The 72,089-nt window shown below is 46.3% G+C and overlaps 1 long non-coding RNA gene across 2 annotated transcripts; it reads right to left on the bottom strand.

The window, feature by feature from the left end:
* Positions 1-24,521: 24,521 nt before the first annotated feature.
* Positions 24,522-63,187, bottom strand: LOC108349563 (uncharacterized). 2 transcript variants are annotated; one of them, XR_015646336.1, is made up of 5 exons: positions 62,891-63,187; positions 40,927-41,095; positions 38,420-38,511; positions 28,331-28,517; positions 24,522-24,851 (listed from the first exon to the last, which is right to left on the bottom strand). It is a non-coding gene; the product is annotated as an uncharacterized LOC108349563 (long non-coding RNA). The 2 variants fall into 2 exon arrangements; XR_015646337.1 differs by lacking the exon at positions 40,927-41,095 and having other exon boundaries at positions 62,891-63,146.
* Positions 63,188-72,089: the final 8,902 nt, after the last annotated feature.

Here is a 72,089-nt window from a genome sequence, read left to right as displayed (position 1 = left end):
TTCTTTGGCTGTGATGTGAGCTTCTTGGTCAGAAGCAATGCAATTCTTGCCTTGGTTCCTGACTTGGTCTCTCAAAATTGTGACCTAGAAGCATCGCAATAAACAAATGAACCCTTTCCTCCCCTGGTTGCTCTTGGTCAGAGTGTTTGGTTACAGCAACAGAAAGCGAGCTAGCGAGCATAGGCTGTACTCAACCTCTGCTCCACTGGCTGTGTGAGTTTGGGAAAGCGACTTCACTCTCTCAGCCTCCATTTTGTCATCTGTTAAGTGGATCCCTAAAACCTTACCTATCTCAAGGAATCACTGAAAGAATTGAAAAAAGGAGAAGATGTATACAGTGATTGATACAGACGAAGCCACACCAAAAAATTCTTAATTTTTTTGCCAGTTCAGAGTTGGAATATCACCACGAACAATCTATTTTCTCTACAAAAGGTCCTCAGCCTTTTTGTCAGGACATGGATTCCAACCTAGTGGAGGACTTTCTGAGTCAGCCTGGATCCTGGAGAGAACTCCTGCCATCCTTTCACGGGAAATGAGAGTACATTTAGTGCCACCTGGAGATGAAGGGACACGTGCCCACAGAGAAGCATGAATGGGCTCCCTTCCTGAACTTTGACGAGACTAGCATGCCTACCCAGCACCAGCATCGTGGAGACTAGAGAGTGCGGTCACATTTCTTTTTAGTACCACATACAGTGAGCTGAGCCCCGTCACTGTTGGTTTTGGAGCTCATCATGCTTGAGCTTTATAAGCACAGGACCTACTGTGCATATCACAATGCATCCACCATATTCTTTTCCTCTTCCTCTCCCCTGAACCAGCAGTTTCTATCTAAACTGTGGGGTGGCACCCTGCACCAGGAGCTACCTCCATACTTCCAGGGGCAGTGCCAAAGCAGGAGCTCACACCCAAGCTCAGCTGCCCAGAGGTGGTAAATCACTATGAAGTCAGGCACCTCAATATCCACTGAGTACATGGCTTGGGGGTTGGGATGGGGGACACTGGCCAAGGTGCACAGACTAACAAAGAGTAATTAAAGAAAAAAAAGCTTCTGAATGAAATATCCCTGCAACCACAGGACAAGAGCCCATAGTCGTGATCTCAGACTTTGCTCCTGCTAACCTGGCCTAAGGTTTTGATCTAGGCCTGTGTGGCTCTAAAAGCCACATGCGTAGTTCATGTCCCAGCAAAACTGCTACACAGGGAGACAAATAATTTAACCAGGGGCAATGTTTCACCGGTAGAAATATGTCAAAGATTTTTTTTTAAAATTATAACCCAGGGAAAGCTAGGGAGAAAAGGAAGGAAAAACAAACTTCTGCTCTCCATCAACACTGTTCTGAATCAAAGCTGCCCACAGCTCTGGGAAAGAGATCTCTCTGTGCCTCTGAGTGAGCAGGGGCAGCACCTGCCATAGGTGTGGCAGCAAGGAGAAGCAAGCACCCTTCCTGAAGGATTAGAAGTGGGACTTCAGGCAGAGAAGAGCGACTGTCATGAGTTCATAGAGAGACCAGAGTAGATCCACAATAGATAATGGGCAATGCCAGTCCTCTAGAGAACGTCAGATGGTGCTTGCCTGGTAGGACACTACTGCTCAGTGGCAGTGTGCTTACCCAGCATGAGTAAGACACTAGGTTGGGTGCCCAGCTTTATGAAAACAAAGAAAAAGTGTGTGTGTGTGTGTGTGTGTGTGTGTGTGTGTGTGTGTGTGTGTGTGTGCATTTCTATGTCTGTGTATCTATGTGTATGTGTCTATGTGTTATGTCTGTGTGTCTTTGCCTGTGTGTCTCTGTGTCTATGTACATGTCTGTGTATGTTTAAATATGTCTGCGAGTATGCGTATATGTGTCTGTGCCTGTGTCTGTGTGTGTTTGTGTATGTATGTATCAGCATATGTCTGTGCCTGTGTGTATCTCTGTGTGTGCATGTCTGTGTGTATGTGTATGTTTGCCTGTGTCTGTGCCTGTATCTATCTGTGTATCTGTGTGTGTGTCTGTAGTTTGTGCATGTATGTATCAGCGTATGTCTGTGCCTGTGTGTATCTCTGTGTGTGCATGTCTGTGTGTATGTGTATGTTTGCCTGTGTCTGTGCCTGTATCTATCTGTGTATCTGTGTGTGTCTGTATATGTGTGCATATGTGTATGTATGTAAGTGTGTGTGTGTGTTTCTGTCTGTGTGTGTCTCTGTCTGTGTGTGTGTGTGTGTGTGTGTGTGTGTATGTGTGCCTATGTGTGGGATGGTGCAATAGAATCTTAGTTCCTCAAACTGACTGTCTACCTTGTTGCAGTTTTAACACAACAAGGTCCCTGACTAAGACTTAGGTCACACCAAGTAGGCTAGGCTAGCTCTCACGCCAGGGATCCTCCTGACTCTGCCTGCCCAGCAGGGCACTAAGATTGTAAACAGGGCACCCCAGCTGGCTTCTTTTGTTTTACAGATGGGTTCTAGAGATGAAACTTGGCAAGCATTTTCTGGAAGGAACTTCTTCTCCAGCCCCAATAACATTTTTTAAAAGAGTGATTTCAGGAGATGCCTGTAGATGAGGTCTAATAGCGGCTCTTTCATAGGCAAGCATCACCAAGCCCCATTCCACCCATCCAGCAGGATCAATGCCTGGGTTATAGCTTATATAACCAATATAAGCTAGGCTCTAACCTCTTGTTTAGTGTCAGCATTCGAGCCATTGTTCTCTACCCTTGAAGCAAGCCCAGTGACTCACGGCCCATTTGTACCTGCCTTTGCAGACACAGCCATGGTCCTCCACGAACTTATCCCGTTCAAGCTTGTCCATGATGGAAACTGGAAACACTGTCCTTCTGGGGACAGCATTCTAGATACACAAAGCCAGGGAGACATCTCTGAAGTTATTATTAAAGAGAGAACCCATAGTCTCCACTATGATCCCTGTTCCCAGTGCCCAGCAGCTTCCAGGAGACTAACATGGCCGCCCCAGGACCCTGCAGGCAGCTAGAAGTTGCCTGCGTGTTTCGGCGGACAGATACAGAATGGTGCTGCTCTCCAGTGTTCTGCAGAGCATGCCATGCTATAGACAGAAGTGTTTCAAGTCAACACAATATGAAAAAATTCAAAATAAAATGAAAAGTGTCTGAAAACAAACCAACATAAATATACAGCAGTCCTGTTCATTATGATTATTTATGATCCTAAGAACTGGCACCATTACCGTGCTTTCCCTTCCAAAATCTCCCAAACTTGCTACGAACGACACAGCAGCCTCCCAGGCCTATAGGCTTCGAAAGGTGCCCTGCTCCAGGCCGAAGTTATTTTCCGTTGGGATGTCGCCCACCCCAGGTGCACACAGGCACACGCATGAGCAGTAAAGACACAAGAGAGAGCTGGCCCAGACTTTCCAATGGCCCTGTTTAAATGAGTGATATGAATTGCAGATGTCTGATGGGTGCTGCCAATCAAATTGCTCCGGGCACCTGTGAGGGGGCCTGAAGAATGGTCCGGAAATCCATCCCCCATCCCCAGGGGGTTGGACACAGGCCATGGAACATGCCGGGCAACATGTCATCCGGGGATGACAGGACCTTTCTCTCTTGCAAGCCCCCCTTCCTCACCCCCTCCTGCCGCTTCCTCCCCCCCCCCCTTCCAACTTTTCCTTCCACTCTCTTGACAAGTAGTCATGGCCACATCACCACTGCGCCGCTGTCCTCGCGAGCTGACCTGCGCCTTGCGCAAGGGGGCCGGTGGTCATGCTGTCCTCATCTCTCGCCAACCACATCTGACAGGAGACGCGGCGCTCACGGCACCTTGAGACGCGCTGGGACTACACAGGTAAACCAGGGGAGTCCGTGTTGTCTCCTGGCTAACAACAGACCGAAAGACATGACATCTGCAGCCCGGGAGCCCACGTCCGAATATTCAGAGTTCCATCATGCGGGTGATGAGGGCCAGCAGTGCATGAGGCTAAGGAAGGCAGGAGGGGGACTGGGAAGGGGAATCCGACTCTGTCCTCAATCAGGGGAGAAAAAGAGCACTGGTGTAACTGAGCAGTGAGGACGACCCAAAGACAAAGGGCACAGAGGAGTGTTACCCCCACCCCCAACCCCCAGCACCTGGAGCCCATCAGAGGCTGTAGACGCCTCCTCATCCCTTGATGGACTTCTCAGTCTTGAGAAACCCTTCTCTGCTCCCGCGGCCCCAATCAGCTCCCTGGAGTCCGTCTCGGTCTCTGTAGCCATTCCCTTCAGCTCTCTGCTCCTAGGCGGGCTCTGCTCTCCGTTCCTCTGAGCCTCGCACAGCTCCTCAGAGGTTCTCTTACCTCCTTGGGGGCTCTATCCAGCTCCTTGGAGACCTCAGCACACCCTTGTAGCCCTCCTTTGGGCCCTACCCACCTTCTGGATGTACCCTATCATCTTCTAGAGCCCCACACAGCTCCCTGGAGCCCCACTTATCTCCTTGGTGCCCCATCCAGGCCTGGATGACCCCACCCACCTTCTTGGAGCCCCACCCACCTCCCTGACAGTACCCTCTCATCTCCTAGAGCCCAATCTCCAGACAGGACCCAGAAACCCCCCCAGACATAGGTAGCCCCCCAGGGCTGTGGAGAAGCCAACTCTTTCCCCAGGGCTTCTGACATAGTCGAAGGAGAGAGGGATTCTCCATGGAGCAAGGAAAGCATTCTGTTAGCGATGGCGTGGGAGTTTTAAGTTGCTATATCGTCTTGCCACTCCTTTTTGGTGAAATGTCGGAATGGAGAAAAACATGAAGTATTTTGACTGAAATAAATGCTTTCATGGAAAACAGAGAGCCCTAGAGAGTATGCTCAGACTTGAAGAACGTCATACCATTTTAAGCAGGTGACAGTTATGTCACTGTCTGAGAGGTTAGGATTTTTTTTTCCCTAGACTTACAAGAGGGGGAAAAAAAACACATAAGTTTGCTTCGAATAGAGAAAGTTAAGAAACGTGCTTCTCGGTCACATGGATAATTCATACACTGCAGTGACATATCTCCTTGCGAGAAGACTTCAACACAACTAAAGTGTTATCAGAGGCTGTGTGTTGGCTCCTAGTTGAATCAGAACGAAGCACAAACATACCCTTCATTCTCAATTTTTCCCAACTTCCTTTGTACCATCCACATCAACATGACTGCTCTACACTGGTTCAAAAACCCACCCCGGCTTAGAAAGCCCCGGGCAAACCTGCACAGCACGCGTTAGCCAGCCTTGAGCTGCAAGCTTATTGCAGACTTCATTTGGAGAGGAGAAACATACCCCTCCTCTTTATTTTCCTTTAGTTCTAGGCAGTACTGACCAGGCGATGAAGAGACAGGTAGTCTATGAGGCGCCCATGGGTATGAATGCAATTTGCTAGACATCTTACTCCTCGAGGTCGAGTCTGCTCTCTGGCTTCCTCTTTTCCCTCCATAGCTGATTTTTTTTTCAATGTTGTCTTGTAGCCACTGGAGAAGGCGTCCTGTGCCAACTGCTGCTTCTTGGATTCTCCAGGGCTGGGACAGTTGGAGGCTACCTGGAAGGGTCCCATATTAGAGTTTCCATCCCCGTTTTCCTGCCCAGTGCCACCAGCCCCACGAAGTGGAGTCCATCACCCACTGCCAGAGCTCTGCCACTGCACCAGAGGTCACCAAAAGGAGACGAGAACATGGAAGGTGAGGCTAGAGATGGCTCAGCAGTGAAGAGCACGTGCTGTTCTTACCGAAGCCCTGAGATCAGTTCTAGGCCTCCACGTGAGGGCTCACAACTGTCCAGCTCCTGTTCCGGGGGATCCGGTACCCTCTGCTGGCATCTTTAGGCATCAGGCACATCTGCAGTATGGACATACATGTAGGCAGACACTCATACAAATAAAACGAATAGAAAATCTTTTATTTAAAGACAAGCAATGTCACCGTGCTCCCCGTGACTCAGCTCAGAAGAACACGAGGCATATGTTGGGGACAGAGTTGCCACTTCTGCCAGCCACACTGCTGCTGGATGGCAACATTATATTCATTTAATATCCCTGCCTAGTTGATGCTACTCTCAACCTCATTGTGTTACACAGCCCAGGGTGGCACCAACTCACGGTTCCCTCCACGCCTCTGCCTCCTTATAGCTACACCTTAGTTGACTTAGAAGAGGAGAATCTTGAGCCAGCCCACCCTTTGACGAAGTTGATCTTCCTCAAACACGACATATTGGTTAACCACTCTCCACTAAGCCAGTCTAGTCTCTCCTGCCTGTAGCTCTTAAGGAGACCCTCAAGATGCCATTGCTAAACTAGAAGAACACGTATGCACATGCACAGTCAAACACACACACACACACACACACACACACACACACACACACACCTCTACCACCCTGAAGCCACTCAATACATAAGCAGGCCCCAACCACATGAATGCGATTTTCCTTTAAGGGAGCCCCACCTCCCAACAAACCATGATGGAACCAGACAGGTCCTGTGGCAGCCCACCTGCAGTCTTTAGATCAGGATCCTGGGATAGCATGGCTTCCATAGCACTGGGATCTTAGGTCCAAATCATTCTGCCGCAACAAACTCAGGTCTTCCATTAACTCAGGTGACAATGAACGGTACAGCGGTCTCCCCAGATCACCACCCTGGAAAGAGGTCACTCCTTGGAACTGAGATCTAAAGAAGCATTGGTGAGCGGGAAGACCTGGGCTTCCAGAGAGATAGAATGGAGAGAGAGCTACAGCATGATCTCTTGTGAGCATTGGTTTTCGTTGTCAGTTTGACGCAATCTAAAATCACCTGGGAAGGCAATCTCTGTCTAGATTAGATGAGCCTTTGGGCATGTCTATGGGGAATTACCTGAGATATGTTGGTTAATTAAGGTGGGAAAGCCTGTCTTAATTGTAGGCTGGACCAGAGCTGTATAGGTGAGAAAGGAAGCTGAGATCTAGTGTGCACATGTGGATCCATCGCTCTCTACTCTTGGCCGTGGCTGTGACGTGAGCAGTTGTTTCAGATCCTGCAGCCTGGACTTCTCCGAGACCAAGGACTGTAAACTGAAATAAACTTCATGATTGGGAGGTGGTGGAAGGCGCAAGTTGGGACTTGAATGGCGGAAGTGGGTTCTCTGGGAATATTCCCTGGATGGGAATATCTTCTCCCTGGGTCCCTCTCTGCTTCCTGTCCGCTGTAAAATGGGTTGGTTTGCTTCGTTCCATGCTCCCTGCCTCGATGTTCTACCTCAGCACACTCAGAGCCACATGAAGCCAGCCTTCCCTTACACGGTTGGTTCTGACAGCTATTTAATCATAACGGCAGGAGACTAAGGGCTGGGCAGAGGTGCCTTTGATTGACATGAGGCAGATGAAGGGAGGGAAGCATTAGAGACTTCAAGAGTTGGAAATTTACCTTGGTTTAGGGGTTAAGTTTGTGCTACAGTGCAGTTCATAGCTGTTTCCCAGGGACTTCTAGGTAACCCCTTCCTAATGGTAAACAAAATTCACTAAGCTGGAGGCCAAAGTTCCCCAAACCACAAAAAAAAAAAAAAAAAAAAAAAAAAGTCTCCGGATGATGATATCCGTGATCTTAAATTCAGGTAACAATGATGTCAGAGGGTAGTCCCTGGCCAACCCCAAGGGGCCACCAATCACCTGCCAGTGGCCAGTACTCGCCACTGACATACAGGCCCCCTTCTTTCCCCCGTGCGTACTGCGCCTGTCCCATCTTAGCACAAGCTGGAGCCTCTCCCTCTACTTGCTGTTCGAGCCTCTTTGGTTTTATGCTGATCGTTAACTAAGACTATTTCCCTCCGGAGATTTATTACATTAATGAGCTCTGAAATTACTCATAGCAATTAAGTATATTGTTTTTAAACTCTTCAGAAATCATCAAAACACGTCGGCTGTTTTCAAAGAAGCATAAATAAAAGGATCTAACTTGTTTCCAAAACATTCTCAGCAGTTCCTTTCAGTCAGCTTTGGGGTCCTCGGGTCCCCAGGCTCCAAAGTAGACATGTAAATACCCAGCTAAGGGATGCTCGACTTCCCAGTGCAGTGATGCCTCTGCTCTCTAGAGGTCTGGAGGCTGAGGATGAGCAACCAGGCAGGGATGGCGGTGTTGGGGGATGCTGCAAAGCCTTTGGGATGAGAGGCCTGGTTGGTAGCGACTGGGTCCTTGGAGGTAAGGGATTTGAGGTTATAGCAGACCACACTTCCAGCCTTAACTCTCCACTTCCTGGCCATCCATCAGAATCGTAACAGTTGCCTCATGCTCCCGTCACCGTGGCAGGAAGCCATTCTGTCATCATGCCTTCCCCGATGGTTACGTCGTCCCCTGAACTGTGCACCAAAATACACCCCCTCAAGTTGCTCCCGTCAGGGACTTTTGTCACAGTAAGAGGAAAGGTAACCAGTACATTGCCCCATGTAAAGACTAGGGCCCAGTGCCTGGACCAGTATACGCCCTTCCTCACCAAAAGAGGATCTGCCCACTCTTGATTCATTCCCTACAACCATGGAACAAAGAAATGTAATTGGTGCACACTCATCCAGCAGGGAGACTGGCCAGGCTGAGCTGCATTCTGAGCCTATCTCTGTGGGAGGCGCCTCGAGTGGATCACACCATGGGCTCTGCATTGGCCTCAGCTAATGGGAGTCAAGAAAGAGCTGGGAGGGAGGGAGGAAGAGAGGGAGGGAAGGAGGGAGGGAGGGAGGAGAACCATGGTGGGTCCCTTTCCCTGCTCTCTTTCCTTGCTCTCCCTCTCCTGGTAGTTCCAGGTTGCTCTCCCCAACCGTCAGGCTCCAACATGAACCATTCTTCAATAAATAGGTTTTTTTTCCTATCTTTTGGGGGTTTTGAGTCTTGTTTGTTTTATTATTTTTTTTGACAGAGTCACTCTGTGTACCTGAGGTTAACCTTGGACTCATGAATCTCCTCAATTAGCCTCCTGGATGCTAAGAATGTAGGTTTGTGCCACCAAGCCTAGTAACCCCTGAGTTTGAATCCCATGCCTGCTGCTGTATCTGCATCTCAAAAGGCCATGTTCTACTCATCAATCCACATTGCCTAGGAAACATATTTTCTCAGAGAGAGAGAGAGAGAGAGAGAGAGAGAGAGAGAGAGAGAGAGAAAGAGATTTGACCCAGGAAAATAAAGACCTTTTAAAGAATTATTTATTCACTTTACATCCTGCTCGCTGCCCCCACCTCCCACTCACCCCCTCTCCTCCTCTGAGAGGGTGGGGACCCCTGGGTATCCACCCATTTTGCCACATCAAATCTCTGGGGGACTAGGCACATCTTCTCCACTGGGCCAGTCAAAACCAGAATGAAGACCTAAGAGTTCCTGTGGATGCTGGGCACAGCTCAGTAGAATGTTCACCAAGCATGCATAAGACCCCAGGACCCTCCTCTGCCTGGCTTTGTGCAGTGTGGTTGTCAGAGGGGAATAGAGGGGCCAACCTAAGGAGAATGGCTTGGACCTAGTGGCCGAGGTATCTGCAGAGCCCTGCTGCTCGCACAGAGGACACCCTCAGCTCTGCTCTGAGTTCTAGGGTTCTAGAATCACACTTCTACTACACCAAGAGAGCACCCAGAGTTACCAAGCCCAGTACTGAGCACAGAGCACAAAGCACCTGCAGGCCTTTCTAGAACCGTAGGGTCCCGAATCAGGAGCCCCGATAGTTCCAGGCCCAGGACTCCCAGGTGGAGCATCCTCTCCTTACTCCATGCCTCAGATCCCTACTCACAGTGCAGGGTGTGGGCCGCCCTCCAAGCCCATGGAGTGATAATGTTCCCAAGGAAGTCTGGGACAGGAAAGGCAGGGTGGAAGCGACTCTTCCAACTCCCTGATGTCTTTGTTTCCCATCTGGAAGCTGCACGCTGTCAGAGAGCCCTTTACCCTGTCCTCTCCCACCACTTGCACCATTGTCACATGGGCAGTGCACGCACTCTAAGTCTACCAGGTCCTTCCTCCTTCAGAAAGCCAGGCTATAGGATCATCCCCCCAGATCCCCACGGCCTTGCTAAGTCACCTCTTGCTGCAGAGATCACCCAACAGTAGTCCCAGAGGGCAGGTTACATCTTCTGCACCCCACTTTCCTTCCCACATCCACAGGCTCATGGCTCCCACACTCTAGAGACACTTGCCCAGGGGCCTAAAAGCAGTAAAACAGAGAAAAGGTAGGTTAAAAGGCAGAGAGAGAGAACACTGAGACCACCTGTGTCATTTTAGAGAGGGACAAACGAACAGGCCCAGCAAAAACAGCTTGAAACAGAAAAACCTGTGTTCAAAACTAAGGGATCCAGCCACCTGTGGCGGTAGCAACCCTCACTTCTCTCAAGCACACTGTGGGAAAGCCAGGCCAAGACAGTCAGGGTCACTGGGAAAGACATCATTGCTTTTCGATGTATATGGCCCTGGAGTGGTTTTTGGTTTAGTTTGATTTGGTTTTCCTTCCCTTAAAAACAGGCCCCTTCTGGAACTCACTATATAACTCAGGTTAGCCACACACCTGCAATTTTCCTGCCTCAGCCTTGGAAAAGCTGGGATTGCTTCAAGCCCCACCCCGAAACACACACACACACACACACACACACACACAAACACAGGGACACACACCTATCCCTGGGAGCTTTTATTAAGTTCAGCAAGGCTGGAATGGAATGTGGCCTTATTGTTGTGGTGATGAATTTGGTGGCTTCCGGCCTTCACAATGTAACCGCCATAAACAAGTATATGAAGACATCAGCTTTTTCTTTCTTTTAAATATTTTTAGAAATTCCTTGAGAATTTCACAGAATGTATCTTGGTTATGTTCACCCTCAACTCCTCCCAGACCTACACCCACTTTCCTCCCCTCCACCTGTTTTCCTCTTATTTTGTTTTTGCTCCTGTTTGTGCCGTACGTTCGCGGTCATGGATGTGAGGTTGTCTATTGGAACGGGGTTGACCAACCAGAGGCCGCACACTTAAAGAGAGCTGAATCTCCCTCCCCTAGAGTCTGCCTGTCAATGGCTCCTCAGTTGGGAGTGGGTTCGGGTGAACATCCCCCAACCAGACCACTGCCTCCAAGCCGACCCTCAAGGCAGAACTCTGCTTTCTGTAAGTCGTTCCCCAATCTCAGACTTTGAAAGAGTTGCCGGGTGGTTTATTAGAGAGGGGCAAGTTTTGAACTTTCTAAATGGAAACATCCCTTCCAGGATGGAGGGGGTGGGGAGAGACTGTTCAAACACCCCAGGCTTCGCGTCTAGCACGGGTCCTTGTATCTAAAACTTAAGTCGCCGTGTGAAGGCATTTAGAGCGCATCTGCGGTGAACACCCAAGACAGCAAGCAAACCAGGAGGAGAAGCTGTCATGGGGGGAGTCACACACCCACAGGCCCAACGAGCCCAAGCCGAGAATCTGAACTTCATCCCGCCCTGAGGCTGCCCCCATCACATCCCACCTCAAGAGCAGGTGTGCGAGCGCTCACTGAGGCATCATGGACAAAGCAGAACCAGGGGTCAACTTGGGGACAGCGCAGATCTATCAGGCTAGATTTGTCCAGAATGACGTGTTTAATAGCGCCCTTCAGGAAGAGGAGAGACCCTTAGCCACTGGCAGGCACACGGGCACTGTGAGATGACAGAATAAAACTGAACAATGTCGCCTGTCATCCGTAAGAAGGATTTTCACATCCGTCCTTCATCCAAGAAGCACTGCGCTTAATGAATGGGTCCTGAATCATGACACAAAAAATGACTAAGATACGGGAATCACACAGAGGTCAACAAATGTATTCTAGACCAGAAAGTCAAGGGACCTATTCATGCCTGTGGATGGTGTCACTTACAGAGACTGTCACTGTGCGGTGGGGGTCGGGGGGGCACAGTTAATGAGCAAGACCGAGATCCCTGCAAAAACCGCCAGGAGAGAGCAATCTCAAAGGAAGAAAGAGAGAGATGACAGAAGGGAGGAAAAGAGAAAAGAAGGAAGGCTTTGCTGTCTCTGTTCCAAAGGAGAACCTTAGCCCGATGTGGTGGTGTCTACTTGTGATGCCAGCACCCAGGAGGCTGAGGCAGGAGGATGACTCATTTGGGACCCATCCTAGCAACAGAGATGCTCTCTATGGATGGGCCTGTGGCTAGTGGAAGACCGCGTGCCAGCAGTTCCTGAACTTCCACAATGGCACACACCGGGAAATGGTTCCTCTCAGCCACGTTCGTCTTTCCTTAACGTCTGAGCGTTAAGAAGCCTCAAGGTCTGAATTCTGCCGTAGGTTGGATGATAACAGCCAAGAAATGCAGAGCTGGGGAGATGGCTCAGTGGGTAAAGTGCCTGCCGCAGAAGCATGGGGGCCTGAGTTCAAATCCCTAGGGACCGGGTTAGAAACCAGACATGGCGGCCCACATCTATAACCCCAGCACTGGTGGGGTGGAGTCAGGGGCATCACTGGAGCTCTCTGAGCAGACAACCCTGCCAAATGTGTGAGCGCTCTGCTCACATCCTGTCTCAAAAAAGTAAGGCAGACCACAATTGTGGAAGAAACCCAGCGCCGACCTCTGACCTCTGACTTCCACACCCTCCTGCATGGACTCTGGCTTCCACGATGGCATGCACACCCAAACCCTCACTCCCCACACACAGTAGAGGTGCAGGACCTTCCAGGAAATCTAAGAGTTCCTAGTGGGAAGCCATCTTCTCAGTTGGAAAGTGTTGTGTATTGTATTCCATCCCAAAGCTCCCCCCCCCTTTTTTTTTTGATCACGAGGATTCTGAATTTCCTTTGATGAATCTCTGCCCTGCGGATCTTCACCTAGGCGTGGGCCTCATGAAGTGAATTCCATCTCAGACTCCGAACCATCAGTGTTGTAAGGAGACTTACAAAACCAGGCAGGGAAAGTGCATACTCCCACCCAGGCTACCGTCCCAACCAAGCAAATGTTTCAGAGGTTGGAGGGGATAAACTACGGCTTTTACATGGCCAGCATTCAGACTACAGCAGTTGAAGGGGCTTGCAAACCCTGCATGGGTAGAAGGGAGACACTTCCCCCACAAGTGGCCTTAAGGTCTGTGTTGGGTGCTGTTATTGAAGGACACCTCACTTCTCACCTCCGTCAAAGGCAGAACCAGGCTGAAAGTTTCAAGCGCTCCCTTGGTCTAAGCATGTGTCTACAACCTTAAAGCCCCTCTCCCTTAGAATTCTCTAGACTCTTTTTGTCCTACCCCTTCCTGCCCCCAGAATTCTTCCATGGAAACCCGGCCATCGCAACCCCTGTACGCTGCCTGGTTTTATGTCAATTTGACACAAGCTGGAGTCATCTTCATTTAAAAAGAGGAAACCTAAACTGAGAAAGTACTTCCATAAGATCAGGCTGCAGCCAAGCCTGTAGGACATTTTCTTAATGAGTGCTTTAAGGGCAGGAGTGTCGATACATACTTAAAATCCCAGTATTCTGCAGGCTGACTCAGAAGGCCTATGAGTTCAAGATCAACCTGGGCTGTATAAGAAGATTGTGTCAGAAAAAAAAAAACAAAAAAACAAAAAAAAAAACAAAAACAAAAATGATGAGGAGGTTAAAGAAACCACTCAGCAGCTAAAAGCACTTAATGCTCTCCCAGGGAACCCCACTCAGTCCCCAGCACCCATATAACGTAATTCCAGTTCCTGGGAATCCAGCGCCCTCTTGTAGCTTCACCAGGAACTGCGAGCATGTGGTAAACAACCACAGACAGGCAAAACATCCAAACACATAAACTAAGTAAGCATAAGTCCTTTTTAAAGTGTATTTGAAATAAAAACAGGGAGATAAAGAAATACGCTTTGAGATGCTGTGAATGGTAGCCAAGCCCAGCCCTTGCCTCGCCCTCCTCACAGTGACCTGCCTCACCCCAGCATTGTGGACCAGGAAGAAGAAACCCATTAGCTCCCGGTAAATTAAGAGCATGGTAGCCTCCACATACAGAGTACGGGGGACAGTTTGTGGCTTCAGAGAGGAGTGTGTAAGCAAACGTGAAGCCTACCGTATTGAGGTTGATCAATATAGGCCACCCATCGCTAACTGTCACGCAGCTATTTTGCTTCCAGGAGTCCGCGTGGCGGGTGACAGTCACAGACTTTGATGGATTCTGACACAGACGAGAAATCTGGCTTCTCGAGACAAGAGAAGCAAAGGAGGGAGAGACAGCGAAGCTAGCCAACAGGGACGGGCTCGGGACATCTCTGACAGGCCGAGCTAAGGAGGAAAATTAGAAAGGAAAGTCACTGGGCCACCATGTGTGCTGGAGTTGGCCGGGACAGCTAGAAGAAATATCACCCAGCCGGATCCCTGGCCTGGACTGTGATACATGCGTGCAGAGGGTTATCAATAACCCTGAATGATTAATGCTAATGATTTATGCTAATTTTGCCATAAGCTTTATTTGTGCCCGGTGTTGAGTTTAAAGATGTCAAATCATTTCTTAGGAGGGTGTTAGAGATTTTTAAAAGCCAAATCTGAACTATAAGGGCTGACATTCCATACATCATGGCTCTACACTCTCTGAGTCCAGGGTCACCATCCCCTTGTAATTGCCTCTCGCCCAGCAGTGAGTTCTTGGAACCCGGCTCCATGTGGGAGTTTGGGTGGCTGCGCGGGAGCATGACCGTGCTGGGTCCCTTCTTTGGTTGGAGAAAGAGTCGCAGGCTTCAAGAAAGCTGCAGATGGCTGCAACCTCTCTGCACACAAATGAGGTGGGCCACAACGTGCTTACCTGGTGTTTTCCTGGGGGAGGGGAGCCGCATGACAGTCACACCTCTTCTGCAGCCTCAGTTTCCCTTCTGTGAAACTAGGGTTAAGGGGGAGCCTCTGCTTACTTCACAGGAAAGCCAGGAGGCTAAAATTTTGGAAAAGCTTTGTTCTCCATAATGTCCCCCAAATACGCACTAGATCGCGTTCCTGGGGTGCTTTGCGCACACACTACTTCCACGGAACGCAGTCATGGGGCTAGGAGCAGAGAGCAGGTCTGACCTTCAGGTCTGTCAGCTTGCCTGCTACTTCGGGTTACCCTGTTCCTACCCTGCCCCTAGTCGTTGATCCCAGAAGTTCCTTAGATGCCGCCTTTACTCACCTTTCCTGCACAGACACAGGGGTGGCTAACCCTATGCTATGTGTCAGAGTCTGAGACGAGTGAGAAGGGTGGGAGAGCATGCATCAACTTAAACCTAGCTAACACTGATGCTCAAAGCTGAAGCCAATTACGGGACATAGCATCTACCTACATGTGGGCCCACCTTACAGGGCATCTCAGACAGGCAGACACCGAAACAATAAAAGGAGAGTTGGCTTGGGGCCACCACCAACATATACTACCTGGGAATTGGGGAGACCCTGGGAACATCAACCTTGTACGTATGTCTGTCCTGGATGTCTCTTACTCCTGGCACAGAGTCCCATTAGTACTGTCTCTATCCTCTACTGACCTGTGTCCCCCAGGCTCCCTGCTTTGGCTCCAGCCATCAGAGTTCCAGCAGCATTGCCACCTGTAAATCGGTCACCCAGTTTTCTAGTTTCAAAATTAACCTCTTCCCACTCTCCCTGCCAAAGTCCAGATCCAAGCCTGAAACCCAACCCACAAGGCCTAGTCCATCCCATCCTCTCTCTTCGTAGCTGTATCTCTTGCTAGAAATCTATTATCTATGGCTTAACAATCAACCATTTCTCTATGGGTTTGGGCCAGAAGGAAATATTCTATCTGCTTTCTTGGTTTCCCGGGATGGAGCTCCACGGAAACCATCGTGGTCCAGGCTGTACGGCGTGCACCTGTCAAAACGTATGGCCCATGCCATTTATCAACTAATCTGTTCCAAGAACAGATAGGCAGTATCAGCAATCTGGTATTGATCCGTACAGGGCCCTGCTATTGTTCATCCCTGCATCCGGAATGGCAGCAGGAATTAATGAAAGGGACTAAACAATGCAGAGCAGTCACTCAGCCCCACAACTTTGTTTGCTCTTCTCATTAAGCTGGGCAAAGTTTCCCCAGTGAACCCGGAAGCTCTCTTTAGAGAGGTGAGCCCAGGAAGCCAACCCTCTCTTCCCTGCTGAAGTCTCTGGGCTGGACTCTGCTCAGCGACGCTCTAGCTTCCTTCGAAGGCCATGGTAGTGGCATGTTAATGGCAATATGAGAACCCACGAGGTCTCTCCCAGAGTCTGGATGGGAAGACATTTTCCTCTACTAGCCCCTTTGTAGTTTTGCTTAAGCCACTACTCTCTTGGATGAGTGGGTGGGTGCGTGAATGTGTGCGCGGATGGATGTGTGGAGGGAAGGATGTACGAGGGTACACATACATGGGTTGATAGATGAAGAGACAGATGAATAGATGTACCATGATGGATGGGTCGGTGCATGCATGGATGGATGCCTGGATAGAGAGATGGATAGATGGGTGACTGGATAAATGGGTGCACACATGGGTGATGGATAGAGGAAGAGATGAATACATACGTGCACGGAGTGGTGGATGGATGGTGAATGGTTGCATGAGGGGAGGCATGCACGCATGCACATATGGAGAGATACATGCATGCATGCATGGGTCGGTATGAAGATGGATGGACTGAAGGGTGGAGGGTGGATGGATGTGTGGACAGATAGATAAGAGTAGATGGTTCTGAACCAGCCGAGATGAGAGCCATGAACTCACAATGATGCATCCAGATGTTGGACAGCCCAAAGACAGCATCTCATTCTCTATTCATGACAGCCAGGAATCTTCTCACCATGATAGAACAAGAGTTGCTAATGTGTCGTGGGTCTGAAGATTTATCTTCCATCCCACAAAGCCAGCTTCAAACACCAGACCTCACAGAGGGGAAATAAAATGTCCTCACTGCCTGGAACAAACAAGGCTCCAGTCCCCCGAGTCCCCAAGTACACGTCCTAACCCTGCCTTATGGAAGTCTCAAGCCTACAGTGGGGCCAAACCTCAGGTCTCGGCTAGATAAGTCACTGACCGAAGCTGACACCAAGTGAGAGAAAACCCTGTTCCTCTCAGAAGGGCCCCTTGCAAAGCTGCCTGAATTGTCTGTGAGGAATAACAGCAGCCAGTGTGTCCTCTCGTGCTGTGCTTCTCCTACTTGGGAGGCTTCCTCCTTGGTGTGGAAGAAATTTCAGCAGGGAGCAGGCCAAGGCCAGAGTGGTCTGCTTAGCTTGAGATGGACATGGAAGGCCATTCGCCCCCATCTATGAGATGAAGCAGAGACACAGAGTGTTAGTAGCATGGGCTTGCTCAGCTGACCAGGGCCTCCAGAGGGGCAGGAGACATTTCCAGTCTGCAAAAAGCACAGACCAAGGGGTCAGGCCAGGCCAGCGGGGCACGTGACATGCCATTCTCCAAGGACGGACGGCAAATTGCCTATGCCGTTTCCACAGAAGCCAATCTGACTATAAGGACTGTCCTGCTCCACTTCTGCCTCAGTCCCTCAAGCGTCAGCTGCACACTGGTCCCTCTCAAGGGCCAGGTCTCACGCCTGCACTGTCAGGGAGGTGAAAGCGACAGAGCTTTCCATGGGCAATAACAAGTGTGGATTAGAGCGAGTGGGCAAAGCACAGAAGTGTCGTATGTGAAGCCTGTATTTCTCATGTTTCTGTTCCTGTGGTAAAACCTCGTGGCCAAAAGCAGCCAGAGAAAAGAGAAGAGTATACTTATATTTCTAGAGAGATGGAGTCCATTAATGGTGGGGAGGGCGTGGCCACGAGCAACCAGAGCAGGAAGCTGGTGATTGCATTTCCATCTACACAGAGGAAACAGAGCAAACAGGAAGAGGGGTGAAGTTATAATTACTCAAAACTTTTCCAGTAATACACTTCCTCCAGAAGACTACACCTCCTAACGGTGCCATAGCCCCCACCCCAATAGCGCCATCACCGAGGGACCAACTGTTTAAATACATGTGCCTGTTGGAGACATTTATCCTTCAAACCTCCACATTCCCCCATCGCTGTGGTGTATGAAGGACCTTAGCTTTTAGCACACTCCCCAAAGGTTCAGGTACTGGACCTTCAGGTTCAGTTCTGTCTCCAGCCTGCTAATAACGAGAGGGTAGGACCTTTAAGAGACACGGCCTAGTGACAGTTGGCTAAATCACTAGGGAGCTGCCTTTGGGTGGGAATAGGTAGGTTTTAAGGGAACCGAGTTACCTCTCAGAACAGAGCGACAGACATGGACTTCATAACTCTCCTCACTCTCTGACTTTTCTTGACACCTCATGGCTACCTACATACATCCTCCTGTCACTATGGGATGTAGAAAAGGAGGTCCTTACCAGAGGCTATGACAATGAGGAAACCTGATCTTGGATGTTTGACTTCTAACACTGTGAGATATATATATATGCTCTAAAGTACCCGCCACATGTATTTTGTTATAGCTATGGAAAGCAGACTATCACACACACACACACACACACACACACACACACACACACACACACACACGCTTACTTCTGAGTTCCCAGTTTTGAGTTTTGCTTGATGCCCACAAGTGAGTAGGATATTATCTACTTGACGTCACACTGGCAGACTTCACATTGACAAAAGAAGGTGTCTCCACACAACCTTGTGCTAACCACAAGAACTCTGTGAGAACTGTCCCTCCCCTACTGTCCACAACTATGATTCAGGGAGAAATAAAGCATCCCAGAAGAAACCAGGCTCTGCTGGGAACCTGAAACCCACAGAGCTCCAAGAGAAACTGGCTTAGAGGGCATAGAGGGCCCTCCATCAGAGGACGGCATAGGCAGGAAACAGATGCTGCACGGAGAAAGTTGAGAGCCATTTAAAAACTTCTCCATTGACTTCTAAGAGATCGCCTTCGACCCGAGCAGCAGCAGGCTCCGTCCGTACAACTGTCGCTTGGTGCCCTAGTTAGCACTTGGAACACTGCTCTGCACATGAAGACCTACTGGGCAAGGCCAGCCTTGATTGCGCTGGGAGCTTAGAATGGGAAGATGAGCCACAGAGGCACCACTCAATGTTCAGGACAAAGCCATTAAGTCCAGTCCCCACGCAGTCGTCAGCCACTGTGGGTTGACACGGCACAGAATTCTGGGAAGCCAATCAGCACAGCCCACTAGGCAGCTGCTGATGTCACCCTTTAAACAGGGACCCTGGAAATGGGACAAACCTACAGGCTCTGACACCAGGGGGACTCTGCTGGAACATGAGCAGCTGGGGACGGAGCTGACTCTGAGCTCAGCATTAGGTTAGGCTCTGCCCGCCCTCTGCGTGCCAGCTTTGCCTTGCCGGCCTCAACACGTGCCTCTGTAGCCACCACATCCCCATAGCATCCCGCACCCAGGTGCTCTCATTCTTGGGGGCACCATACACAGGCTTTCTTGTCCAAGTCGGCTCCAAGAAAGGTCACAGAGAAGCAGCCATGAACCCCAAGACCCTTGAGCGGTACTGCTAACCTGACTCCAAGATGTCTCCAATGAGGCCGCACCCATGGTGCCAGCCTACCGAGGTCTCTCCACTGGACACTGCTTTGAAAAGTTTCTTCGCTATCTAAGTCCCTTGAGCAAATTAGATGTCTGCTCGCTGAATTCTGCTCAGGACAGTGAACGCCAAGGTCTCCATCCTGTCTTCTGTCCACGGACATGAGCTACTTCATTTTGACATTAGTGGCTAGCTTGCTGGGAACATCTGCGCTAGGATGACAAGATAGGTCTCTCTCTCTCTCTCTTTCTCCCTCCCTCCCTATGAAATGGTGGGGGGGGGGGACACATGCAAGACCGGTTCCTCTCGTTATGAACCTCAGGATACATCGGTGAGAGTTGAGTTCAACTGTCACAACCAACAAGCCGTACAAAGCCCAGGCCCCTGCAACACCAAGTCAGAATGTTTGCCGCATAGCATTCCCCAACACCCTCTTCTTGAAAGTTATGGATTAAATATAAAAATGTCTCCCCCATCGCTTCTCAGCCTTTTGGCTAAGATCAAGTGTAAAAATGTCTCCCCAAAGTCCATGTGTTCCAGACTCAGGACTTGGTTGGATCTTAAGGTCTCTGATGCCAATGATGGGTGGATAGGTTGGGGAATTCACATATTGATGGCACTGCTGGAGGTGCACATGAATGAGGGAGGGAGAGAGGGAGGGAGGGAGGAGGCGAGATCACACTGGAGGAAGAGGTCCACTAGAAAAGCACACAGAGAGCTATATATTGCCCTAGCCTCTTTCCCACCTCTCTTCCTGTTTCCTGCCTGTCAGGAAGTGGCTAGGTTCCACCACACCTGCTCTGCTACACCCAGCCTCCAGCCCTACAACTAGAGATCCAGCTGAGACCGTGATCAGAACTAAAACAGCCCCTCTTCAAGTCCCTTATATAATTTTCCCCAAGCATCTTGTCACCGTTTCAGGGACCTGACAGACACACTGAACTGAACTTCCACGTCTCCTGCCCAGAGCTCAGCCATGGTTCTGCACCCCTGGCTCTCATCCTGGACGTGAATGTGGGAAGCCGTGCTTTGGCAGAATGTCTGGCACCCAGTGACTGAGAGTGCCGGGAGGTGGGCTTGCTGACCCTCTGAGCGCTCCTGCGTTTTAGCCTTGAGGACTACTCGTTGCCAACTGGACATGTCACGCTGCCCAGCCTCAGACTGGTCCAAAACCCATGACGATCCACCAGGAGAAGTTGACATGACGCCCAGACTATTTTATATCTTATCCCATCTTTGGGGCCATAGCTAAGGACTCTGCAAGTCCAAGATGCAGGAGAGGTCAGAGAGTGAACTCAGCAGTCTCTGTATCCCAGCTTGGTCTACCTCATACCAATTCTTTTTCACTTTGATAAGTCAACGTTTAGAAACCAGAAGATGTTTTCGGGCTGCGGTTTTGTTTAGTTTGAGACCTCTCACCCTGTAGCCCAGGCTACCCTCAAACTTGGGATCTTCCCGCCTCATCCTCCAAAGTGCTACGTTCCAGATGTGCACCACGACCACACCCAGCTATTTCACTCTCTGGTCTGAACTTTGCACTACTGCTTCTGAACAATAGAGGAGGAAACGATCCTGGATGATTCTCACCCAGAAAATGTAGGCCCAGCGCAGCAGAGGTCTGCTCCAGAACTTTCCACAGAGGTCACCAGCTTTCAGACTGATGCCTACAGGTGCGTCTTCTTTGCAACTCTAGTACAAGTCTTGACTACAGACTGAGGCACAATAAAGGGCCTCCAGGGCACCTAGCAAGCCCCGATTTCCAGGAACCTTGGAGAGTCGCCTCTGTGAAGATGATTCTCCAGCAAATCATCAGCTTACCTGGAACCCAGCTGAATCTGGCTGGCTTGAAGAACAAAATTATCAGAGAGGCAAGCACACACCTCCAGGAGCCCCCTTAGGGATGAGCCCAGGGCCTGCCTTCCCCACACAGCAGTTGAAGTACATTCTCCCCTGGAGGCTGGCGGGCAGAGGAGATTCCAATGCAAAGAGAGATTATGGTGGGGTGTAGAGATCCGGTAAACAAAGAGGATTAAAAGAAAGAAGCCAGGCTCCCAATCAGCCCTTTTGCACGTCAACAGCCACCGTCTGCTGGGTTTCTGTGTGAGCAACACCGATATGCTCATTTCTATTACACAGAACATTAGCGAGACACAGCGCTGACCCTCGATTGCCAGGAACCACATAAATGACTGGGAGGGGAAGGGGCCGAGAAATGGCAAGCACTTCACGTGGCAGGACTGTAAAGATGATGAGTGTAGGTGCACCGAGGAAAAAAACATAATTTTTCATTGGTGTACAGCAGCAGGGCTGCAAGAAACACAAATACCACAGTAGCTCCATTAGGCCTGTGACAAGAAACAGTGTTTCCATCCGCTCCCTAAACTGCTTCTGATCCGTTCTCACCTGCCTGCAAACTAGCCTCATCCTTACATTGTGCTGCTGGAAGTGGCTGGAGGTTAAAATACATGTAGTTCTTAATGATAGGTTTTTGTATTATAATAGAGTCGTGGCCGTCGTTACAAACACTGCAGGCTCTTAGAAAACACCTAACTCCAGTTATTAAATTGCATAATTTTTAAGGAAGAAATTCGGAGCATCTGCAAGTGGAAAAGTGCGCATAGGACAGGATGGCTAAGCCCTGCCAGATGGGCCTGGAAGTGAGGCTGGCGAAGCAGATGACTTTAAGGCACCTGCCTGGGTCCTCAATTACCCTGTGAACACTGAGCCTTGAGAGAGGGTGGGGCAGCCTCGCCACAGTCTACTTTCACTTTCTCTATTTCCCTGTTCTCCTCCTCCTCCTCCTCCTCCTTTTTCATCTTCTTCCTCTTCCTCCTCCTCCTCCTCCTTTTTTGTCTTCCTCGTCCTCCCCCTCCTTCTTCCTCATCCTCCTTTCTCCTCCTTCCTCCTCCATATTCTTCTTCTTCCTCCTCCTCCTCCTCCTTCTTCCTCATCTTCCTTCTTTCTCCTCCTTCTTCTTCCCCTCCGTTTTCTTCCTCCTCCTCCTCCTCCTCCTTTTTCGCTGACACTTTGAACCAGCACCTGCACACCCCATCTATCCAATGGAGGGCAGAATTGGTTCTCTATGTGTCTAGCAATACCTAGTAGTAAGTGGATGGTTGCAAGTAGCACGTTTCTTTTTTACCTTCTTCACTTTGGGCATCAGGCTACAGCTACAGCCCCAGAGGCTCTCTGATAGTTGAGGTCTACAGGAACCACTCCTGGGTGGCATTATGTGCTTATTCTATTTGTTTGAGACAGAGTCTCAGGCTGGCCTTCTATTCTCAATGTGGCTGAGGATGGATTTGAACTCCTGATCCTTCCTCCTCCACCTCCAGATTCTGAAGTGATAAGCATGCACGGTCGTGCCGAAGTCTGCTATAAACATTTGATCCTGAGGCTCTCAAAATGGTCAGTTGTCATGATTATTGTTGGATTGGTCATCCAATTTCAGATGTGGAGTTAGGTACCTGAGGAGGACCTGACCTTACTTAGAAGGGCCTGGCCTCATGTGGGATTACCTCACAGGACACCAGTCTGAAAACGTACAGTGGAAAGAAGAAAGTAAGTATGGGGATGCCTGGGAAGCAAGCAAGGAGGGCTTCTCAGAGGAGGCCCTGTGACCGTGGAAATGTAATGGCGGCATGGTGCCAGAATGAGCAGGTGGGAATCAGGAATGTGACTTGGAAGCAAAGCAATTGCTTGGCACACACGACGCCCTCGGTCCCATCCCAAGCTCAGCAAAATAAAAATGAGTGAGCAGAGTAGGATGTTCTTGGGATTGTCAGGGGCAGCCAGAGTCCAGGAGTTCAAGGAAAGGAAACAGTACCAAAGCTGGAGGAGGCAGGCAAGCCAGGGAGCGAGTGAAGAAAGCCTGATTTTAAAGCTTTGAGCTCGGAAAATGCAGATGGGATGGGAAGGAAGGAAGAAACCGAATGGCCTCTCTCTCTATTTGGGGAGGCAACAGTGTGGCGAAGAGAGATCAGTTTGCAAGCAGAGGTGCAATCCCGGTCACACGATTTCTGGGGCAAGTAAGTGAAAAATGCAGCAGATCTCCATGAGAACTTTGTGCTGGGCAGCTGTGACGACCCACTCCGCACAGTTCCATTGGCTGAGCCCCAGCCCAGGGAGGTGAGGAGAAGGCAAAGGCTCTGAAAGGGAGGTCTGTCATCCCCGTAGCACAGCTGGCGGCTAGTGCAGCGGAGATCCAAGCCTGAGCCACAAGACTCCACAGCGCATGCGTGTTCTGATGAGCGGAAAAACAGGGTTACACCGAATAGAGGTTCTACCAGCAAACACTGACTCCTAATTGTGCGGCAGTCTGGCCCAGAAGAAGATCCTGGAACTCTGTGATCTGGGCGCATTCACAGACAGAAGAATCAGCAGAATGAAAGAGCGAGGGACAACAAGCAGATAGGCAGTCAAGCGTAACAGTGCAAGCCTCTCATCCCAGCACCTTGGAAAGCAGAGGCAGGGTTATCTCAAGTCCAAAGTCAGCACGGGCAAAGTACTGACATTTTGATCTCAAAGTGTGAAGGGGAGCTGAGAGTACAGCTCAGTGGTAGAGCCCCTGCCTAGAATCCCCCAGTGAGGGGCTGGGAGGGTTGGCTCAGAGATACACTGGAGGTTCTAAATTCAACCTTCAGTTACGAAAGCATATTGGCCTCTTCTAAATAAAGTCACTTACCTTAGACAAGTTCAAACAGACTGAATTTCTCTATCTTGATGGCTAAAATTGGCCTATTATGCCCGGGCTATTAGCTTTTAATTTCCATACTTTTAATTTAGCAGTATAGAACTTTAGCAAAAGCAACCCCATTTTGGTGTACTCTGTTGTCACCCAAGATAGAAGCTCATCTCAAACTGTTGGCCACTTCTAGAACTGATTGAACAAATCTCAGCTTCACAGGCTAGTGGAACCAAGGACAACATCACCCGGGACCAGCCATTTGGGGATAACTGGCTTGTTTCTTTTGCTCACACTTGGCATCGTCATTACAAGAAGTAAGAACAAAAAACCCACAGGCAAACTCGAGATGAAAAGATGGCAGAGAAATTAATAATAATAATAATAATAATAATAATAATAATAATAATAATAATACCTCAAGTGATTCAGTAGAAATGTTTTATAATTTCGGTATGTGGATGGATTTACAAAATCTTCTTCTACAGCTACATCTGCTGCTCCTCTCAGGCTGAAGACAGCTCAGTTCTCAAGGCTTCTTTGTTAAACGCAGACACATCTTGGGGCTGGAACGATGGTCTAGTGGTGGACAACATTTGCCACCGTTATAGTTAGAGCCGACCTGGGCAGAAGTCTCAGCACCCGCATCAGTTCACAACTGTGAATTCCAGCCCCAGGGACCTGATGCCCCCTTCTGCCTTCTGTAGGCACTGCATGTATACGGTTTCCATTCAGACAAGCAGGCACACATAGGCACCTAAATGAAAATACATAAAAATTCTAAGAGTCAGACATTTTTTAAGAGTGGAGTTACACACACACACACACACACACACACACACACACGTGCGTGTGCACGCTTATATAGCATGTCCGTGTAATATATATATATATATATATATATATATATATATATATATATATATATATATAAAATACTTGACTGTTTTGTGCTGAATCCCCATGAATAATTTAATGCGAGATGTATGCTTTGAAAGCAATCGGCTGCATTGCATGGCCAGGAGCTGGATCAGAGCTGGAAAGTCAGCCATCCAGCATTGTTATATATGACCAGAAGCCACCGTAAATTCACTGCAAAAGGCAAGATCCCTGGTTTCTGAGAGCAGGGGGTCACTAGAAACAAATCAAGAGAGCGCGGCTTTATTTAATTGAGAACTAAATATCTCTGCGATTGTTTTCTCTCTCCCAAGGAAGGTCATTTTGCTGTGCAAGCGTGTCAGCACCTCCTGGGTGGCTACGTCCCTGAGCAGATCCAGATTCCCCATCTGCGTTGTGGGTTCCCTCTTCTGCACCACAAGAACACGAGCTGCCAAGCCAACATTTGGATCTCCAAAATCCTTCCCCACACCCCCCGAGCCCATCTCGCTTCCTCTCCCTGCAAGTCAGGTACTCAGAGGCCCCACTCATTAGCCACGGAGTCACAGAGATTCACACAGTATTAAGATGGCAATATCATCTTATTGGCTATTAACACAAATGTGCCAATAAACATAGTGCATAAAAATTATACATATTCCCTCAGAGTCCATAATCCCGAACTGATACTGCGTCACGCAGAACACACTTCCCCAAAAGTAGTGCTTAAAGTCACAATGTACAAATTGAATTTTAAATAAATTTCCTAAACGATTACCAGCGATTCTAGCTGTGTTAGCTGTACAGACTTGCTGAAATTTAAGCGCACAATGACCACATTCACCTCAACCCAGAAAAGGCTGGAACGGGGGGGGGGGGAGGGGGACACTTGATCTGCCTTGATCTCGAGTTGTTTCCAGAGGGGCTCTCTATGCATGCATTTGGGTACACTTGTGAAAATAGCCCCGTCTTCCCCTCAAGGGTTTCTCCTAATTACCAGTGATCATCAGTTTCCCAAAGTCAGCTTGTCTTCACCCCATCCTCTGTCAAAGAGGAGATGCTAATTGTGTTACCACCCTGCCAACACCCTCTGAGAGGATGCCAGTGATCATTAATGGGTACCTCGGAGCCAATCACAGCACACCCAAACTCAGAGCCAGCCCGTGGCACGCTTCTGAGTCCCACGTGTGCAGGAACACTTCCGGCACCATAGAAGAGGGTGTGGGGGGAGGGGATGCTCCGGAATCTAAGCTACTGAACACACACACACACACACACACACACACACACACACACATGCACGCGCACACATCTACCTCACGGCACTGAAAAGTTGTATATTCCCCCAAAGCTAAACCATGCTAGCTTACTCAACCCTTTGACTTCCTAACCAAGCTGATCATTTCAACTTTTTTTTTTTATAAACAAGGAAAATGAAGCCAAGATTGTGTTCTGTCATTTTACTTAATGGAGACCCAAAAGCTAAATGGAATGAGACACAATACCATCCCAGCAGTAACTCTAATGCTCAGGAGGCTGAGGCAGGAGAATTACTGTGAGATCAAGGTCAGACAGAGTTACAGACTAAGACCTGGTGTTAAAAACAGAGGAAGTGGGGTTGGGGATTTAGCTCAGTGGTAGAGCCCTTGCCTAGGAAGCGCAAGGCCCTGGGTTTGATCCCCAGCTCTGAAAAAAAGAACCCAAAAAAAAAAAAAAAAAAAACACAGCTTGGAAGGCTGTCGGCCCAGCTGCTTTGGTAGATAAACGTGTGTGGTACCTTGCATGTTATTATTTTCTACAAAAACAAAACCCCAAAATAATTTGCCCTTGGTTGCCTAACTTCTTTTCAGAGCTGTACGGAGCAATGGTTTTCCTGACCTGAGTGCTTTTCCATGGCATTTTGAACTAAAATAACAACTGGCTATCAAAATACCACCTCTGACCCCTACCCCACCCTGACCGCCACCCTGACCCCAGCTCATCAAGGCCTGGACCTCAACCCTTTGTGTCATTTTTCTCAGCCCCGTCAGAGGAGGGAGAATTAACCATGGGTAGTTCCTAGCTCAAGCTCCAAGTACTGGGTCTTCCCTCACAAAGAGGGTAAGGGGTGGACACCAAATTCTTAGGAGGAGAAACAGACGTGGGCAGAGTTGTGAAAACATATTGGGCTTCAGTCATAAAACAAAAGGCAACTTTAGCTATATGTGTTCATAAAAGAGGGAGCTTTGCAGATTCCACCCCTTGAATGGGAACTGAAGCTGTGGTGTCCCACAGTGCCAACAGGGCCAAGCTTTCCCAAGTGTAACAATTAATCTCAGTTGTCAAACTGACTGGATGGGAAACACCTAGGAACTAGTGAAGTGCATGCTGGAGCTTGCTAGGGTAGACTCTAGAGATTTCTGCCATATTGGAGAGCAATTGAGGACCTGCCTAGGGTACCATCCAAGAAACCGGAACTCCAAGTAGCACAGCAGTGGTGAAGGGGGAAAGCCGGAAGGTAACACTGCTCCTTCTCCCTCCCCCTCCCCTTCCTCTCCTTCCCAGCTCCCCGGAAGTGGGCAGCTTCGCCCAGGCCCTGTCTACCAGGCTACTCAGACAGGCCAAGAATCAGCAAAGACCGCTAATGAAGCCTAGAACACCTTGAGTCGAAAAACAAACAAACAAACAAACAACCTTCTTCTTTATAAACTATGTCTCCCAGGTATTCCGCCACAGCAATGGAGAAGTCTGACACACTGGAGGTGGATCTTCACCAAACGTGGCCACATGCCACACGGAACTTCCTGTCCTCAGAATTCGCCTCATAGAAATAACCGGAGGGGCATCCAAGTCCTGGCTACAGAATAATGTTTGCCCCGACCCCACACATCATGTCAAAAATAAGGACAACTCAATATTTACCAAGAAAACTGTGGTTAAGCTATATGGCTCATTTCTAAAAGGCAATTCTAATAAATTCTTAAAATTAAAAAAAAAATTGGAGAAAACTATCAAGGACAAGGGCCTGCCCCCAATACGTTAAGACTAAGAATAGAGAGAAGTCAGAATATAAAAACTACATGTAGTAGAATCCCAAGTCTGAGCAAAATAATAATAATAATAATAATAATAATAATAATAATAATAATAATAATACATCGAAATGCCCATGGGCCTGCAAAGAAATGCATAAAAAATTTAGTAATGTTTATCTCCGGATGGTCGGATTACAGGCAGCTTTTATTTCCTTCCAGAAATTTCCCTGTATTCTCAAATGTTCACAGATAAATTTGTGTTACTCCTGTACTCCAAAAGCAAGGCTGTGCCTTTGTTCTTCCCTCACGCTGAACCCCCACAGCACCAGCTGTCAGGGTGACTTACCACAAACATCCCGTTCTGCCCATCTCAGAGCAGACTCCTTTGGGCTTCTTCTCCTCCTGGCTGGGTCTCCCCAGCTCTTCACCTGAGGGCTCGAGATCCTGTTCTGTATCCGGATTGCTTTCTCCTAGTCTCTCCATCCGACCATTTCTCTCTTGTGTCAATGAATCCCAAGACAGACTCCATGCTTCTGCAGAAGGGAAGGGGAAAGGAGGAAAGAGATGGAGAGATTCCCCAAGTCTGTGCTTAATGTACAGGGACATCTTAATGGACACACTTGTTAAGAAAACCGTGGGACGCTGCTGTTGTCCGGTACCCCATCTCTAATCATCGGCCTTAGTGGCCAGGAAAAGGATAGTCCTATCTTGCTGGTCTTGCAACTGAGTTCTGCTATGGTTTAGAGCCTAGATGGCCCCTGAAAGCCTGTGTGTTTTTATGTTTGATCCTTGGAGTATTGCTCTGAAGAAAGGGCAGAACCTCTAAGAAGTGGTCAGCCTCCCTTGCCTCACTTTTGTTCCATGACGATGAGTTTCGTGGGTTTTGCTCCTCCACTCAGTCTGCCTCATTGTGCGACCCAACAATGGCACCAACGCATTGGATGAAGTCTCAGAAACTGTGAGCTACAATTAAATAAACCAAATCCTGGATAGCTCTTATAGTAATGGAGAGTTGACTGGTACAGGAAGTACAGGAGGGCCTGGTGACCGGAACATATCACCAAAACCAAATGTGGCCGCACGCATGCGCATTGATGCAGTCATCGCTCCTGAAAGCCAAATGGACAGACGGCATTGCTTTCCCATCTGCTTTGCGGGGGACTGCTGGCCTTTTCTCTAATTGCACTTTGCATGCTGGCTTTGGGACCTATCCTGAGTCCCATGGAAGATGCCATATTGTTTTAACCTAAGCTGTGTTCTTCTTTATCCCACCAGGCTCACAAAGCCTCAGATGACATAGCATTCTGTCCGCGCCGCCTCTGGGCAGCTCTAGAAGGCCATGTGTGCAGGATGCCTACACAGCTCCGCACCACAACAGGCAGCCTTAGCCCTGGAGAGGACGTAATGTTATGGAGGGGAGAAAGGAGAGTATCCAACTGACCATTCACATATATACACATACATGCACACATACACACACACACACACACACACACACACAGACACACGCATATCCTGGGTGTAAAACCAGTTGCATCTGGTCCTTATAAATACTCTCCATGCCCATTGGCTATGAAAGACCCCCAGATTTTGGGGAGACTCTCGCTCCAGTCACGGGTTGAGGTACCCCCAGGAAACACGAGAAGCCGGTCTTGATGTAATCAACAAGAGGCAGTTTTATTTACGAGATCTCGGGCTGACACGTATCTCACACAGGAGATTGAGTCAAGCCCCGAGCCTCTCTAGGCAGGAGCTTATATAGGGAAAACCAGGGGTTTCGTGTGAATACACATAATTGGCTAATACAAAGGGTGCACAGTTACTTTTGGCACAGAGTTACATCAACAAAGCATACGTGTAATCTAGCATCTCAGCAATGTGGGCAGGGCAACTCATCTCACTGCAGCAGGGGGATGACCCATCCTCAGGGAGTGAAGGAAGGGGAGGGGGTGGCTCCAGATGGCCAGTGTCCTTGGGAGTTGATAGTCGGGCCAGTGAGCCCTATCTCAAATTCTCTCAGGCATGTCTGGACTTTGTTCATGACTAACTTTTAGAAATTTTAACCCTTCATTCCCCTCTACTCCTTGTGAATAGTCCTAATCTTAGGACTACGAGTCTAGCGTCTAGAGGCTCTTCACCCCGTATAGCCCGATACAGCCCGATACTGTTGTCTCAACATAAGGACATGTATAGCAGTAATCCGCTCCCTGACAAAAGCTAGAAGGCGATTAATGATGTAGGGCCCAAAAGTGAGCAAAAGGAGGAGGATAATCAAGGGACCAGCTAAGGCTGACAGCAGGGTGGTAAGCCATGGGGGCCTATCGAACCAGCTCTGAAACCAGTTATCAGTGGTTTCTCGTTCTCGTCGTCTCTTGTCCAACCTCTCCCTAAGTTTAGCCATAGAATCTTTAATGGTCCCGGAGTGATCGAGGTAAAAACAACATTCTTCTCTCAAAGCAGCACATAGCCCTCTTTCTTTAAGGAATATCAGGTCTAATCTTCTCCTATTTTGAAGGACTACCTCTGAGAGGGAGGTTAGGTATTCTTGGAGGTCAGCTAAAAAGTCTTTAGGATTCCAATCTGAACACTATCTAAACCTATACACCAAGGTCATGACTATCTTAGAACTTTTAAACTTATGGTCCCTGAGGCACAGTCCCAAGAAGTGTTAGGAGTATTAACATATGTAATGTTACATCATTTGTAATAGAAATCAAGCCTATCTCTATATTTTTCTCGATGGAACCCAGGGCAAACATGAAATTCTTGTTTCTAAAGCACACTCCTCAAGTGAGCATTATAGCAACATCCCAGTCATGTCTCTGATGTATCCACTTATCTGATGTGCAAGTCTAGGGAGCTTTTTGAAGATCTGAGTGTCCCTCTAGGTCCCAGTTCTCAGCCCCAACGGCTAGTATGCGGCTGGTGAGGGCTGAGAATTGACGGCTGTCAGGGTGGTCAGCAGCACCAGGTACGGTCCTTTCCAGCAAGGCTCAAGTGTCTGGGCTCCGTGTCATTGTATGTACCTACAGTCTCCAACCTGGAACGGATGAGATGTCTCGGAGGTCCCTGGGGCATAGGCTGCTGCCAGCTGTGAGCAGATTTCTTTCTGTATCACCTGTAGGTCTTTTAGCCTGACACATAAATCATTATTACTATGACATGTTGGTTCAGTAACATCATCTAATACAGTCAGGGGGGCTGAGGCCCCATATAAGATCTCAAAGGGGGTAAGGCTGAATCTGGAAGGGGTATTTCTTGCTCTGAAGAGAGCGAGAGGGAAGGAGTGTCACCCAGTCTGTGCCAGTCTCCATGGTCAATTTGTTTAGGGTCTCTTTTAGAGTTCTATTTATTTACTCTACCTGTCTTGAACTTTGAGGTCTGTAAATATAATGTAATTTCTAATCGACCTCTAAATATTTGGCCACACCCTGGCTTACCTTGGCAACGAAAGTAGGGCCGTTGTCTGACCAGATTACCTTGGGCATTCCAAATCGGGGGAATATTTCTTCCAGTATCTTCTTGATGATTGTAGAGGCCGTCTCTTAGTCCAATCCCAGTTCCCAGTGGCTGTCTCTTGTAGGCAGTTGTTGGCTTCACCAGGGCATCCAAGAGATGGTAAAGGCATCTGCAGCGCTGATGTGCTGGGGGTAGAAGTTCAGCCATCCCAGATGACATCGTTTGTCCACCATGGCAGCACCCACTTATCTCTGACCTTCATGAAGAGAACTGTTCCCGTCTGTGGACAAGGTCCTCGGCTTTCAGCAGGGGTCAATCAGCCAGTCGCAGAGGTCTTTCCTCCACCCATGGGCTTCTGCCAGTGCTTGACACTTGTGCTGTGGTGGCTCCAGGTCAGGATTGGGCAGCAAGGTGACCAGATTGCCCCCAACAGGTGGAGAATCTAGTCCATGTCAGCTGACCAGTGGTCCCATCTTTTGGGACACTCTATCAGCCACTCTATCACAGTTTAAGTCCTGGATTGGGTGATAATTGTCAGAGCCCGGCTGGCAGGAATGATGTGTTCCAGGCAGAACGGCACTAAGCCACACACACACACATCTCCCAGCATCAGGTACTGGTGCACTGAGACAGGTCTTAAGCTCCACATACACAGTCTGTAGATATGCATACACATGGCCTCACCCAGCCATTTTAGCCCACACAAGCCATTTTGGAGAGCAATTTTCTAATGAGCAAGGGATAGGGGCAGTCAGGGATGACCATGAACTAGTGGGTGGGTTACCCGGCCCACGCCAAGGTCCACTGTTCTTCGGGCAGTCCATAAGTATTGTTCGTTGCCAGTAGCCCCTCGCACTCAAGGTCTTTGGATATTGACCCACTGGGGGGTGGGGGCATAGGAGCACAGAGCATTGGGTCCCTGTATCCACACTTCCCTTCTATCTCTGTACATAGCCAGCACTCTAGGACCAAGAAGCTCTCCAGTGTCCCCTCTTGTTCTTTCTTGGGCAGTCCCTGACCCAGTGTCCTTTTTCTTCGTATTAGGCACACCGATCTTTAGCCAGGAATTCTCTTCTGTTGCCAGGTACTATCTTCCTAGGTTCCCTAACTACTGTGGCCAGTATATGTTCCTCTCTTGTCTCTTTCTCTTCCTCAGTCTCTCTGTCTGTATCTTCTTCTACAGCTATTAGTTGCTGTCTACTTTTGTGCACTGACCCTTAACCATATATCAACCTTATTTTCTCTGCAACTTACAACAACTCTCTCAGTGACTTAGCTTAACCCTTCAAGTTTCTGTAACTTTTTCTTTATATTTTTTTCTTACTTTAGCCAAATTGGTGGGGCATTTTCTAGCCCCTCTGAGACCCACCCTTGGAGCCTGGCGGCAGACCTGGCACTCCCTACCTTTAGGCGTTTTGAAGTCAACAGGCAGAAGTGAGGGCCTTCCATCCGTGTCTGGCCTCTAGTAGGATTCTGTCTTTCCTCGGTGATAAAGAAGACCTGTAACAGTTACTAACAAGCATCTCAAATGGGATGGTGAGAAAACAAGGGAATCTTGAGAATAGAGGTCCACTGAAGAGGGCAAACAGCATTTAGTCACACAGCTAAGCCAGGAGGCTTTTTTTTTTTTTTGGGACAAAAAGACCTTGTGTCTGTGAAACAGAAAAGTGAGCAGAGGGGCAGCCTATCTGTTACCGGTTGTCTCTCTGGACTTAGATTTTCCCTTAAGGAGTACCTTCCTTTAGTGCCAGCTCAGTGGCTTTATCGCTCAAGAGACCCATCCTCTAAATGGCACTAGGCTTCCAGTAACAATAACAAAAGGATGGAGAGACGTTAGAACCTGGGTGTTAGATACTAAGTGGCTGACAAAAGAATTGTAACCAGTTCACCTGGGGCTATCAGGACTGTAGTAGTAGTCCTTTACCAAGCTGTCTCACTGGGTTAAAGGCCCATGGAAAAGAAAACATTAATCCTGACCTTGGCCACAGCCAAAGACTGAATTCTAAATTTTGACTGGCAAAACAAAACAAAGTTCTTCACAGTTTGTAGTAGATTTTTTGAAACTATTTTAGGGGCTTCTCTGTCCCCCAACCTGGGACATTTCGACCACAGGGGCAGGAATTGGCTGCTGTGGGGATAGGATCAAAGGCATTCTCCATGTCAATGATGACTAACAGGGAAGGTTACTTAGTGTTGGAGATCAACTCCTCTCTTGGAATAGGGCCAGCAGATAAGGCAGGCTCCCTTAAAGAACTTCTCTTAATGAACACTCTCCTTTTGTGAGCAAGTGTTGAAGGTCTGGCCACTGAAGGCAGCAACTGGAATTTTTTTTTTTTCAGGGCCAAAATACAACCACTAACTCTACGCTATCTTTGTTGTCAAAGTGCCAACCCCAGCCAGCCTCCTTACCTTGAAACTCCTCTTGCGCTGACTTGGCCAGAGCTGCGCTGTTGCCCACGCGCAGCCTGTAGCTTGCTAGTAGGCCTGCATGCTTGCCACCCTCAGCCCCTACATTTTCCTACTCTGTGTTGTCCCTTCCTTAGAAGCTGTGAATGTTTAAGCCACAGGGAGAATTTTTCTTCAGGATCTAAGGTAAAGCTTTCAGGTTCTTGTTAATGCCTGCTTCAGACGGATCACTCGCTAACCTGGAGTCCTTCATACACAACGGTTAACAACAGCTGGGCTGGACAATGGGAGTAAAGAGAGGGGCAGCTCTCCTTGGGGAGGAGGCTCAAGAGAGAAAGATAAAACTCCCCGGCAGAAAACAATTTCTCTCAAGCAAATTATTTTTAACTTTTAACTTAAGCACCAAAAGGACCAAGTAAAACTCTATGACGAACAAAGCAAACAGTTTCATGATTTCAAACACAGTCGTCAGTCCAAAATTCAAAAACGAAACAAAAGCCAAAAAGACACTCGACAATACCACAGAAAACAAGCCAGACAAACGAGACCAAGACAAAGCATCCTATAACCAATTTCCACAGATGCCTGGTACCTTCAGTACCTGGCCCAAACTGCAGCTTAACCTTAGCTGCTTCTGGGATACCAAACACAGAAACAGAATACAGACAACAGACACTAACACATCTAAGCACACTTGTCCATGCCTATACTTAAATAGGCAGCCGAACACGACCTCCGAAGTCAAGTCACAGTCAGATCTCTTTGACTGTCACCTGCCGGGTCCTCCCGACAAAAGTCGGCTCGTGGGACGTCTCCCAGAGCTGGGGCGTCCTCACTTCCACTATCTAAAAAAAGAACAAAAAGAAAACAGCTATTCGAAGTAGAAACCCAGTACCTACTCACAGGCGTCTGTCCGGGGTGGGAAGCCCTTCCATCCAAGCACACTTAAATACGGGGTAGGAAGCCCATCTACCCAAGTGTACTTAAAAACGACGGGGTGGGAAGCCCATCCACCCGAGTGAACTCAAAAACAACGGGGTGGGAAGCCCATCCACCCGAGTGTACTCAAAAACAACGGGGTGGGAAGCCCATCCACCCGAGTGCGCTCAAAAACAACACAGAGTGGGAAGCCCATCCACTCGAGTGCACTCAAAAACAACGGGGTGGGAAGCCCATCCACCCGAGTGCACTCAACAACAACAGGGTGGGAAGCCCATCCACCCGAGTACACTCAAAAACAACGGAGTGGGAAGCCCATCCACTCGAGTGCACTCAAAAACAACGGAGTGGGGAATCTTCTTCTGCCCAGACAGTGCATCAAGACCTTAAACCGGTACTGAAAAACACAGACTACAGGACTTAATTCACACACACACTACTCTCACACTCACACAGCGGCCGCTTTCCAGCACTCACACTAACGTACCTCCAAGAGGCATTCGGATCTCCGGGGGTTACGCTCCTATCCCGGACGAGCCCCCAATGAAAGACCCCCAGATTTTGGGGAGACTCTCGCTCCAGTCACGGGTTGAGGTACCCCCAGGAAACACGAGAAGCCGGTCTTGATGTAATCAACAAGAGGCAGTTTTATTTACGAGATCTCGGGCTGACACGTATCTCACACAGGAGATTGAGTCAAGCCCCGAGCCTCTCTAGGCAGGAGCTTATATAGGGAAAACCAGGGGTTTCGTGTGAATACACATAATTGGCTAATACAAAGGGTGCACAGTTACTTTTGGCACAGAGTTACATCAACAAAGCATACGTGTAATCTAGCATCTCAGCAATGTGGGCAGGGCAACTCATCTCACTGCAGCAGGGGGATGACCCATCCTCAGGGAGTGAAGGAAGGGGAGGGGGTGGCTCCAGATGGCCAGTGTCCTTGGGAGTTGATAGTCGGGCCAGTGAGCCCTATCTCAAATTCTCTCAGGCATGTCTGGACTTTGTTCATGACTAACTTTTAGAAATTTTAACCCTTCAGCTCATCTGCAAATGGCTACTAAATTCACCATTTCAGAGGTGAACAGTTGTCCCCTGCCTTTAAGCCTAGCCCTCTGGAGGCAAAAGCAGGCTGATCCCTGTGAGTCTGAGGCCTATGTGATCTACATAGAGAGTTCCAGGGCAGCCAAGACTACCCAGTGAGACCAGTGTCACACTTGTTCCTCAACTGGTGGTGATGTTCTGAGAGGTCAGGGAGCTTTTAGGAGACGGGACCTAGCTAGCAGCAGTATGTCACTAGAGGCTGGCCCTTGAAGGGAAAAGTAACCTGTGGCCACAGCAAAGCTTTCAGCTTCCTGGCCCATCACGATGTGAACAGCCTTGGCCTCATACCCTGGTCAGAGATGCTCTGCCATGCCTTCTCACTGTGAGGGTCTGAGACCCTCTGGAACTGGGATCAGTTTCTTCTCTTAGGTGGTTTCTATCAGGTATGTAGTCATGGCAATGCAAACGGAAAGGGGGCCGAGGGTACCGGCAAGTAGACTCAGGTTTCCCCCATCGCTGCCTAAGTCAATACTTTCTGCCACTAGACTAGAAGGCAGAAAGACATCCCCACTTGCTGGGGATGCCTGGCAACACCTCTTCTCACTGAGCCCCACTGCCAGAGGAAGTGACCCTCCACAGTTGAGATATTTTGAATGAGGATAGCCCCAAAAGGCTCATGTGTTAAAATACTCGGTCCTAGTTGACGGAACTGTTTGGGAAGGATTAGGAGGTGTGGCCTTGTTAGAAGAGGTGTGTCAAGAATTTGAGATTTCAAGAGACTCATGGGATTCCCAGTGCTGTCCCTCTCTGCCTTATGGTTGTGGATCAAGGTGTGAGCTCTCAGTCGTTTCTGCCACCACCCCTTCGCTCCATTATCAAGAACTCTAAGCCTCTGAAACCATAAGCCAAGTTAAATGCTTAGTTGTGGTCTTTCATCACAGAAACAGAAGAAGAGCTAAAATAACCCACCCATGCCTCTCAACACCCACAGTGAGATAGGAACAGGTCTTACTTCGCACTAGCACTGTCTGATTTGATGTCACCACCTTCCAACTTTTCCTTCACCAGAAAGATTGACCTGACATTCAATTGCAGTTGACCTGATGAGACAAGAAGCCTCAAAACTAATCATCCGAGGCAGATGGGCTGCACGTGTGATCACTTCACAGTGGTCCCTCTACTTCCTTTCCATGTAGCACGGACGTAGGCTATCACTTTCAGGAGTGAGGCATCTTATTGAGTCTACACACTGTCTCTATGCAGTGTTGTGAGGAGGGGACAGCAGGTGGATCATACCTAAACCCTTTATGCACTGAGGACCTGCCTTGCAGACAGGAGAGTGAATTGTGAGAGACCTTTGACCTCTTTCAGGTGAGCTCCTGATTTACAATTCATTGTGCTTTCTAAAGAATCATCTTGATGCAATAATTCCACTGGTAAGCACAAAACCTTCTTCTTGGGAATGCAATTAAGGGGAAAAATTAGCAATAAATTGTTTTCAGTACTTAACTCACCTCCAAATTTATGATGGCTGAAATTTATTGTTTCAGAGGTCTGAGAAATGGCGATTAATTTTATCCCATTTCCTGTCTTTCAGCCTCAAAAGTGAGGCGTAAATAAAGAAGCATTCGCAGCCGCGTGTTTTCAGTGCACAAGAACAAAATCCGTATAACAATTAGCATGGAAGATTCTAGAAACCTCAGATGAAGAGAGGGAAACACTGCTCTATCGCCAGCATCACTTCTGCCACTGCTGCAGTTGCTCACAGCTCCCAGAACAACTCTGGGTACAGAGATGGGCTGTACAGTGTAAATGAGAAAGTTAGGCTCTGACGGCTGGGGCCGGATGTATCCATTTGCCCTATAAATAAGCGCAGATCACCTCCATTTTATTGAATTCATTTTCCAGGCAAGCAAGGACCACGAGATTCCTCGGCACAGTTCGGCTTGACACCCTCTAGTGCTGCTACTAATGTCAAGCCGGGCAGATTTATAGCCCATTCATTCATGGGAACAAAAACCCTGCCACAGCTGGTCATGGGACACGCAATAGCAGTTAGTTCAAAAGATAACAGAGGCAATACCTCACCTCTCCATTCAGCCCTACACGACCCGCACTACTTTGGAGGTAATAAACGCTTCTTGTTTGTAGGCTTTGAGTCATAATCCAGGGATGGCTGTGTAGCCCCATCTCAGATCCTGTTCCAAAGGGAACCACTTATTCCCTCCCCAGGCCTTAACTCCCTCCCTATGGCTGAAGAACAGCCAATAGGAACCCTTATGCTCCCAAAGAGATACCCCCAGGCTTTCTTCCCATCCACCCACTACCCGCAATGTTAGTTCTCCAAGCTTTTGGCCTCAGGCAATTGTGTGAAGCTTCAGAGTCGAACTTCAATCTGGTGCTTATTTCCAGTCTAGTGTGGTTGGAGGACTCTGCTCAATAGCACATTCCTTTAACTGGCCAGACTCAAACAAGACAAAAGCATTGATTGGGGCGGGGCGGGGGGATACTCGGCCCACAGCGCCGGAAGGGCAGCCAAACTGACTCCTGAAGCCCGAGACTCTGATGGAAGGAGGGTTTGCCTTACCTGGCAGCCTGGTCAGAAACAGTGCTGGGCAGGTTTCTGTCCCCATCAGGAAAGGAAACTAGTTAAATTGAGCCACCGACCATCCCTGGAGCCTGCAAGCCAAGGTACAAAGCAAACACACTTGTCAGTGTCAAATGAATGAGTCATTGAATTTCCCAAAATTAACGATGAGGAAAAGAGTATGAAGAGTCGCTCCAAATGTGCGTTTTGATTGATAAAGAATCTGACGGTCAGCGTAGGGACCAGGCTAGTCAAAGATTAAATAGAATAACCGAACATTCTCTCCCACACTGAAGCTAGCTGCTACCACTGACAAGCCTCGACTTATTATCTGCAAACTGGGAATAATCGCTATCCCTCGCTGATATGTTTGTTGTTAGAATTAAATATAGTTGCCTTTCAGTGTCCATGGGAGATTTGTCCTAAGATCTCACGAGAGCAAAATCCTTAGATGAACAAAGCCTTTGTGTAAAATGGCATAGTGTTATTTACAGATAATGTATTCACATCGTTCCGTGAAATTAGCTGCAGTTTTATATATGTGCGTATGTATATGTGTATATGTATATGTATATATATATAGTTGTTATATGGTATTGTTTAGAAAAATGACAAAGAAATAAGTTATATACATGTTGAATATATAGATTCAGTTTTTAAGTATTTTTGACCCATGGACTAGTTAAATGTATGGATGTAGAACATGTAGATACCTAGATTCAAGGGTAAGTGGATGCATTCATAGATATATACATATAGAAATAGAAGGATACATAGATAAATAGATGATAGTACATATACATTTATGTGTAATACCTAGATAAAGAAGATTTATAGATAGATGATGGCTAGATAGGTAATGGATAGATGGATGGATGGATGGATGAGTGGATGGATAGCTAGATTATATTAAATATCTAAGTAATAGACAGACAGATTATATAAATCTAGCTTTCTTTATTTTTATGTTTATCTGTTTCTGTTTTTTTTCCTGTTGTTTTGGTTTTTGTTTGTTTTGGGGGACTTTTGGGTTTGTTTGTTTGTTTGTTTGTTTGTTTGTGATAAAACATTCTGACCAGAAGTCTCTTAGTGAGGAGAGAGTTTATTTCAGCTTGTACTTTCAGGTCACAGTATGTCACTGATGGAACTCAAGATAGGAACTAATGCAAAAACCAAGACGAAATGTCGCTTGCTCCCTCTGACTTGTGCTCAGTCCGCTTTCTTACACAACCCAGGACCCCTTGCCCAGGGTGACATGGCCCACAGTAGGTTAATAATCTGCATCAGTCACCCATCAAGACAATTCCCCACAGACATGGCCACAGGCCAATGGGATCCGAGCAAACCTTTAATTAAGGTGCCATCTTCTCAGGTGACTTTTGGTTGTGTCAAGGTGACAGTAAAACAAACCAAGATGGATGATGGGTAGGTGGGTGGATGGATGGATGGACAGACAGACGAATGGATGGATGGACAGACAGATGAATGGACGGATGGATAGATGGATGGATGGATGGAAAGGTGATGGATGGATGAATAGATACACAGACAGACAGACAGGAGGAGACACATATGTTCAAGGTACTTTAAAACATAGAGTTAACCAAATGGCTTTATCAAATCAATTTAGTTGGAGAAATGAGACTCACAAAAGAAATAGTAATGAGGACCAATGGAGACTGGAGGTGGCGGTCATACTCTCAGATTAACGCTGTCGGTGTTACAGCCCTGCAAGGAGACAGAAGCCCATCTCTGCCCATCACTACTCCGCAGCCCGTCTTCTGTGACATTAATGTTCTACCAACCAAGCCTCAAGAAAAAGGAGAGCGACCCGGGACCCCACAAGCCTTGCCACTGGGCACTGGTACCAAAGGCCATGAGGTGGGAAGTAAAAACCTGAATGTTAAGTAAATCCAGACCGGGCACGTAAGACAGAGCCCCCCAGGCTGGAGAAGACAGGAGAGAGAGAAGCCAGCAGACTAATGGGGTGGGTGGGGGTGAGAGGAGAAGCCACGAGAAGCAAAGAGAATGACAGTGGGCATCAGTGGCTGTAAGTACATTCCTTGCTAATCAATCAGTTTTTACTGTGACGCCTCCAGCTCAGCTCATAAGACCGGAAAGCAGCTTCGGCAGCACTTTCGAATGTTTCCAGTTTAATAATCCCAGCTAATTGAAAGTAGCTTAGAAACGGGAGGGGAGAGATGGGGAGCTGGGGGTGCAGGAGCAGTTTATGGCAGTGGAGATGCCCCTATGGGGAATGAAATAACCTTTGATGCTGGAGGGGAAACCCACTTCCTGGGCCCCCAAATAACTAATGTCTGCAACTGTCTGCTTTGCCACCGGAACCCTCCTCTCCTTAGGTTTTTAACGGTGGAATGCAGAATTGCTGAGAAACCTGGTTTGAATCTAGGGGAAATCAGCCACCCCCTACTGCAAAAGCTGGATTTTTCCCCCCTTCGACAGAGAATTACATTCGTTTTTATAATTGTTCTTTTCTTTCAAATCACCTGATATGACAAATGTGAGGCTCCGTTACAGTTCATCTGCTCAACAGTGCCCTTATGAATCTGAGGCGTCCATGCTTTAATGGAGAAATTGCCCGACTAAAGTAAATCATGTCACCTTCACCCCGGCGATCGCATTGGTTGCAGACATCTGCTGACCCAACCTGCAGAGCTTAAAACAGAAACACATTTACATGTGCAGGCTGAGCTATTTGGTTCAAATGATGTCTAAATAGGTCATAATGAAAAGTAATTTTTAGCACGAGACAAAGCTACCATTTAAGCAGACTTTTGACAGCTTTTAAACATACATAATTGTTTCGTGTTGTAATTTAAACAGGTAAGAGACAGATTTTAGCACAAAAGCCTTGGTTCTGATTTCTCTGGCTTTCCAGGCAGAGCTACCGACTGGAGATATAGAAAAGAAGACAAATAAACAAAGGTATGTGACGGATGGGCTGGGGGGTCAACCAGGCGGTCCTCTTCGTCCACACACACCTGCCCCAGACGGTGGATCAGGGCATATATGTCTTTGCCCATAGATTTTTATTTACACTAAGCCACCCCCAGGCTTCTTGTCAATTTGGTTGAGAAGGTGCCATTATGTACCTCTGGCTGGCTTCAAACTCAGGACCCTTTTGCCTCCTCCTCGGAAGTGCCAGGCTTACAGGTGTCTACTATCCCACTTGGATCTGCCTCTGCTCCTTTAAAATGGCATCCCCAAGGAAGAAAGAAAATAAACAAAGCTCAAACAGCGGTAGATCCTGAGTTCAAAGATCATAGCTCTTGGACGCTGAGGTTTCAGCCCACAGTCTGTCGATCCAGCCCTGTGACAGGACTGCAAGCCATGGTGGGAGTGCGCATGCGCGCGCACACCCACGCGCAAGCACATGTCAAAACAGCTTAGGGAAGCTTAAGGAAGTTGGTTCTTCTACTTTGTAGGTTCCAGGGATCAAAGTAGGGGAGGTCTGGTCACCGTAGATCCAAAGTACAACAAACAGCTAAATCAAAGTGTGAGGAGGTGACAAAGCAGAGAGACGGAGCAACCCGTAACATAAGAGCAAGTCTTCAGGCTGTGTCAAGTTAGAGAATTAAATCCCGAGTCCAGAGGCAAGTGAGAAAATAATCCAAACTGGCAGATGATACTCTCTGATAAATGGTCCCTGAGAAAAGAAAGCGGCTCATACCCTGAAACAGAATCTTTCCTTCTAATCCACGCTCCAAGGAACCCAGCGCTTTCAGAGAGGTTGTGGGGTGTGTTTACATCCCAGAGAGGGGTGCAAGCCTAGGGAATGGAAGACTTCACTGCCAAGTTAGGTTCCTGTCATCTGGAGTGAAGGAAAAGATTAAGAAGAGGATGGATTGTGGGACGTACAAGCATCAGGGAGACAGAAACACAGCCTGGAAGACCCGGATCCCCAGATGACCCAGCCTGGGCTCATGACTGCAGCTGCCCACAGCTCATGTGGTGGAAACCCGCATGAGTGACAGCATAGGCGGTCGTGTGCTCCGCCTCCTCTTCCAAAGCCAGAGGAGCTGAAACCCTGGGACAGGGAGGCCCTGGGAGTTCCAGGGTACTTATACAACGTGTTAATTGCCCACAGCCTTTGGGAGAAATTTCCCATCCAAACCCAAACACTGATGAAGACTTTATTGACTACTGAACTAGTAAGAAGCCTGAAATCTTAGTTTAAAACAAAATTCCACCCTGCTTCTATCTCCCCAAATTATACCCCTAAGTCATTGATGCTTCTGTGTTTGTTTCAATGATAGCCGTTGCTTGTATTCTAGATAGCAAATCTTGGAACGCCATCCCCTCACAGTACCCCACACCCCTGCTCTAGTTTAATTTCTGTTATGTGATAAGACACTGACCAAAGGCAACTTAGCTGAGGAGAGAGCTTAACTGAATGCCAGTTCACAGTCTATCACTGAAGGAAGCCAGGCAGAGATCTTGCTCCAGTTTAAGCTGTAGCTTATAGTTTATCATGAAGGGAAATCAGGGCAGGAAGCCAAGGCAGGAACCGGGAGGCAGGAACTTACAGAGACCACGGAGGACTGCTATTTACTGCCTTGCTTTCCTGGCTTACTCAGCCTGCTTTCTTTTCCAACCCAGGACCACCTGCCTAGGGATGGTGCTGCCCACAGTGGGCTGTGCCCTCCCACATTAATCACCAATCAAGAAGTTTCTCCACAGAGTTTCTTCCTGCAGGCCACACTGAAGGAGACAATTCTTCAGTTGAGTTTCCCTTTTCTTATACTCTAGTTTGTGTCAAGTTAACAAAACACTAGCCAGCACTGCCATCCTTCTAAAGATCCACAGTAGCAGAACACTGTGCTCCAAGTCTCCCAAAGCCAGCTTGTGATGGACTATGTTGAACAACCCCCTTCCACCTCTGCCCTCAACAACACTAACTATTCAGGTCAAATGTAGGAAACTAATAAATTCTTTTATAAAATATTATTTTTATTATTTGTTTTTACATAAGTGTCTGTGTGTGAGGGAGTGTGCACATGTGTGTGGATGCTCATGGAGGCCAGAAGATGGTGCCAGCCCCATCGCCTGCAGCTGGAGTTACAGGCAGTTATGAGCATCCTGACATGGGTCCTGGAAGATCAGCAAGCACTCTTAAACACTGAGCCATCTCTCTGTTCCCGATAAGCTCTTACTGAGTAAATGAATAAAAGCGCCCAACATTTGAGAATTTAAAAATTCTTTCAATGAGAAAAATAAGGCATTTGCATATCACAGGGGAGAAACATCCTGTCACCGGAACCTGGAGGTCCAGCTAAGTCTTGTTCTAAAGCTGCCATCAGGTTACATGCCTGTCCTCCCAGGAGGGTGAGGCAGAAGGATTGCCTTGAGTTCAAGTCTACACTGGGATACCTAGTGCAGGAGCAGCTGGAGACACAAAGTGAAATGCAAGACCCTTTCTAAAAATAATCACATGTGTCAAAAAGAAGGGATAGGGCGGTTTCTACTCAGCAAACATGTATTCAATCTTTGCAGCTTAGAAGCACAGAGAACATTCTCTGTGTACTTCCATGGAACTCAACCTGGAGAACATGAGTCTGTCAAAGCCTCTATGGCACTGACTGGAGGCTAGTGCATAAGCGCAAAAATCTAACGCAGAAGTCTAAAATCCTTACTTTGTTTCCTTAATAACAAAGGATAGCATTGCAAACACATATCCTTGGGAAACAATTGAGTCTTGTGTGGACAAACTCTACCCGTGTAGCAATGTGGGTTTTGTAGCAAACGAAAGTAACCCATGGGTAACACAGTGACAGGTCAAGGCATCAGAAATGTGTTTCCCACACTGAACACCAAGACTTCAAACTTGTAGCCAATCTTTCAAGTACAGCAATGCCTGGTGAGAGATTCCAAGGCTCTGTGCTGGTTCATTTTGATGGTCAACTTAATTGGATTAAGACACACCAGGGCCAGAAGTAGTGACTGGCTGTAGTGAAGCAGGGTTCACCAGACGGGACAGTGGCTTTGCCCACGTCATCTCACAGCAGTTATAGTTACATGCAGAGGACCTGTACCAAGCCAGGAAAGTCCTAGTAAGACAGAGAGAGGTTGATGAAGTCCCAGCTGCATCTGAGGGACTACTGTCAGTTGATGGCTGCTGGGGGAGGAAGAGTCAGTTTTCTTCAGACTGAGAAGCCACTTGGGCTCCAATAGATGACTGATTTCCCAGCCATGCACACCCAGTAGATGATCAAACAGCTATGTGCAAACGGTGGATGATCTCACAACCACATGCACACACACTGGGTGACTGACCACACACCAATGCACACACAGTGGGTACACTGGGTGACTAACCACCCACTCATGTGCACACAGTGGGTGGCCAACTGCACACACCCGTGCACACACAGTAGGTGATCACCCACCAATGCACACACAGTGGGTGACTGACCACACACCAAAGCACACACAGGCAGCACTAAGGGTCAGTCAGTTAAAACAAAATAGCACACATGAAGCTGGTGGGGAGCACTGGGGACTGGAGGAGGAGCTGGAGGTGAAGGAAGGAGGTGGGTTTGATTTAAACACAATATTTACATATATGAAACTCTCAAATGACAGTGGTGATGATGATGATGATGGCAATGATGGTGGTGGTGATGATGATGATGGGGCATTATCAAGGCACGCTTCCAGATGTGAGTGTTGCCCGGTTCAGATTAGCTAAAGGTAAAAAGGTCTACCCTGAATGTAGGCACCATCCACAGCCTGGGTCAATCCAAAGGTAAAAGGAGAGAACGAGCTCAGCATCAGTGTCCATCTGTCTATACTTCCTGGTCCACTGAGATGTGAACAAGAGGCCTCCTGGTCTTGTCTCCTCAGGAGGCATTTGCACTGCCATGATGCCTTCCCCCTCTGTCATGAACTGTACCCTCCAACCATGAGCCAAATAACCCTTCTTCCTTTAAGCTGCTTCTTCAATTTTTTTTTCTAAAACTGTAATTTAATTACAACATTTCTCCCTTCCCCTTCTTACCTCCAAAGCTTCACCTTCAAACTCATGGCCTCCTTTTCTCCATTTATTGTTATTGCCTACATATATGCATTTGTGTATACAAACATAGTCCTAAATATAAGAGGTTCATCCACACATGTGTTTTGAGGACTGACTTGTCAGGCATTTTGTTGTAGCAATGAGAAAAGTTACTAAGATAGGTCGCAGCTATATTAGTTTTATACTTTGGGGTTTGTTATATATTTTGCAAACCAGCAGCAGGGGGAGCAGCAGGGGGAGCAAGGGAACAGCAGGGGAAGCAGCAGAGGAACAGCAGGGGGAGCAGGGGAGCAGCAGGGGAAGAGCAGGGAAGCAGCAGGGGAAACAGCAGGGGGAGTAGCAGGGAGAGAGCAGGGGAGGAGGGGAGCAGCAGGGGGAACAGCAGGAAAGCAGCAGGAGTATCAGAGGAGTAGCACAGGGAGCAGAGGAGCAGCGGGGGAAGCAGGGGAGCAGCAGGGGGAACAGCACCCTTCCCAGGCCCTCTCAGGCCTCTCCCGTTTATACAGTCTCCAGAGTCCCAGAACTGAGCTATCTGCAGCTGGGTAAGGTCACACCCCTGCTAGTGCATGAGGCAAATCATAAGCACCTCCTGTGAAGTGGCTCTTATCCCACACCTGGGATGAAAAGAAAAACACATTCACATACCATATCTGGGTTTTTTAAGAAACCAAAACTCCTGCTTCATTTTGTCACTAAAATTTCTGTCTCCCAATCCTTCCTTGGAAAGGTATATCAGTCAGTCTTGGCAAGGGCCAATTTCATTAATATTCTATTGTCAGTTGGGGATGATTTCCTATCGATGAAACTGTTCCCAAAGTTGTGGCCACAAGCAGACAAGTCTCTGACTCACTGTTCGACAAAGCACATTTTAGCACATCCAAAGCTGTTGATTCTCACGAAGTCATTCTTTCAAAAAGATTTAACTCTTCTTTAGAATCAGTTTTTCATGAGTCTGGGTTTTATTTTCAGTGTAAATTTACATAACGGCACTTTAATGCTTCCTCTGACACTTCCTGTAACTTGTTGGGGTTACACAGGGAAACGAGAGTGGTTTCATGACTTGGATATAATTCAAACTGCCTGCTCATGTGTTTTCTCTGGGTGTCTTCAATTGCAAGGGGGAAAAAGGTTTAAATGACTTCGTCTCTAAGCAGTCATTAATTGCCTGTAGTGCTTCATCTATGGAGGGGCGCTGAGATTCCCACACACATGTCAGCTGCTACGGTCAGTTCTCAAGTCTTCGTTAGGTGGCATGTTGTTGGGATGTCATGGGTGTAGCTTCACTGTCACAGATAGGAGATACCATCTTGCACAGGTGTCCCGTCCTCGGCTGCTTGCAGTCTTTCTGCCCACAGTTCAACAAGTACCCTGAAACTTACATATGGGCTGTGTTGTAGATGGGTCACTTGGGGCAGGGCAGCTTAAGGTCAGCTGTTCCCTGTGCTTTGACTAGTTTGGGATTTCTGTAATGGTCTCTGTCTGCTGCATCAAAGAGGGTTTTTCGAGAAGGAGGAAGAATCAATCCCTAATTGGTTATCCAATACAGAATGATCAGCCCTGAAATCACATACATATGAGTAACACTAAATAGACTCAATGGGATACATATATCCATATATATTCTATTGAATATTATATCCCATTGAGTCTATAAATACATATATACACATATATGCATATATGTGTGTATATTTATATGTGTGTATAGATACATACATATGTTTGCACATAAACATATGTATATATATATATATGTACATACACAGATACACACACATACATATATACACACACTATATATATATACAAGGTATATCAGTCAGTCTTGGCAAGGGCCAATTTCATTAATATTCTATTGTCAGTTGGGGATGATTTCCTATCGATGAAACTGTTCCCAAAGTTGTGGCCACAAGCAGACAAGTCTCTGACTCACTGTTCGACAAAGCACATTTTAGCACATCCAAAGCTGTTGATTCTCACGAAGTCATTCTTTCAAAAAGATTTAACTCTTCTTTAGAATCAGTTTTTCACATACTGATGGAAACACTGGAGGAATTAGATACAGCAGAAGAAAGGGAGAACAATGTAAGTATAGTAGTCTGTGATGGTTTATCTATGCTTGGTCAAGGGAATGGTGCTATTAGAAGGTGTGGCCCTGTTGGAGTAGGTGTGGCCCTGTTGGAGTAGGTGTGGCCCTGTTGGAGTAGGTGTGTCATTGTGGGTATGGGCTTTAAGACACTCATCCTTGCTGCCTGGAAGCCAGTATTCTGCTAGCAGCCTTCAGATGAAGATGTAGAACTCTCAGTTCCTCCTGCACCATGCCTGCCTGGATGCCGCCATGTTCCCACCTTGATGATAATGGACTGAACCTCTGAACCTGTAAGCCAGCCCCAATTCAATGTTGTCCTTACAAGAGTTGCCTTGGTCATGGAGTCTGTTCACAGCAGTAAAACCCTAAGACATAGTCGTATATGGAATCTTCTAAAATAAATAAATTACCAAAATAGACTTCATCGGTAATAGAGAGCTTATCCGAGGTATCATGGGAACACAGCATTCTCCTCCATCAAATGGGGCCATAGATAATTGGTTTTAGAGCTTCAGAAATTCTAAATATAGATTCTGATGAGTTATCATGTATGCATTTTTATTTTGTAAATAATTTACTTGCAGAACATTTCACTTGAGCATCAACCACTCATAGCCAGAGGCTCAGGGCAAAGACTTAATATTAGTGCCCACAAACGAGGAAATGTGTGATACTTTTCTGTTGCTGTGGTAACATGCCATGACCAAGGCAACTTGTAGAAGGAAGAGTGTCTTTGGCCTATGGTTCCAGAGGGTTAGAGTCCCTGATGGTGGAGCAGAGACATGGTGGCTGGGACCAGAAACTGAGAGCTCACATCTTGACCCACAAGCAGGAAGCAAAAAGAACGGGGTTGGTCTTTAAGCTCTCAAAGCCCTCCCCCAGTGACACGCTTCCTCCAACCGACCAGGATATACTCTGTCTTAGGGTTTTATTACTGTGAAGAGACACCAAGACCAAGGTAACTCTTATAAAAGAAAAGATTGTGGCTGGCTTGCAGGTTCTTACGTTCAGTCCATAGTCACGATGGCGGGAAGCATGGCATCCTACAGGCAGACGTGGTGCTGGAGGAGCCTGAGTGTTCTACATCTTGATCCAAAGGCAGCAGCAAGAGACTATCTTTACAAGCACCCAGGAGGAGCCTGGAATTCCACACTGGGCAGAGCCCACACTGGGTGTGCACAGGCCTCAAAGCCCACCCCCACAGTGACACACTTCCTCCATCAAGGCCACACCTACTCCAACAAGGCCACACCTCCTACTAGCACCACTCCCTGTGTGCCAAGCATTCAAACACATAGAAGGGCCAAACCTATTCAAACCTCCTATTCCTTCCCAAACAGATTACCAACTGGGCATAGCATTCAGATGCTCAAGACTCTGTGACATACTGATCTTTCAAACCATCACAATGGGCCAGAAATGAGGATAGAAAAATAAATTGGCCAATACTTGAGGCCCATGATATTCCCTGGCCTATGGCTTATGATGCCACCTGCTGCTTTTCTACCATACTGTCACCATGGACTGCCGGAGTCCACTGCTACCAGAACATGTGTCCCATTCACACAGGCATGCCAAAGTCCCTCCTGACACCGCACACAACAAAGATGAAATTATCAAGAATTTCCCAAAAGACCAAAGGAGGTCTTGGCAGACCATACCCAGGCCCCACCTGTAGATTAAAGCACTTATAGGTTTTATTTTTAATTTTTAAAAAAAATGTGTTTTCACTTGTCAACTGATTTATCTGATGGTAAATTTATGCTGATTGTGCATTTTCTTTTGTCTTTGTTTTTGAGAAATTTGCATGTGTGTACAGTGAAATATAATTATATCTGCTATCCCCACCTCCCAGGGTATATGCTTTAATATGTGGCCAGACACATGCTGTTACTCCTCTGAACTGTCCCAACGATGCAGTGAATTTCAAATGTGTATCCAAACTATGAGAGAAGAGCCTGGAGTTTGGGACTTGACCAGATCCCATTACTAATGAGCATCAGAGCCCAGAGCCCTTCTGTTCTCCTGAAGCTGAGCAGTGCAGACAGGAGCTACTTAGCCACAACACACCATGGATTCTGCAGGTAGATCTGTCATATGTCAAGACAAAATGACCAGCCCAGGAGCACCCTTCCCAGCCCAGGTTGCCTGTGTTCTTTCACTACCATCACATTGATCTATTCAATCAATCATTGCCTGAAAATACTCAGGAAAAAAAATCCAGAAAGTTCCGAAAAGCAATACTGGAATTTACTATGCCTGGAGGGCTATGCTGAGTCCACACAAAGGAAGTGGCATGTGAGTGCTGTGCTGAGTCCACACAAAGGAAGTGGCATGTGAGTGCTGTGCTGAGTCCACACAAAGGAAGTGGCATGTGGGTGCTGTGCTGAGTCCACACAAAGGAAGTGGCATGTGAGTGCTGTGCTGAGTCCACACAAAGGAAGTGGCATGTGGGTGCTGTGCTGAGTGCCTGAAGTAATGAAAAGATGATTCTAACATGTGAGGAGGGAGTGCGGGTGCTACATACCAATACAGTGCTGTTCCATTAGAGGACTTAGCATCTACAGATTGTATCTGTACGTGGTCTTGGTACCAATCCCCTGGGAATACTAAGGGACAATTACTCATGGACACTCCTTTAGCATGATGGGTACTTGGAGTGCTCAGTCTTGTGCAAGTACCCACGGTGGCTCTGTGTTCATGGCTACAACACCAAGGCCATAACTGGACAGTAACACTTCAAGGCAGGTCACCTTTCTCCAGCTCTTGAGTTCCTTCTGCCTGCTCTTCTGTGATGCCCCCTAGGCCTTGGGAGAAAGAGATAATGGAGATGCCCATTTAAGGGTGAGCACTTGTCAGTCACTTCTGGTCAGTACCTTGACGAGATCTAGCTCTGCATGGACTATCACCAGGAGTAGCTATTTCAGTAAAGGTGTGCAATGTGTATGTCTCTCATAAATATATACAATTATTACATGTTACTATAATCTAACACTTAAAGATATGGAAGCCTTGCCCTGATTCAGTTAGTGTGTGTGTGTGTGTGTGTGTGTGTGTGTGTGTGTTATATGCTGTGTGTGTATGAAGTTGTGGGTGGGTATATTTACCACACTGTATACATAACTGTGTACAATTAAAGTAGTAAGCTAATCTTTTTTTTTTTTAAAGAATAGTAAGCCAAAGGTGGACTACAAGGACACAGCAGGGCAGTTACGCATGTAAATGCATAGCAATTATGACATCATACACACATGCCGCACAAGCTCAAGCCAGACGAACTCCAAGCATGGAGTGGGGAGAGCGGGCAGGGAGCCCTGCCCCTGGAGGAAGACTTGTTGACACATGATAGCTCTTAGGAAAGGGAGACTGTTTTCTTTAAGGGTATAACACCTGGTAGGTAGACTACATTCTGGGCAGGTTCTACCCCTAAGAGGATGTGGCCAACAGAAGTCAGACCCTAAAGGTTTAAAAGAAAAAGAGAACATGAGGTTGGGTGGGCAGAGAGGTGGGGATGGATCAGGGGGGAACTGGGAAGGGAGGGGATGTAATCAAATACATTGTATGACATTCCCAAAGAATTAATAAAGATATTATTTTAAAAACTAACGGAGGGGCACTAAAAGGGGGAAGAAGAGGTTAGGAATGTGGCTCACTAGACTACTTGCCTACAATGCAGGTGGCCCCAGGTTTAATCCCCAGCACTATCAAAGGAAAGAAAAACAGGAAAATTAAATCTTTCTTGGGGAACATGGAGGAAGAAGTCTCTGGTGGAAAAGATTCCAGGGCACAAATTCTCACCCGGAAGACAGCAAGATGCGATAGAGTTTAACTTCTTATAAACAGAACAAAACCTTTTAAGGAACTGAGCATGAAATGGAAATGAGGCGACTGTCTCCCAGGGATGATTTGGTTTGGGTCAAACACAAAGTGCAGATTTTTGATCTTGAGCACACCTACAACAAAATGTTCCAAAAAGTTGAGAAAATGCATTCATACATTTATTCATACAGCAAATAAATATTAAGGTGTTCCTCTGTGCCGGGAAAAGTGATGAGCATACACTTGCCAGACAAACACAAACAAAAATAAATGTGAGAGGAGAAAATGAATATTTAACAAGACAGACAATGGTCAATGTGAGTCTCTTCCCGCTCAAGCTGTACCGGGTACAGAGAGCAAAATTTAAAGGATCTATCTAATGTTATTGAGAAATTTGATGATATATATGTATATATTATATACATATGAAGATATAAAATATGTTCTACTCAAAGGCCCAATATAATATTTGAACAAAATGAATTTGAACAGTAGTATCAGTAAGCTTGAATATATGTTCATATTACAATATAAAACACGCAAAACAATACACTCAATATCCATACTGGACACTTGACAGTATCATTAATAAACTTGAACACTATCATATTTATACACATATATCCCAAAACTTTACCCAAAATTCTGATATAGTAGCCACTAACCATAAGTAGTTAATATGATTGATTATAGTTAAATAAACTGGAAAATCTGGGTTTTAGTCTCACTGGCTGTGTTCATGCATCTAGTCAATGCCATTCCAGCCACACAAAAGATTTCTGTCATTGGGAAAGTTCTGTTGGGCAATGAGTCATACAGAATGCAGCTGTAAACTCTATATTAGCACTTAGAGAATTTTCCTATGCACAAAAGAAGAATCAACTTTTTAAAAATTTAATTGTGATGAATAATTAAAAATCACAATCGTAGCACAAGATGTGTTCATTCCCACTGGTATGTCATCTCTTCTAGGTTCTCTCGACAGAAACTCCTGAGAAATATGAAAATGTGTATTCACAGTGCACAGGCATATTTATTTCAATAATATCTCCATGTGTAGTATGCAACATATAGGTAGATATAGAAGTGGACGGATGTGTGGGTGGGTGTACTAGTGGGTAGAAGGATGGGTGAGTGGGTAGACGGGTAGACGGACCCATAGATGTAGACATTGGAAAACATGATTTAGAGTTCTCTTGTACTCTACTCCAGTGCAACAGGATGCATTTTTAATTGTTTCTTTCCCCCATCTCTACAACAACTAGAAGCTCAATTCTCATTGTCAGTGTTTGGACTAAACAAATGTTTAGTTATAGAACTTAGAGAAGATGGGCTCACAATTCTAACTCACTACCAATTATAAGAAGGAAAACTGCTAAAATAATACCAACTAAGGATCCAGTTTGTTTTATGCCTGGTTGTCTGGCTGGCTGGCTGGTTGGTTGGTTGGTTGGTTGGTTATCTGGTTGGTTGGTTGGTTGGTTGGTTGGTTATCTGGTTGGTTGGTTGATTGGTTGGTTTGTTGTCTGGTTGGTTGACTCATTGATTAGTTGTTTGGTTGATTGGCTAGTTGAGTTTTTGTTGATTAGTTGGTTTATTTGCTAGTTGCTTGCTTGCTTGCTTGGCTCATTGGTTAGTTGTTTGATGGGTTGGTTGGTTGGTTGGTTGGTTGGTTGGTTGGTAAGTTGTTGGTTAGGTTTTATGTTTGTTTGATTGATTGTATGGTTGGTTGGTTGGTTGTTGGTCTGGTTGGTTGACTCATTGATTAGTTGTTTGGTTGATTGGCTAGTTGAGTTTTTGTTGATTAGTTGGTTTATTTGCTAGTTGCTTGCTTGCTTGGTTCATTTGTTAGTTGTTTGATAGGTTGGTTGGTTGGTTGTCTGGTTGGTTGATTGGTTGGTTGGTTGATAAGTTGTTGGTTAGGTTTTATGTTTGTTTGATTGATTGGATGGTTGGTTGGTTGGTTGGTTGGTTGGTTGGTTGGTTGATAAGTTGTTGGTTAGGTTTTATGTTTGTTTGATTGATTGGATGGTTGGTTGGTTGGTTGGTTGGTTGGTTGATAAGTTGTTGGTTAGGTTTTATGTTTGTTTGATTGATTGGATGGTTGGTTGGTTGGTCAGTTGTCTCATTGATAGTTGTTTGATCGTTTGGTTGTTTGGCTGCTTTCTCACTGGCTAGCTGTTAGATTGGTTGCTTTATTCTGGGGAAGACTATTAGGAGTATTCTAAGCTGGGGCAAAGAAAGTATCAAATGAACCTGAAAGAAACACCTTTCTGTGTGCCAGAACACCAGAAAGAGTCAGGAAGACATTTTAAGGGAGACAAAAAACTAGCTTGAAAGGATCTCCATTGTCAAACTCTAACCAATTTAAATGTCAAAATATTTTTATGTAAAGATAGTAATGAACTAAAACCCATGATGTCATAGGGCTATAGATTAATGTGCTCTTTTTAATTAAGGGGATGGAAAGAAAAAACCCTATAACTATAATAATAATTAATACAGAATGAAGGATGGAGTTAGAAAATCATCAGCATATAATAAAACTAACGAGTGAATATTGATGAAGCATAAGGAATTTATATAGCATAAAACTATCTCCCCACAAATTAGCTATTGATTACCAAGGAGAGGAAAGAAATAGGTTGACATGATGGTAACCAAATAATCATAGAAAAGAAAACCAATGTTGGAAAAAACCAACCCCAGTGCTAACTGCATGCAATGAGAGAAGCACAGTCTTGTTTACAAATCATTCCTGCCGGGGTTGGGGATTTAGCTCAGTGGTAGAGCGCTTGCCTAGCAAGCGCAAGGCCCTGGGTTCGATCCCAACTCTGAAAAAAAAGAAAAATAAAACAAATCATTCCTGCCAACAGAGCCAAAACCAGATCTATCTACATATATCTTTCTAGACATAACCCCAAATGTGAGAAAGTAGTCTATGCTTTCTAAGATAGAAAGGCAAGAAAGGCTGAGGAGGCTGCAAAGACCAGTCACCTCAGTATAGTACCTGAGCCTGGACCACATGCTGCAGGAGAAAAGAGCAACCAACTACTAAAGGAAAATATGTAGATAACTAGCAGAATGAAATATGGATAAGGAGCTAGAAGGGGAATCATCCCTGCTTATTCCTAAATGATTAGAAAAAGTATTAGTGTGCATACGAGCATTTACCAAGTATTAGCATATATACAGTAATTGTTAATATTAGTGTAATTAGTATACTAATTACATATTTATATATAGATTAATCATGGCTATATACACATAGAAAAGAAATGAGACAAATTTTAACAATTGGTAAAATGGGAACTCCTCAAAATATTTTGTGATAAATCAAAGTTAGAAATGATAACAAAATAATCAAAACTTGAAAAGAACTAATTTAAGCTTTTAAAATTTAAATTACTACTGGACATGGTAACACACTCTTTCCCAGTATTCAATGGATCTCGTGTTAAAGACAGACTGAGCATAGCATGACCTTGTCTCAAAAATATTTTATAGCTTCCAGTTTCTGTCTGCTCTCAGAGCCGACCCTGTGCCACAGCTCTCTGTACCCAGATCCTTCCCAGAGAGAGCTGATCTCCCAGGAGTGCTGACACACAGGCTTACAGGAGGGGCAAGCCACTGTCAGAGACAGCAAGACCAGCTAACACCAGAGATAACCAGATGGTGAGAGGCAAGTACAAGAACTTAAGCAACAGCAACCAAGGCCACTTGGCATCATCAGAACCCAGTTCTCCCACCACAGCAAGTCCTGGATACCCAAACACACAAAAAGCAAGATTCGGATTTAAAATCACATCTCACAAGTCATAGACATAAGCATCACCAACAGAGTACAAAAGATAGAAGAGAGAATCTCAGGGACAAAAGATACCATAGAAAACATTGACACAACAGTCAAAGAAAATGCAAAACACAAAAAGCTCCTAATCCAAAACATTCGAGAAAGCCAGGACAAAATGAGAAGAACAAACCTAAGAATAATCGGTATAGAAGAGACTGAAGATTCCCAACTTAAAGAGCCAGTAAATATCTTTAGCAAAACTATAGAAGAAAACTTCCCTAACCTAAAAAAAAGAGATGCCCATGAACATACAAGAAGCCTATAAAACTCTAAATAGATTGGACCAGAAAAGAAATTCCTCATGTCACATAATAACACCAAATGCACAAAACAAAGAAAGAATATTAAAAGCAGAAGAGGATAAAGGTCAAGTAGCATAAAAAGGCAGACCTATCAGAATTGCACCAGACTTTTCAACAAAGACTGAAAGCTAGAAGATCCTGGGCAGATATCATACAGACCCAAAAGAACACAAATGCCAACCCAGACTACTATATCCAGCAAAACTCTAAATTATCATAGATGGAGAAACCAAGATATTCCATGATGAAACCAAATTTACATAATATATTTCCACAAATGCAGCCATACAAAGGATAATAGATAGAAAACTCCAACACAAGAAGGGAAACTACACCCTTGAAAAAGCAAGAAATTCATCTTTCAACTAACCCGAAAGAAGATAGCCACACAAACATAGTTCCACCTCTAACAACAAAAATAATAGGAAACAACAATCATTGGTCCCTATTATCTTTCAACATCAATGGACTCAATTGCCCAATAAAAAGACATAGACTAACAGACTGGATACATAAACAGGACCCAGCATTTTGCTGCATGCAGGAAACACACCTCAGTGACAAAGAAAGATGTGTCCTCAGAGTAAAAGATTGGGAAATTTTTTTCCAAGAAAATCGTCCCAAGAAACAAGCTGGAGTAGCCATTCTAATATCAAATAAAATCAAATTTCAACAAAATTTTCAAAAAAGATAAGGAAGGACACTTCATATTCATCAAAGGAAAAACATACCAGGATGAACTCTCAGTTCTGAATATCTCTGCTCCAAATGCAAGGGCATCCACGTTCATAAAAGAAACTTTACTAGAGTTCAAAGCATACATTACACCTCACACAATAATAGTGGGAGACTTCAACACCCCACTCTCAGCAATGAACAGATCATGGAAACAGAAACTAAATAGAGAAACAGTGAAACTAACAGAAGTTGTTAACCAAATGGATTTTACAGATACCTATAGAACATTTCAGCCTAAAACAAAAGAATATACCTTCTTCTTAGCACCTCATGGTACCTTCTTCAAAATTGACCATATAATTGCTCACGAAACAGGCCTGAACAGGTACAAGAAGATAGAAATAATCTGATGCATCCTATCAGATCACCATGGACTGGTCTTCAATAACAACAAAAACAACAGAAATCCCACATACACATGGAAGCTGAACAATGCTCTATTCAATGATAGCTTGGTAAAGGAAGAAATACAGAAATTAAAGACTTTTTAGAATTCAATGAAAATGAAGGCATGACATATCCAAATTTATGAGACACAATGAAAGCAGTGCTAAGAGAAAACTCATAGCTCTGAGTGCCTCCAAAAAGAAACTGGAGAGAGCATACACTACCAGCTTGACAGCACACCTAAAAGCTCTAGAACAAAAAGAAGCAAATACAGCCAAGAGGAGTAGATGGCAGCAAATAAACTCAGGGCTGAAATCAACCAAGTAGAAACAAAAAGAACTATACAAAGAATCAACAAAACCAGGAGCTGGGTCTTTGAGAAAATCAACAAGATAGATAAACCCTCAGCCAGACTAACCAGAGGGCAAAGGGACAGTATCCAAATTAACAAAATCAAAAAGGAAAAGGAAGACATAACAACAGAAACTGAGAAAATTCAAAAAAAATCATCAAATCCTACTACAAAAGCCTATATTCAACAAAACTGGAAAATCTGGATAAAATAGACAATTTCCTAGACAGATACCAGATACCAAAGTTAAATCAGGATCAGATAAACCATCTAAACATTCTCATAACCCCTAATGAAATAGAAGGAGTCATTTAAAGTCTCCAAAACAAAAAAGGCCAGGACCAGATGGGTTTAGTGCAGAATTCTATCAGACCTTCAAAGAAGACTTAATACAAACTCTCTTCAAACTATTCCACAAAATAGAAACAGAAGGAACACTACCCAATTCGATCTATGGAGCCACAGTTACACTTATACCTAAACCACACAAAGACCCAACAAAGAAAGAGAACTTCAGAACAATTTCCCTTATGAAGATTTACTCAATAAAATTCTCACAAACTGAATCTAAGAACACATCAAAGCAATCATCTATCATGATCAAATAGGCTTCATCCCAGTAATGCAGAGATGGTTCAATATACAGAAATCCATCAACATAATCTACTATATAAATAAACTCAAAGGAAAAAAACACATGATCATCTCATTGGATGCTGAGAAAACATTTGACAAAGTCCAACACCCCTTCATGGTAAAAATCTTGGGAAGATCAGAAATTCAAGGCCTATACCTAAACATAGTAAAAGCAATATACAGCAAAACAGTAGCCAACATCAAACTAAATGGAGAGAAACTTGAAGCAATCCCACTAAAATCAGGGACTAGACAATGTTGCCCACTCTCTCCCTACCTACTCAATATAGTACTCCCTACTTATTCAGTATAGTACTTGCCAGAGCAATTAGACAACAAAAGGAGATCAAAGGGATACAAAATGGAAAGAAAGAAGACAAAATATCACTATTTGCAGATGATGTGATAGTATACTTAAGTGACCCCAAAATTCCACCAGAGAACTCCTAAACCTGATAAACCACTTCAGCAAAGTGGCTGGATATAAAATTAGCTCACACAAATCAAGTAGCCTTTCTCTACTTAAAGGATAAACAGGCTGAGAAAGAAATTAGGGAAACAACACCCTTCACAATAGTCACAAATAGCATAAAATACCTTGGTGTGACTCTAACCAAGCAAGTGAACGATCTGTATGACAAAAATTTCAAGTCTCTGAAGAAAAGAGTTGAAGAAGATTTCAGAAGATGGATCTCCCATGAGCATGGATTGGCAGGATTAATCTAGTAAAAATGGCCATCTTGCTGAAAGAAATCTACAGATTCAATGCAATCCCCATAAAAATTCCAACTCAACTCTTCACAGAGTTAGAGAGAGAAATTTGCAAATTCATTTGAAATAACAGAAAACCCAGGATTGAAAAAACTGTTCTCAACAATAAAAGAACTGCTGGGAGAATCACCATCCCTGACCTTAAGCTGTATTACAGAGCAATCATGATAAAAAGTATATGGTATTGGTACAGAGACAGGCAGATACATCAATGGAATAGAATTGAAGACCCAGAAATGAACCCACACACCCATGGCCACTTGATCTTTGACAAAGGAGCTAAAACCATCCAATGGAAAAGAGACAGCATTTTCAACAATGTTGAACAATGGTTCAAATGTCAGTCAGCATATAGAAGAATGCAAATCAATCCACTTTTATTGCCTTGTACAAAGCTCAAGTCCAAGAGGACCAAGGATCTCCAGTACACTCAAACTAATAGAAGAGAAAGTGGGGAAGAGCCTCGAACACATGGGCACAGAGGAAAATTTCCTGAACAGAACACCAATGGCTTATGCTCTAAGATCAAGAATTGACAAATGGGACTTCATAAAATTGCACAGCTTCTGTAAGGCAAAGGACACTGTCATTAGGACAAAACAGCAACCAACAGATTGGGAAAAGATCTTTACCAATCCTACATCTGATAGAGGGCTAATATCCAATACATACAAAGAACTCAAGAAGTTAAACTCCAGAGAATCAAACAACCCTAATAAAAAATGGGGTACAGAGCTAAACAAATAATTCTCAACTGTGGAATATCAAATGGCTGAGAAGCACTTAAAGAAATGTTCAACATCCTTAGTCATCAGGGAAATGTAAGTCAAAAGAAACCTGAAATTCCACCTCACACCAGTCAGCATGGCTAAGATCTAAAACTCAGGTGACAACAGATGCTGGCGAGGATGTGGAGAAAGAGGAATACTCCTCCATTGTTGATGGGATTGCAAGCTGGTACAACCACTCTGGAAATCAGTCTGGTGGTTCCTCAGAAAATTGGACCTAGTACTACCTGAGGACCCAGCTATACCACTCCTGGGCTTATACCCAAAAGATGCTCTAACATATAACAAGGACAGATGCTCCACTATGTTCATAGCAGCCTTATTTATAATAGCCAGAAGCTGGAAAGAACCCAGATATCCTTCAACAGAAGAATGAATACAGAAAATGTATTTACACAATGGAGTACTACTCAGCTATCAAAAACGGTGACTTCATGAAATTCTTAGGCAAATGGATGGAACTAGAAAATATCATCCTGAGTGAGATAACCCAAACACAAAAGAATATATATGGTATCACTCACCGATAATCGGATATTAGCCCAAAAGCTTGGCATATCCAAGAAACAATCCACAGACCACATGAAGTTCAAGAAGAAGGAAGACCAAATTGTGGATGCTTCTGTCCTTCTTAGGAGGGGGAACAAAAAAAAAATACGTACAGGAGAAAATATGGTGTCAAGGTGTGGAGCAGAGACTGAAAGAAAGGCCATCCAGAGCCTGCCCCACAAGGGGATCCATCCCATATACAGCCACCAAACCCAGACAATATTGCAGATGCCCAGAAGTGCATGCTGACAGGAGCCTGATATAGATATCTCCTGAGAGGCTCTGCCAGAGCTTGACAAATACAGAGGCGGATGCTCACAGCCAGTCATTGAACTAAGAATGGGGTCCCCAGTGGTGGAGTTAGAGAAAGGATTGAAGGAGCCAAATGGGTCTGCAACCCCATAAGAAGAACAACAATATCAACCAACCAGATCCCCCAGAGCTCCCAGGTACTGAACCACCATCCCAAGAGTACATAGGGAAGAACCTTGGCTCCAGCCACATATGTAGCAGAGGATGGCCTTGTTGGACATCAATGGGAGGAGAGGCCCTTGGACCTGTCAAGGCTAGATGCTGCAGTGTAAGGGAATGTCTAGGCGGGGAGGTAGGAAGGAGTGGGTGGATGAGTTGGAGAGCACTCTCATAGAAGCAGAGGGAGATAGTGGATTTCTGGAGGGGAAACCAGGAAAGGGGATAGCATTTGAAATGTAAATTAAAAATCCAATATTTTATAAAGTTGAATTTGCAAATAAATTTAAGAATGTGTTTCTTAAATTAAATTATCAAAACAATCAACTCCAATTAGAAGAATAGGAAGAGCTGGGCAGAGCAGCACACTGCTTCACGCCTGGGCCTAGGAAGGCCGAGGCAGAGCATCTGTGAGTTAGGGATAAGCCCAGCTTACAAGTGAGTCCAGGTCACTCATGGCTGCATAGTGACTGTATCTCAAAATAGGAGCTCTCAGCTACTGCTCTAGTACCATGCCTGCCTGCCTGCCTGCTGCCTTACCCCCTGCCCTGATAGCCAGGAACTCTAACCCTCTGAAACTGTAAGCCCCAAATAGACTCTTCTACAAGTCCTGTTGATCATGATGTCTGATCACAGCAAGAGAGAAATACCACTGAGACACCCAGAATTGTCCAGCAAGGGGCTGGGGTCATGGCTCAGTGGTAGAGCTCCTGCCTAGAATCCCCCAGTGAGGGGCTGAGGGTGTGGCTCAGTGGTAGAGCCCCTGCCTAGAATCCCCCAGTGAGGGGCTGGGGGCGTGGCTCAGTGGTAGAGCCCCTGCCTAGATTCCCTCAGTGAGGGGCTGGGGGTGTGGCTCAGTGGTAGAGCCCCTGCCCAGAATCCTCCAGTGAGGGGCTAGGGGTGTGGCTCAGTGGTAGAGCACTCTTCATCAAAAAGAAACATATTATTTAATTTGAAAGTATAAATTAAAATTTCATTAATTGAAGAAGACACAGACTTATAGGCAGATATACTATGATCTGATAATACTATACGGGTTAGTACTTATCAATTACTTCATGACGTAAGTTTGCTCAAGATCCTTCTAGAGGAAAATACACAGAAGTTTTCTGAAAAACGAGAATTATAAGGGAGACGTAACATATCATCTACTAAAGCGAATTGCGGAACTACAACATTAAGACTGTAGAACTGGCCCGGGGGGGGGAAATAGATATGAAAAAGTAAATAAGCGATGTATATAAGAAGAATTAAAAAAAAAAACCAAAGAGCATATCACAAGTCTCTGTGCACCATTAGCTGCCTAGAAAAATAACTCAAAGCAACAAGCAGAAAGGGCTGGAAACAAAGCAGTTGGTAAAGTTGGGGAACTGAAGGATCCTCACCCGTGTGGAACACCCTAGCAAATTTCTACAGCCCTTTTGGAAAGCAATTTGGAAACATAGGGAAAACAAAGTTCAAAAGACAATCCAAACTGACTATATAAGAACGTAAGGCACAAAATTAGAACCAAGCATAGATAGATAAACAGATTGACAGACACACATGAATAACACTTACTTGCAAGAACACACGCATTGTTTTAATTTTTTTTTAAATAAATGGGGCTGATCATAGCTGTGATTCACAGCATTGAGGATATGGATCCTGAAGAGGCCACCTCCTGCAGCCAGGTAGGAACCTCAGTGGATCAATAGGGACACCACCAACCAACCCACCAAACCTTTGGCCCAAAATTTATCCTGTCTACAGAAATGCGGGGTCAGGGGATGGAGCAGAGACTAAAGGAATAGCCAAACAATATCAGGTCCAAATTGAGAACCATCTCCTAGGCAAACACCAATCCCTGACACTGTCAATGATACTCTGTTATGCTTGTAGACAGTAGTCTAGCATGGCTGTCCTCTGAGAAGCTCCACCTAGAAGCTGTCTCAGACAAATGCTGACACCCACAGCCAAATGTTGGATGGAGCTTGGGACTCTTACAGAAGAGTTGCAGGAAAGAATGAGGGCCCCAAAGGGGATAGGAACTGCACTGGAGGACTAACACAGTCAACTGGATCTGTGGGGCTCTCAGAGACTGAACCACCAACCAAAGAACATACGCAGGCTGGACCTATCCCCCAATTCCCCCAAACGTATGTAGCAGATGTGCAGCTTGGTCTTCATGTGTGTCCTGAACAACTGGAGTGGTGGCTGTCCTGAAAGCCGTTGCCTGTCTGTGGGATGTGTTCTTCTAGCTGGGCTGCCAAGTCTGACCTCAGTGGGAGATGCACCTAGCCTTGCAGAGACTTGATGTGACAGGGTGGGGAATGCCAAGGGGAGGGCCCTCCATCCCCTCTGAAGAGAAAGGGAGGGGCATGTGGGAGAGACTATAAGGGGAGGTGACCGGGAGGGGGATAGTGATTGGGATGCCAAGTGAATTTAAAAAATTACACTTTTTACAGGCTAGGCTATTAACTGAAAATTTATCCACCACAGAAACATCTTTGTACACCAGGATCACGTGTCTAGAAGGTACTGATCATGCAGAGAAAATTGTAGAATAGACAGGTGCTTGAAAGGATACCCCACTTCCTGCAGCCTGCACCTGCAGCGTTCCCCTCCTCCACTTTAGCAATGCCGTGACTCCAGACAGCTTCCAGTGGCGGAGCTGTAATTCATTCATTCACTCATTTGGTACCTGAGTCGAGAGCAGCCATGAAACGAAGACCACGCCCACCCGGAACGCAGGCTAAGACTCTTTATCCAGAGCCACTGGTTGGAGGGAGTAGTCTCTGCCTCCTAGCTTTGGCAGCCACACAAAGACTAACAGAAGGATGAGAAGCTTTTGTAGTAGAAGAAAAAAAAAAACAATAAAGGTTTCATGTGCGCCCTATCAGTCCAAAGAGACTGTGGGCATGCTAATCCTCATTAGATGCCCTGTGTGGTTGCTTAAAAGCAGGTATGTGGCATTCTCCAAAGGGCCTAGGCTGAAAACAGAAGCCTAATTATGACCACTTCCGGTTATTAGTGAAGCCTGGCCTACTGTCACACTGCTATTGTTACGTTTCTAACCGGGTTCCTGAACTTGCACTCATCCCTTGAGACCACTAGTTCACTTCCTGGATCCGTTCCAGTAAATTAGGAACCATAGGTTTTTCTTTATGTATCTACATGGTCTGCGGATCATCTGGTTGCCGAGTCAATCTCCCAGAAGCACAGGGGGAAACTCTGGATCCAGTACTAGTGGTCAATTTGACAGGATCTAGAATCATCTGGGAGACGGGCCCCTGGGTGTGCCCACAGAGGATTATGTGGATCGAGTTCATTGAAGTGGGAAGACCCGCCTTGATTGTGGGCGTGACAATTCCCTGAGCAAGAGGTCATGGATTGCTTAGGACGCAGGAAGTCAGCTAAGCATTCACATTCACCGAGTGCTGCTCTCTGCTTCCTGAATGTGGATGCGTGGGATCTGCCAGCCACCTGCTCTGCCACTACGCTTTCCCTGACACCAAAATAAGTCCTTCCTCCCTCAGGTTGCTTTCGGCAGGGTATTGCATCATAGCCACAGTGAAAGAAACTAAAACAATGGTCTTGAAACTATGTGTTCAGTCGTTGGGATAAAATTCCCAAAAAAGGCAACTTTAGAAAGGAAAGATTTGGTTTTGAAAAACCGTTCTGGAGCATGGGCACAGGATTGAGCTGGCTCTAGTCCTGTGGGCTGTGATGACCTGGAGCATAATGGTGGAGAGAGAGTGGTAGAGCAGAGCTGCTCCACTCATAGCAATCAGGAGAGAGGAGGGACTAGCACAAGATGAACCTTGCAGGGCTATCCCCCGACCCTGTTATCAACTGTGGTAGTTTGAATATGCTTGGCCCAGGGAGTTGCACCATTAGGAGGTGTGGCCTCACTGGATTAGGTGTGGCCTTGTTCAAGGAAGTGTGTCACTGTGGGGGCACCTTGAGACCCTCTCCCAGCTGCCTGGGAGACAGTCTTCTCTTGGCTGTTAAAGTTCTAAGACTTTAGGTTCCTCCAGCACCACGTCTGCCTGGACGCCGCCATGTTTCCTGCCGTGATGATAATGGACTGAACCTCTGAAACTCTAAGTCAGCCCCCCAGTTAAATGTTTGCCTTTATAAGAGCTGCTGCCATGGTCACCACGGTGTCTCTTCTCAGGCAATGGAAACCCTAACTAAAATATCAGCACTGTCCAATTGGGACCGGCTCCTACTTCTCACCACCTCTAAATAACGGAATCAAACTATGAATCCATCCATGAGTTAATCCGCCATTCAGTTCAGAGTCCTCGGGATCAAACTGGTTCCCACGAATTCCACCAGCTGGAGACCAAGCCTTCAGGATGTTTCGCAGGATGCTTCACAACCAAGCCTTAACAGCAAAGGTGCAGGGAACATGCTGCCTGCTCGCCCACATAGATTGCTCTCTGGTAGAAAAGACATACATTATTTTGGAATTTCATGGATCAGCAGCTATCTTCCACGGTAGGGAGGCCTCCCTTTTCGGCTTCATGGGAGTTCAGTGTGGAGCTTAAGCCAAACCCGCACCCTACTATCCGCAGTCTGCAGGGCCCTTCTGTGTTTGGTTGCTGTCAGCTCCTTCCCACTCTGCTCCAACTTCCTGCACAGACAGCAATGCCCATCCAGCCAGTGGGAAAAAGCAACCCCACGACCAGCTGCAGGCAGTAAGGATCACAGCACCTCGAGTGGGTTTACATTTCCACGTGTCTGACACTCCTAATTATATCAGCAATTAAAAATATTTCTTCCCGGGGCTGGAGAGATGGCTCAGGAGTGAGGAGAACTGGATAGTCTTGAAGAGGGCTGGGGTTTGATTCCCGCATGGTGGTTCACATGGTTCAGAGGATCCATCACCCTCTCTGGGCCTTCACAGGCACTGGATATATGTGGTACACAACCATAGAGGCAGGAAAACAGTCACACCACAAAAATAATTATATATACATATATATAATTATATATAATATATATATATATATATATATTCCTTACTGAAGGCAGAGAAGGCATTTTCTATTACCCTCGATCCGGACCAATTTGTCACTACTAGTTAAGATTTTGATAACATGTCCCCAAGCGCCAACTTGTCACATTTCCCTTGAAATTTTAATACATATTGACTCCTACGCAGGAACTACTGAAATTATCTCCCAGGTGGAGAGAGGTTCTCGAGACACAAGGATCCGACGCTTCAACAGTGGGTTTGGAGAAACTTGAAGTTGCCGAGTACCGGCAGAGGCACAGTGGCCGCCTCCGAGTGCTCTGAGTGGCGCAGCTCTGCATTGAAACCAGAGAGCTAGAGCAAACAAGGGAAGCCCCGTGACAGCCAAGACAAATTACCTGAGCTCCTGTCACTTCGACTCCGTCACCTGAAGTGGGCACTTGAAAGTTCATTTGTGTTTAAATTTTAAAACAGAGCAAACTCGCTGGTGTTACCTTCTTGTTTGATTGGTATGAATTTTAGCTCATACATGATTTATGGAATTTTAATAGTGTCCTTAAGATTGAAATTCATTATTTTCAATTGCTAATCATTCACAAACTACGAAAGACTAGAGAGACTTTCACAGAGCTAGCGCACTTTTGGACTTCTATCCGGGTAAGATTAGATGATCACCAATATAATTGCAAACAACCACGATCTGTGTCAAACAAATCCTACTGACACATCAAGATTTTACATTGCTCTTTGAGCTAAGGGTATGTCTCAAGGGCTCTACCACTGAGCCACGCCCCCAGCCCCTCACTGGGGGATTCTATGCAGGGGCTCTACCACTGAGACATACTCCCAACCCCTTGCTAAGGGATTCTAAGCAAATGCTCTACCACTGAGCTGCACCCTTAACCCCTCTGGAGGATTCTAGACAGAGGCTCTACCACTGAGCCATGCCCCCTCACTGGGGGAATTTTTGTCAGGGGCTCTACCACTTAGCTATAACAAACACACCAACACTTGTTTGTTTGTTTGTTTGTTTGTTTGTTTGTTTGTTTAGGATATGCCTGTACTCTGTATCTCAGGCTAGCATTCACTCAACTTCTGATCCTCCTGACCCTGCTTCCTGAGTTCTGGGATAACAGGTGTGCATCACCACGTCCTGATTGGGTTTTTAAAGATGAAAAGAAATTAAAGTTTTGACTGGATCATCTTGGTTTATGATAATTAGATATTTTAGTGATTTTTCAACTACGGAAACCCTTTAAATGGGAGCCTTAAAAAGTGTATGCCAAAATGGTTCTCAGAGTGAAAGGTTTTCATAGCAATTTATTTATCTGTGGTTTAACGTGAATGAAGCACTTAGGAACTAAGAGTGATCTAGAAGTGTTCTTCAATCAGCTGTGGATGAAAACATCTTGACACATCAGGCTATGAGGAGCATCAAAACCCGGCTGATCTGCAAGGTTCAGGGCTCAAGATGGGCAGCTGTAATTCTTCTTCCCGGCTTCAACGCACCAGTATGTGGGGTGGCATGGCTGCAGGAGTGGAATCCATGCTACCAGCCACTATGTGGGCTTCCTTTTTGGTATAGCATTCTTTCCTTCTAGCATGACTACATGCATGAAGGGTCAACTTAGGAAATGTTATGTTTCTACGATGACGATGATGACAGTGATGACGATGATGACAACGATGACGATGACAATTTATCATGCGTGTGCATACGGAGGCCAAGGGGTAAACCTGGAGTATCATTCTTCGCATGCCCTCTATCTTGGTTTTGGTTGGTAGTTTGTTTGTTAAGGCATGGTCTCTTCATTGGCCCGGAACTTGTGCGATCAGCGAGGTAAGACCCACAGTTCCACCTAACCCTAAATCATGTGTGCTGGGGTTACAAGTGTACACCATCACTCCTGAGTTTGTACATGGGTTTAGCGCCCATGTTTGCATGCCAAACCTTTACTGCCCAGAGGTCTTCTGAGTCCCATCTGTTATATCTCTGGGCGGTAACTGAAAGTCATCCAGATGTTCTGGAGAAAGCACGTGTGGGGGCAATCCCCTCTGCCTAGGAAATGTGGTGCCTCCCCTGTGGGCCAAAAGCCCTTGAAACACATCACATTTGGCCTGACCTTGCATACTTGGTTGCGCCTGCCAGGAGCACCCTTTTCTCCTATTTTTGAGAGGCTGGACTCTTTGTAGTTCATCAGCCCCTCTCAGAGGGCCATACTGTCAGTACAAGTGCTTCTCCATGCAGGTCTCTCAGTCACACCCTGTCCCATTGCTTGGCATGCCTGCTTATTGTCTGTGCCTGGGTGCTGGTGTGAAAGCCCCGGGAAGAAGGGAGGAGTCCCCCAGTTTCCCTGCCTCCCTTGGGCACAGCACCTGGCAATCATGACATCTGCATGAGGTGCCAGAGCACCTATGCACCTATGTTCTGGAAAGAACAACCAACTGTGACTTCAGAAACTCCTGTCACGTGGAGCTGTCCAGCACATGCTGGGCCCTGAGGCTGAGGCAGGAAGGATTAATGGGAAGATAGAGCCACCAGGAAGGGCAGAGGGGCATTCGGGGGAATTTCAAGCAGGCAGGGTCTGGAGGGCATTGTTAGAGCATGAAAAGCAGCAAGGACTCTGAGGCTGCCATCGACCGCCCTGACACACAGATGGTTAAGGGATTTTAAAGTATTTGAGCTGTTCGAGGTGGGCAGGGAGAGTGACACAGGACTTGATGTATTCTCTATAAATATCACCATAGCTGCCACAGAAGGGTAAAGAACTGAGTGTCTCGGATGGGAGGAAAGGGGGATATGGTGATAGCCTATGCTCTTCGGTGTTCTGGAAAGAACTGAGGCTGCGAGGAAGCAAACCTCACTTCCTGCTATGCCCCCTGGCAGCTAGAATTGCCACTGGTCCTTTAAGACAAGGCAGGACTAGAACCAGCACAGAAATGGGGAGACTCAGGCCTCCCTAACAGAAGGCAATCAGCAGGGCCAGGGTCTGTGAGAAAGAGGTGGTAGGAAGGACTTTGGTGGCTCAAGTCAGGAGGCGCCTATCCAAGGGGACACTACCAGAGATACACAGAGGGTAGGTACCTCAGCTGGAATTTGTTCTCTTCACTCCCAGTAGGGGAGGCTGCAAGAGATCCCTAAAGACTAACTCAGCTGCCGGAAGAGGAGGCAGAGAGACACTGATTCTTGAGTTAAAAGCAGGTCAGCAAAGGAGCTATTGAAGGCCAAGCCAGCACTGTTCCTACAACTACCCTGGGACTCAGACACTGCTCAGAAACTGGGAGATGCTCCAGGGACACCCCCTCTTACCTCTCCCAGCATTTGCCCCCCTGTCTCCCACAAAGCTGTTAATGTAGGTAGTCTCTCAGGATAGGGAGCAAGGGGCAAACTTTGAATCTTTACGTGCCACCAGGAAGAAAAATCAATTCCAGTGCCCAAGGGAGGGTAGTCACAGCAGAAGGTCACTAGCCACTACACGCAGCTGCATTGACACTTGGACGGGGGGAGGGGGGAGTTTGCTCCAAGTGGAGTAAGCATGCTCAAAGGTCTGCAGCAAACCGCTCTCCCTAAGAATCATGTGTAGGGGTGTGGGGTGGGAGCAGGGCCACACAAAGGAGGGGCTTCTTTGTACTTCCCAACAGTGATGGAAATCCAAATTCTGCCTCTTGCCACCTGGAGCTAAGTGTCTACTTTATCCACAGGCAGCTGACTCATGGTCAGCATTGACAGAGAGAGCTGACGTTCTTAACATTGGTAAGCAAGAGACAGTTTACCTGGGTGGAAGAGAGCCCGGGCTCTGAGCCCTAGCACTTGGTGGTTAACATCAACTCTCTCTCCTTCCACCCAGGGGCTAGATCAGGACATTGGATTTGACTTTCAGATCCATTGTGGGGAGGAAGAAAACTCCAGATCTACCCCAGAATCTTACACCTCCTTGAGGCCAGAGTCCTGACCTGACCCTTACATATCCTGCACCCTGAGGCATCTGGAGACCACTCTTCCATTCAAATGATACAAACCTGGGGGGGGGAGGGATAGACAGAATTCAGAGATCAAAGAGAAAAAGATGTCCCAGGTCTGTGGGACCTATCAGTATCCAGATGTTAGAGTACATTCAAAGTCCCCTTTTTAATGACACAGAGGATAACTCCTGCTTTGTTTATGATGATCAAAACTTAGAGCAGCCCATGGAATGGAACGTAGTAGTCCCCACACATGCTGCTTTCAATATAAAACGTGCCGCCAAGGTTTATGTTTTGATGCTCAGCTCAAATTGGTGTCAGTCATGTGGATTAAGTTGCTTGGCCGTACCCTCTCCACCACGGTGGACTGAAATGTCCATAAATTAAAAATAAATGCTGCTTGAGTAATGTCTGTCAGATGTCTATTAACAGTTGTAAAGAGGTGACTAACACAGCCATACTTGGGGTGATAAAAGGCAGAGAGGCTTCCAAAATGAGAAGACCCCATGAGGAAGTGGTCATGCAGACAGGAAGGCATGGTGTCTGGGAGGGGCTGTACCAAGGGAGGGCCGGGGAGCAGAAGCCAGCTCCCCACAAAGCCACCGCCTGGAGGCCACACCCTAATACTGCACACAGTCTGAGGAGAATTAAAATGAAATTAAAAACTGATGGAGCTGTGCCACCAGCACGATCCGTAAAAGAACCAAGACTTGGCCTCCATCGGAATTAAAAACGTCTGCTCTACAAGGGACAACGTTTCAGCAAATTAAAGGACAAGCCACAGCTTGTAAGAAAATATTTGCAAGTCACATATTTGACGAAAGACTTGAATCCAGATTGTTATAAGGAATTCTCAAAACCCAGCAATGAGAAAATAAACAACCTAATAAAAAGTCAAGCAAACTTTTAACACATCCTCTGCCAGCACAGACAAATATCAAATAAAACACATGTAAGAGGTGTACAGTATCAATAGATATTAGGGCGAATTAAACCCACAGTGAGATGTCACTCTATCCCTAATGCAAAAATGCAAAAAGAGCAGACACCGGTGAGGATGCAAGGCAACTGGAATGTTCACACATTGTTGGTTCAAGATGGTAAAGCTGTTTGGGGAAACAGTGCAATGGCTGGGGAGTGCTACCTTCCCTAGACCCCTGAAGTATCTTTTTCCCTATAATGCTCCAAAATGAAGACTGATGCTCTCGTTGAAACCCTGAGTCCAGATAGTTTGTAATAGACTTATATTTAATTACCATAAAGTACAAACGAACTGAATGTTTTTCCAGGAGCCAATAAAGTCATACACTGTAAAGCATCCACACGTGGAGTACTACTCAGCACTGAAAAGAGACAAAGTACCCAGAGACACTATGTGAGCAAATTAGAAATATATGGTGCTAAATGGAAATGTCAGAGGCTAACCTAAATACCAAATGCAAAATGGCAAAACCATAGACCTAAAAGTGTCGGCAGTTTCCAGAGAAAGCAGTGTGTCAAGGGCTTGATGACAAAGGACTTTGGAAGCATTTGTGGTTGGTGAATCCATACAGTGTCTTAACTATGGTTGTGGTTAGATGGGGGCTCGTATTTGTCCACATCTAGTGAAATGGGTGGCTTATAATACAGGTGAACTTTAAAAACAATTGGTTTGAGGAGGTTCCTTATTGGTTGGTTGATCGGTCTTATTCTAGGGGTTGGGGAGTCAAGACATCTTACTCTGAAGGCCAAGTTGGTCCCAAACCAACGAGCATTTTAATCAGTAAGAAGGATCTCAAAAAGCATTTTAGACTCAATTCAACATGACAAAATACATTAATCTGTTCTCTAACACTGCGAAATACCTGAGAGAATCAACACTTGGAAGGAAACATTTATGTGGGCTCATGTTTTTTAAGGTTCCAAAGCATGGTCATGTGGCCCCATTGACTCTGGGGATTGTCTTGAGGCTAAACATCACAATGCAAAGGGTAGGACAGAGCTGTCCCCACCCAATGCAGATAGAATCAGAACGGAGGGGCAGGGTCCATGCATTCCCTCCAACTCATAACTGATCAAGGTGCAGAGAATGTCAGTGGGGGGCTCAGCCCTTCCCAAAGACTCAGGCACTGTCAAGGGGAAGGTCACTGAAAGACTCTAAAAGCCAGAAGTTAGGGAGGACCTTAGCAAAAAGGATCTCCTGGACTTGACATGACCACTGCTCACACAAGCTCACAGCACAGTGTCAACCAGGTTAACTTCCTACCGTGGAGAGGAGAGGGTCTCAAGAGCTTCCACCCTGTGCTGGTTCTAATATGTCTGACCCATGAGAAGTGGCCTTGTCGGAGGAAATGTGGTGTCCCTATGTAGGTAGGCTTTGAGGGTTCTTTGTGCTCAAGCTCCACCCAGTGTGAAAGAGAGCCTCCTCCTGGCTGCCGTCAGATCAAGATGTAGAATCCTCGGCTCCTCCCCAGCATTGTGTCTGCCTGGATGCTGCCGCTTGCCGCCATGATGATAATAGACTGAACTCCTGAAACTGTAAGCCAGCCTCAATTAAATGCTCACTTTTCTAACAGTTGTCTTAGTCGTAGTGTCTCCTCACAGAAATGAAACCCTAACTGAGACGCACCCCTAACTTAGGGAGCTATTTACAGTTGATGGCTTTGGAGAGGGAAAGTCTGTTTTCTTTAGGGATACGACCCCCCGGTAGGCTGACCATGCTTCAGTGGGTGGCCCTACACCCACGGATATCTGGGCAGCACAAATGAACATTGTGGATTGTAAGAATAAGAAAACAAAAACTTAAAAAGAGGACACAAAGTTGGAAGGGCAGAGAGGATTAGCTAGAGGAGAAGGGGAAGTGAATTTGATCAAAATATGTTTTATGCAGGTATGACATTCTCTAAGAATAAAAATACTGTATTTTTTAAGTAAAAAGTTAACATATGTATATTCAGTTAAGTTTTGTATCCTTTTC

The sequence above is a fragment of the Rattus norvegicus genome, chromosome 1 (assembly GCF_021556685.1).
Source record: "Rattus norvegicus strain SHRSP/BbbUtx chromosome 1, alternate assembly SHRSP_T2T, whole genome shotgun sequence".
NCBI classification, from domain to species: domain Eukaryota; kingdom Metazoa; phylum Chordata; class Mammalia; order Rodentia; family Muridae; genus Rattus; species Rattus norvegicus.
This window is presented reverse-complemented; position numbering and strand designations above follow the sequence as displayed.